General features: G+C 40.2%; 1 protein-coding gene across 21 annotated transcripts; it reads left to right on the top strand.

Annotated features, from left to right (window-relative positions):
- Window positions 1-2,799: 2,799 nt before the first annotated feature.
- Window positions 2,800-33,058, top strand: LOC18446246 (ABC transporter B family member 25). Of its 21 annotated transcripts, none has more exons than XR_016041847.1 (12): window positions 2,801-2,947; window positions 6,502-6,576; window positions 7,081-7,116; window positions 7,241-7,315; window positions 7,436-7,560; window positions 7,703-7,802; window positions 7,893-8,064; window positions 8,733-8,851; window positions 10,787-11,136; window positions 11,248-11,392; window positions 32,341-32,477; window positions 32,593-33,058. XR_016041847.1 is itself a non-coding variant. In XM_088848589.1 (10 exons), exons 1-10 carry the CDS (start codon window positions 2,861-2,863, stop codon window positions 32,352-32,354), a joined length of 948 nt encoding a protein of 315 aa, XP_088704715.1. In that variant the 5' UTR covers window positions 2,802-2,860; the 3' UTR covers window positions 32,355-33,058. The 21 variants fall into 21 exon arrangements, 2 of the variants coding, with proteins under 2 accessions (XP_088704715.1, XP_088704716.1); XR_016041844.1 differs by having other exon boundaries at window positions 2,802-2,947; window positions 10,787-10,901; XR_016041849.1 differs by having other exon boundaries at window positions 2,800-2,947; window positions 7,893-8,004; window positions 10,787-10,901; window positions 32,341-33,058.
- The last annotated feature ends 29,448 nt before the right edge of the window (window positions 33,059-62,506 follow it).

Here is a 62,506-nt window from a genome sequence, read left to right as displayed (position 1 = left end):
TAAACTCACTCATTAAATGTAAATAGATTCTAGGTTTGATTAACATTGTTGCATTTTTTTAGAAATTAAAATTCAATGTAAATTATTATATTTTATTTTTAATAAGAAATCAATATGTTAGCATTCAAAGTTGAGATAAGACTCGGATGGTGAAGATATATAATTGAACTCCAATATTCAACAGGTGCAAGTATTTGACTAAAATAATTGAAGTTGCAATGCCTTTCTTCATAGTGTACTCGTCATATAGCTTCAATGCTTGGTAAAAGGTGTTAATAAAGCCTCTAGCGTGATGGTTTTCAAGAATTAGGTTCGAATTGTTGACAAATAGATCATTTACTTTTTATACAATGCTATTAAATTTATTATTGTCCCTTATATTTCAAAGTAGGTGGTTATAAAAGTGTCATTGATTAGACACAAGGTTCCAAAACAAAAATTTTTGACTTTGTGACTCATCCCAAACTATCCAATTTGATATTTAATGAGTAAGAATAGTTGTGATTTTCTAGTACAAAAGGTAAATAGTCTCTTTATAGATACTTATTTCGACATGTGACATTTCAAAGGAAATTTTTTTTTTTTTTTTTCCGATGAGACCCTTTTGAATTGCGAAATAGTATGGTGATTGGGGGCCATCATTTTCGCATCATGGGTTTGAACGGTGATGCTTGGTGAGTGGCTCCAATATTTTACAATTTAATGGGTAAGTTGAAAAAATAATCTTGAATGGAAATAAAATCAAAATAAAACTAACGTTGACCAGTTTTGATAAAGAACAATTGTTTTCCTTATTATTGAACTCTTCATTCATGCTTGTACAAAGCCTCCTAAAGTCTATATTGAAGGATGTGAGGTCTTTTTCCTACTTATTTTACTTGGAACTGGGGATGTATTTGATGTAGGTAGTCCAAGAATATCTCTTAGGTGGATCATTTTAGCTCAATGATGATATTATCGTTGGCTATAGAAATTTTCATAGTTTTTTCTAGGATATTAAATGAGGGAAAAAGTTTATTTAAGGTCGAGACTCTAAACAATCAAATTAAGTCACATCTAAAAAATTCAATAGAAGTTATTTCGATGCTGAAAAGTCCTCAAATCCAATCATCTCGACCTTTAGATGTATGGATGTTAAATAAAACTGGACTTCCAATCTTTGAAATAGTGCATCTTGTATTCTCTAGACCGTTGGTTTTCAAGATTTTCAAGTGTTCATAGTTCTATTTGATCTACATTATTATTAAGCTTTAATATTTATAATTAAATATGGAAATAGGTTTTCAAGCTATCATAAAGAATTTTGGTGTTGAAACGACGTCTTTTGACACTATTTAAAGGTGTGTCTTACTTTGATTGTTTAGGGCCTCAGCCTTATACAAACCTCACCGTTAAATGAGATAGTGACTACAACCATTTTGGTGGTTATGTCTAGGTGACTTACTTGAAATAGTGTTTAAAAATAATAATTGAGGTTCTAATTTGGAATTCGCTAATTCCATACCCAAAAAGCCAAAGTCGTCCGAGTCTCCTAATTTTTTATAATTTTGAATTTTTTTTATTAAAATCTCCCTCTAGTCAAATATTTTACGGCTATCACAATATTTTAAATATTAAAACCATATTTCTCAACATTATTTGAAGGTGAGCTTTACTTTGATTGTTTAGAGCCTCGGTCTATACAAACCGCACCCATTTTCTAATCACTTATTAGAACTAAACAAGCCTATATGTAGGAGTGATCATCAATTAATGCCATTGCTCAAATTTTAATCAAAAGTTCTCAAAGGCATCTCACTCTCTCTCTCACAGCGAAAGATGTCACACACTCAAAAAAATGGTGGAAAGGGAGAGAGAGTCCCTTTGGCACATCCAAACATCCAATATAATTGGAACCAAGATTAAAAAAAAATGGATCGGTGATTTAGACGGGGCACCTCAAAAACAATGTGGGATTGGTAGATTGGCGAATTGGATTGGAGAATGAGCCGGATCGGCAAGATATGGAATTAAAAAATCACGATAATTTTTTAAAAATATAGTTTTTTAGGTTTCCTAAAAAATAATAATATTGCCTTATAAATTATGTTGTTTTACTAAAAATATATAAATATTGAGAACATGTCTCATTTCCGAGTGTTTGTTATCATTTTGTTGTAAAATACAACTCATTTCAATAAAATGGATTTCTCTAACTCAAATTTTTATAATGAAAAAAAAGGAATCATACAATAGTTAATAGTTATAGACCTATTGATTTAATAAAGAAAAAAAAAAAGAGAAATACATAAAAAAGGAAAAAAATTTATACAAAAATAAAAATACAAGCGAAAAGTGAAGAATGCACAATAAAATGGAAATTAAGAAAAGGAAAATTGTTTCATGCAAGCTGGACCGTATTTCTACATATGTGGTCCAGAAAGTGTAAAGCATCCATTTGATATAAGTAGGTGTTCTATTTAAAAACAATGAAAACTAGCGGTCCAAATGTTTTCTTACTAGAATTATTGTTTTTAGTTTTTAAAATTTATTTATTTTTTCATATTCATGATCTCTATGTTAGAGATTAAATATTGTTAAAAATTAAATCTTAAAATCCATCTAAAACATAAATTGATTAAGAGGCCCACATTTCTACATATGCGGGCTTGGTTCACAAATGACAAAAAAACTGATGGTGCACTGCTAGAAAATGGGTGTCAATCCTTTTCCACAAGCGATTGACTTTCTCATACTGGTTCTTGTTTAGATTCCTAGAAAATGTACTCAATTCCACATATATTTATCGACTGATCAAAACTCATTTCTGAAGTGTAACCAGGAATTGGTTAGAGATTCTTAATTGTGTTTCTGTGAATCAATGGCAGGGGGTTCAGAGACTAATGGCACTGCAAGTGAGAGAGATCCACTTTTGAACCATCAGAGTTCCTGTGAGACTGAAACGGAAGTTGGGTTATTCTTTTCTTGATGGATTTGTTGTTGCTCTATCCTTTATTTCCATTGCCATGCTTTTGTTTCTCTGTCTATAAATTTATTCTTATAGAAATTTGTATCTTTTGTGCCTTTAGTTTGAGGTACGGTTTCTATAAGGTTGTAAACAATCGAATTAAATTGCACTTTCAAATTTTATCATAATATGTAATTTTGTTGTAAAAGATTAGTAGAATTATCTTAAAATCTACTTTCATAATTAATTAGAAAATTTTAAATTCCAAAAATAATTAAAATCAAGTAGATCTGTAGACACGAAAATCTTGAAAATAGATGGTCTAAAAAATGTGTTGCAAGATGCACTATTTCGGGACTCAAATTTTTTTTTTTTTTTATATTCATACATCTTGATATCGAGATGATCAATTAGAGGGTTTTTCAACATTAAAACAACCTTTCCAATAAAATTTTGAGGTGCATATATAATTCTACATTTTAAGATTGCAACCTTATATAAACCTTTTCTTTTAGATTGATAAATTTGAGAAGTCTCTCTCCTCCTCTCTTCTCTCTTTGTGAATACATGATTCGGAGGATGGTTCATTTATTTTAAGGAATTATTTGTGGGCATCATACATCTTTTTGGTTTTGCTTTTCGGACTTGTTTTATTAGGAAAATATAGTTAAATTGTTCAATAAACAGAGATAACCTATATGGTCAGGTATGGCACTGGATTCTGATTCTCCCTTCATTTACTAAAGGAAAATGTTTTGATATGGCTGCAGCCCACAATAACAGGGTGCCTCCTGTTCCTTCCGTTAATTTGGACGGTCCAAATCTGACGGTCCATATCTTTTTTATAAGTGAAAAGGAGAAACTAGTGTTTTAAAACCCATCAACTTCCAATTTAAGTTGTCGATTTGAATGATGAATTAGTTGGGACCAAACTGGTTCTGAAATGCTATGGGTCCCAACCTGGTTCTTCCTAAAAGCTTATTTTTTATTCTTTATTTTTATTTTTTTAAGCTTATCTAATATTTTCTACCGTCTCCTTTTCAATCCATAAACATAAATCTTTATTTTAATTTTATTTTTATTTTTTGATTACCAATCCAAATACTTTAAGAATCCAAATTACCGATCCAACCAATCTAAACCAAGATTGGGTGTGAACGATTTGCCATCAATCCGGTTTTTTAAACATATAGAGAAACTGGGGCACCCAAAGCCCCGGTTGCCAATGCTTTATTAATTTTTTTTGAAAAATAATTTGATTGGGTTACAACATTTTTAAAATATTTAAAGCCGGATAACTCATTGAAAATTACAATTCAAGTATTGAAAAACTTAATTATTGAAAAATTATTACATGGGATCATTTGGCTTAATCATTAGCGATGTACAAAACACCTAGGATTTCAACCACTCAAAACAGTGTATATTTTAACAAATGATATAGGCCTGCCTCCCATTTTACCCTGTTCAAATTTTTTTGGGGGGTGTTGGAAATTAATTTTAGATTTTTTTCGGGTGAGGATCTAAGGAAAGCCTGCACATTATAAAAACTTCATCCATTTTTCTCCCTTGCTGTTCTTAAGACCTTGTACCCTCCCATTGAATCTCTCTCCTTCTAAATCTCCTCTCTGCTTCTCTCTCCACCTCTGTATGTCTTTAAATCCCTCTGTGATTTCCAAAACCAGAAGATTCATTACATTTGTAGCTGATTCTTTGGTACTTTCTCTTCTCTCTCTTCCCCTGCCGAGCTTTGCTACAATGGGTTTCTTTCCCTCTTCACCGCCGCTACAGCCACAAAAGATGCATCCTTTTCATTTTTAAAACCCGCTTTCCAATTATGTTTCTGGGAATACAGAACAAATCCCTTTTTTTTTTCTTGTCTCCAATAGAATGTCTAAATACTTGTTTTCTATAATTGTCGATTTCAATACCTATTAAAAAATACCGTCTTTTTCTCTCACAAAGAATCAAGCAGTTGATTTCAAGTCTCCTCTGAGAATTTGAAAGTACCCTGTTTTGGCACTTCAGAAAGGATTGGAGCGCTATTGTTTCTTCCATCTTTCATTGGAATTCACATGATGCGGAGGTCCTGAAGGGTGAGATCTTCTTGACGACCATTATCGAGCGCTGGTGTTGGTGTTTTCTCTGAGCTGGGACTTTTTCTGGGTATCTGGTTTTGCATGAGGCGTTTCAAGCTCTTTTCCATTTGAATAATGGTCGCTGGTGTTGGTGTTTTCTCTGAGCTGGGACTTTTTCTGGGTATCCAGTTGTCTGGACATGGGGCCGAAGGGGTTCATCGGATAAATCCCTGGCGGTTAAAAAAAATATAATAAAAAGTAAAAAGTATATTTAAAGCATGATTAAACCAAAAAACATCCAACTTAAATTGAAGATTAATGAAAAAAAAAGGATTTTAAAGAATGAAAAAAAAGATCTTAAAGAATCCATTTGTACCCGAGGCATTTTTTATTTTTCAAAGAAAAGATAGAAAATATAAAAATTCATATTAATGGCGAAAACAATTTTCAATCTTTGTCAATGATAAAAAACATTAAAAAAATACATTACAAAAATTTCTTATTTTTTTAGATTTTATATATTGTTTTTTTTAAAATAATACCCAACTAGTTATCCAAAACCAGTTAGAAACCAGAAGTGGCCGGTTCCCGGTTCCGATCTAACCATACGATTTAAACGGCCCGATTTTTCTACACTAAGCTAGAGAGAAGTGAGAAAGAGGGGAAGGGACAGAGCAGAGTATGGAAAGGATAGGGAAAGTCCACATTGGGGCTCCCGGTTCTTTCGGTTTCTTTTGTTTGGTGGTGTGAAAAATCTGCATGGTCAGGTGGTAGCCCAACTTCAATAAATAGGGCTGCAGCCCTGTAGAAACTGCACTCAAAGGTGTGGTTTGTATAAGGTTACAACTTTAAATAATCAAATTAAGGTGTACTTTCAGATTTTGTCATGAAATACAATTTCGGTATTCAAAATTCTCAAGAGTGTGCCTGAATCTATTTTTATCTTTAATTATAAACTTTTAAACTCAAAAAATAGTTGAAATCCATCCAAATACTATGTTGCTTGATGTATTATTTTTAGAACTTAAAATCTATTTCTCTCTCCATATCTATCATCTCGATGTCGAGATGATAAAGTGTTCCTCTAACATCAAAACAACTCTTATCAAAGGATATCAGAGGTGCAACTTATTTCTGCATTTTAATGTGCCTACCTTATATAAACTCTTTCCTTAAATGATTACATGAAGGTAGACCTGTCTGTCTCTCTCTCAGATTATATTGGTTTAAAACTTTAAATGATTCCATAAACAGAGATAATGAACATCTCTCCCTCTCTTTCTTTCTTCATTGTGGTCTGGTATAAGGACCATAACTCCTAGGCTTGAATCCCAGCTTATCTACCCAAAACAAATGTGGGCACACACTCTAGCCTCTCACATGGGTATATACTTGTTTTCTGTAATATTATCGTTACTTATCAACATGATAACTAGTAAATGGTTGAGGAATTCTAATGTGGTTACTTTCCAATAGGTTGATTCAAAGAGAAGTGATGCCCAATCTACGGATGGTCGTGTTAGTGATCTTGAGCATGGTGATGCAGTGCAGGTGATTATGTAGTTTAATGTGGCTTCCTCTGAGATTGTAAGCAGTTTTTTTATATGATTCAATTTTGAATGTTAAGAAATTTGCAAGGTGATGCAGTGCAGGTGATTATGTTTAAAATGTGGTTTCCTGATTATGTAGTTTAATGTGGTTTCCTGTAAGATTGTAACCAGTTTTATTTTATATGATTTCAATTTTTAATGTTAAGAAATTTGCATTTGTTTTGGTAGTTATCAATGTACTTATCATAATTGTACCGTAAAGGAGCTATCTTTTCCAATTTCTAATAAATATGCTTTCATCTCTTCAGAAATATCAAATGTTTCTCCTGGACATTGGAGTTTATGTTTATTATTACTGCTGATGATACTAGTAGCTATATCAATCTCTTGTTGTATTACTTGCCGATGTCGATCGTTCAATTTCTTTGGTTCATATACCTGAGTATTCTGAATAGGATTGGTGTATGCGAAGCTAGTAACACACATTTCGTTTCTTTGAAACCAGGCTGCAAATGTCGGGTTTTGTAGAGTTCTCTCAATGGTGCGTGACTTCTCTAACTTTTTTCCGTTTGCTTCTTTCTTGGGTATTGCAACCGCTGCATTTCATGAATTGTGGTGAGAATTTTCTCTATATAGATTTATACTAATATATTTTCTCTTTCCAGGCAAAGCCAGATGCCGACAAGCTGTTTCTGGCAACTGTTGCATTACTTATTGCATCCACATCAAGCATTCTAGTTGTGGGTATTTCGCACATTCCACTTTGCTCAATTCCTTCAAATGTCAATTAAGAAATCATTTCTTCTATTTAATCTATTTGAACGCCCTCAACTAAAGCAGTTCAAGTTTTTGGACTGCAGCCAAAATATGGGGGAATGATAATTGACATTGTTTCAAGAGAAGTGAGAACACCTGAGCAACAAATTGATGCACTAGATGCTATCAGGGATACCATATTAGATATTGTGGGTATTGTTGTTATAGGGTATGGTGAACATCGCTAATAAAATTAGTTGATATCCGAGATTGCAATCATGATCATTACATGTGATATGTTTATGTATATGATATTTTAGCTGTGTAGACCATCATCTGACTTTATTCCTTCCCAATTTATGTTAGTGTAGATCAATATGCGAGGGGATGAATACATGGTTATTTTCTTCGGCTAGTGAAAGAGTTGTTGCCCGGTTGAGGCAGAACTTATTTAGTCATCTTATTCAGCAAGTTAGTCCATCTATTCCCATCTCTTGTAGACCTATAACTGATTCAACATTCTTTCTCTTTTATTTGTTTTTAATGATAGGACTATTTCAGGAAATTGCATTCTTTGATGTAACACGAACTGGGGAGCTCCTAAGCTGGCTATCTGAAGATACCCAAATTATAAAAAGTGCAGCTACTACCAATCTGTCTGACGCCTTGTGTGGTATTTCCACTGCATTTATTGGCCTGACCTTCATGTTCCCAACATCTTGGAAGCTAACATGTCAGTAATTAGTTTACTGTTGGGCAATTATCTGGAAAATTCTGTCTTCATGTGTTCTTATAGAATCTTTGGAGTTCATGGCCTTTTGAGATGGATTGTTTCTAGCTATTGATCCAATTTTAAAAATTCTCATGGTTATTTTGCTTAATCACTTATTGATATTTTGATAATCTCGAGAAATACATCATGGCCAAGTTCAGATCCTACTGCTTAACTGCCCAATTAAAAGATAATCCTTAGATATAAACCTACTACTATGAATTCTAGATGAGGAGTATAATTTGAAATTGAAAAGCTCCTTTTTGCAGATGACTTAGGTTTCTATGGCAGTTTGGTTTCTATTGGTTACATAAGAATTCCTCGTCATTTTTCTTATTGAAATTCTATCCTTACTTTTGAAAATCCACTATTTTGATTGCATTACAAATTACCACATGCAACAACAAACTTCTATTTAGTTGAAACCCAATAAGCTAAGCATCTGGAAGGACTGAAACTGTACATAGAATTAGTTTTATGAGGTTATTCCCAATACCCAACTCAGGAAACTTATTTTTTTTTTCTCTTGCACATTAGACTTCCAGTTACAAATACCTCATTCCATCGTGCATCTCCATTGCATAAGTTACTTTCTTATGTGAACTGCTTTTTTGTTTGTTGTCCAACAGTATTGGCATTGGCAATTACACCAGCCATTTCAATTGCGGTACGCAAGTTTGGGCATTATCTTTGCGATCTTTCTCATAAGACTCAAGCTGCTGCTGCAATAGGTGCTTCAATTGCAGAGGTTTTTACTCTCTCTGCTACTTCTCTCTACATTTTTTATATTTATTGCATGTGTGCATAATTAATTATGCATTATTATGCTTCTCTGCTTCTACCTATCACATTTTTCTTTTTCCATTTTAAGCTGTTCTGAGACTATAAATCTGATCGGTTGAAAAAACTAATGATTTTACTGAGAAAGCTACATTACCAAGACACTAAAATGACTGTCAGTTTGGACATGTTTCTAAGGGTTTTGACACGGCTTTTATAAATTAAGAATCAGGATGAAACATCCATATATATATAGTTAAAAACAAAAATATTAGTTATGCATGTAGAAATAGTCCTAAAATTGTGAACAGCTCGGGATTTGAACTTGGGCATGGCCAAAGTTGCAATAAGAATAAGTTTAAAGTTTGAACCTAGGAAATGTTGTTGCTTCCGTTAAAATGTGCAACAAATTGAGCCGCCCTTGGAGTTTTCTTGAACTTCTCTCAAAAATTATATTTAGAGTTTCTGGTCATTTTGCATCATTTCCCATTTTGAAAATTTTCAGAGCACAAAATGATAGGCATACTCACATTTCTAAGTAGCATAGTCAAAAAGAATATTCTAATACTGAGTAATGATAAGTTCGTAATCCATTAGAGTCATCATCACCATCTAATGAAATGAGAGAGAGACAGGCCAGAGGAAAATATTAAAGTTTGTCACCATCCTTTGGACCATGACTATGTCTTTTTTCCTTTTTTTGATCGTAATATACTCTTTAAAATATTAAAGTTTGTCACATATAATCAAAATTTGATCAGATATCTATTTTTATAGTTGAATCATCATTATCATCTAAGCCTTTTCGCAACTAATTGGGGCCGGCTACACAAATCCCTGTCTGCCATTTTGCTCTATTGAAGGTCATACCCTTAGTGAGGCTATAAGTCCCCATATCTTTTCTCTCTAGTTCCACTCATATCCTTTTAGGTTTACCCCTTGCCCTTTTTGGGCCTTCCATTTGAACTAACTCACACCTCCTAATAGGTAATGTACTGAGTTTGTCCCACACATGGCTAACCCACCTAAGTCTACTTTCTCTCATCTTATCGCCTATTGGTGCCATACCTAAATTCTTCCAAATGTATTCATTTTGAATTTTATCCATTCTTGTCTTTCTACTCATTCATCTCAACATCCTCATCTCAGTTACACTCATTCTATGGGTATATTGTTTCTTGACCGTTCAGCATTCCGCCCCATAAAGTAAAACTGGTCGCACAACTGTTCTATAGAACTTGCCATTCAGCTTCATTGGTATGCGGCAATCACGTAAAAATCCGGTTGCACATCTCCCCTACTCTAATTCTATTTGCGTCATCTTCCTCAATTTCTCCATTTTCCTGGATTATCAATCCAATCTATTGAGAGTAAGTTCTTTTTGGTATTTCTTGACTGTCAATCTTGACTACTTTTTCGTACCTACTCATATTATTACTAAATTTGTATTTCATAAACTCTGTCTTAGTCCGGCTGAATATAAAATCTTCAAATTCTAGAGCATCCCTTCAAAGTTCTAACCTTTAGATTTTTCATAGTTGAATACTATGCTTAATTGTTGCTGCTGGTGATTTGAAGCTCGGTGACTAGGCTCAAACTCGCCCGAGTTATTTGAACCTGGAAAGCTGCGGGTTCCGGTTCAAAAACCTAAGGACTCACCCTAGTCTCACGGGGCTTTGGAACCTACTATGATATGATCATAGAGACGAGACTTGGTCTTATTAAGACTAGGCCGAGTCGAACCAGCTGACTTGGGCTCTGGAACCTAGCTGTCTGAGCTCGAATCCATTTTTTACTGGCTGATGCCATGGAAAACATGCATCAATGAACTATTTAAAGATATATTTAAATATGTGAAATGGATTTTCATGCACTTAAATTTACAAATGGCATAAAATGTCAGGAATCTTTTGGTGCTGCCCGGACAGTTAGATCTTTTGCACAGAAGGAGTTTGAAATTGGTCGCTATGGAGAAAAAGTCGATGAGACTTTGAAGCTGGGACTGAAGCTAGCTCTGAGTAACTGTCAAGTTTTACTATATTCATGATTTTTATAACTCCTACCTTTCAATATCTGGAAGTTACTGTTTACCAATGGAGTATGGAAAGTATGCGATAGTCCAAGGGGCTATGAAAGAAGTTTAATCCATGGGGTTCATCACTGTTTGATGAAATGATGATTGGTTGTAGAGAGAGAGTGGGAACCACCAATGATGGACCGCACATTCCCCATCACCATCCATATCATAAACTGGTGATGTCTCCATGTAGACCGTTGTTTGCGAGAGTCCATTTGACAATAGGATATTTTTTTCCTTTTTTTATAATTCTTATGACTTATATGTGCTATCTTCCCTTGTGGCAGATGGTTGTGGGCCTCTTCTCTGGAGGGCTTAATGCAGCATTCGCATTATCTGCTGTCATAGTGGTGATTTATGGAGCCAACTTAACCATTAAAGGTTACATGACCGCTGGTGATCTCACTTCATTTATACTTTATAGCCGTACAGGTACTTCTCAACCATTTATATGTTTCGTATATAACTTAAACATGATATTTTCCTATGCTTGGATTAGATTGTTCACCATGATTTATATAAAATGTGCTCAGTGGTTTATATGAAATGTATTTATTATCAGTTCCTTTTGGTTTTCCTAGTGTTGTTTTGATGAATAAAAAATATTAATTTTAGAGTTACTAAGCCATCTCTTCATGATAGGATTTGATTTTTTCTGATAATTACTGGAATTGATATTAGCCTATGTGGAAACGTGTACCACACTCTAGTGGAGTATGACATAAATTACTCCAAACAGGCATCCCTTATTGTTTCTATTGATGGACAGTGGAGATTAATTGTGGAAGAGGAAAATTTTTTTTTTCTTGTTTTTATTGAGGGGGGGGGGGGGTGGGGGGTGGGTGAGACATGATGTGAAGGAATTGTATTCTATTCACCGTGGAATTGGTACTACAATACATGATTTATACAAGAGGCATGTGCAAACAATGTGTATACATGCAGTATACAGCTATGCAGTTTCTATAGTTGTTCTCATGTAATATACAGTTTCTATATGTGCCCACATAAAACAACCAATATACAATTTCCATACATTCTCACATTTTCATTCAAACTCGAGACAATTTGAAAGAAATCTTGGAGAGTTTGTAAATAAGTTGTAAGAAACTATGCGTAGAATGTGATTTGGTAAACAAATAAGGGAGAGAAATTGTGGCGTGCCAAATATTCTTACCAAAGAAAGTGGCAACCAACTTTGATATGTTTGGTCCATCCATGAAACTCTAGATTTCTTTGAAATATAATGGCGCTTCTGTTGTCATAATACGATGGCATGGAAGCGGTATTATGCACCTCAGTAGTAGTTTGTGTCATGGCCCTTATTTAGTTTCAGTTGTGGATTGAGTAACACGTGTTTGTTTCTCGCTTTCCCAAGTTAGAGGAGAATTTCTTAAAAAAATACAGTATCCTGTAGTGGACTTTTAGTTAATTGGGTTCCCACAAATCTGAGTTGGTATATGCTTGAAGCTTCAGTAAGGAAGAAGAAGAGAAGAATAAGCTCGATGCAGAGTCTCCCAAACATAAGATTTCTTTGCAATACTGCAGCTAGGTGAACAAAACAAGAAGCACTCAGAAATTGGCTGACTAAATGGACTGCACAAGCAATATCTGGGCATGAAATTGTGAAAAATATCAGTTTCTTAACAGGTTGTCTATAAAATGTTGGGTCATGAAGAAGTTCGCCATCCATAGCCCGAAGTTTGACATTCAATTCAGTAGGGGTATAAACTTGCTTGGTATCATCTGCTAGTCATGCTTGGGAAACAAGTTTTTAGGCATACTTGAGCTGAAAGAGCAAACATGAGGGGAATAAGCAACTTCTAATCCAAAGTATTTCATTTTAAATACTTAATGGAGTTTCTATTTATCTTGTCAATAGTGCTTATATCATCCCCTGAGAGAATATATCATCCACATAGACGAACAAAATAGTTTGTTCTTGTGGAGTTTAAGATAGAAACATGGCTGGATTGTGATGGTTTTGTTGAAATCCTACTGATACTTCTATAATTCTGAATTTTAAAACCAAGACCGGAGAGCTTATTTGAGTGTATATAGAGCTCGTTGAAGTCTATACACTCCATTTGGAGAATTTATAACTCAAGGAAGCAACTTCATATATACTTAATCAATATCACTATTGATAAATACGTTTTTAAAGTCTAACTGATACAGAGGCCATTGCTAAATAGTTGTTGTAGAAATTAGTGTCTAAAAGTAGAAATATGAGCTACTGGAGCAAAAGTTTCTGCAAAGTCGATTCCATATTGCGGATTGTATCTTTTTTCCACAAGCCAAGCTTTATATCATTCAATGTTGCCATCTGCTTTTGTCTTAATTTTATATACCCAACAACATCTAACAAATCTTTTTACTCTTGGAAGAGACATAAGATACCAAAACATGCATTTGAATTGAGAGCATTCAATTCATCTACCATTTCTTGTTCCCACCCAGGTTGACCTACAACTTCTTTGTAAGTCTAGGGTCAGAATAAGAATGAACTAAAGCAAGAAAGGCTTGGCGTTGAGTTAAGAAGGTTTCATAATAAGCAAACATGCAGATTGGACAGCAACGTGAGTGCTTTGTCAAACGTTCGGGGATTTCTACAGGATCAGGAAGTGGGGGTGTCTAATCTGGGCTTTCAACAACAATTGATTTGATCTTCTTGATCTTCTGCCTTGGAAGTTGAAGAACTTCATCAATCATTAGGCCTTTGCCCTGAGCTCTCCAGAGGCATAGCGGACCTGATGAGGCTGGTACTCTGAGGGAAGACCTTCGAGTATCAGTTCTTGAGGTGTCCGTCAGAAGGAGAAAGGGCGGGAGAAGAGGGACTGGCTCCTGACAGGTGTTGAGTCGGGAGCAAGCAATGGCCTGGGAAGGTGGCGCGTGTATGCCCCTTGAAGTAGCATTCCGGGTGACTTGGGGGTCAGGGCGGGCTCGAGGTGTGACTCGAGTGGATGACCCATGAGACTTAGAGTGTGTGCGTGAGGTGGAGGCCCAAGGGTGTCCTCCTCGATGTGTTGAGTCTCTAAACATAGAGACTCCCACAGGAGCAATGACAATGTGCTTGCCTTTTGCAGAAAGGGACTCGGCAGCCTTCCGGCGTACCTCGGCAATACGACCGACAAGTGACTTGCCGGTGACAGGGTGCATACTGTAAGTGGCAGTAGATATGCTACAGATGCAGGGTGCCTTGGTGGAAGTTCCACCAGGGCGAAGAGATGGGGAGTTCGGGACCTTTATTTTTTAAGTCCCTCCTCACGCCTATCCAGGTTAAGACTTGGGAAATAGACACTAGTTCTTTGCTCAAAAGAAAAGTTGGGAACGAAGTTCAAGGAAAATCTCTGATTCGGATAAATGGGTTAGAGAACCCTGAAGCCATATGTGGTATGTGAAAACATAAAAACAAAGGAGAAACTCAAACAAGGACGATCCAACGAGGGGTAGTAAGTCTCCAGTGGAGTCGCCAAGCTAGTTAGGTGCCTCGATCTCGCCCTCCGGATCTGGATGATCTGGCGGCACTCATCTCGGGCTTCGAACCCAGGACTTTGAGATCGCTCTCTCGGCAATCTTGCTCAAGAGCCACGGCAGGTACACCAACCGATGAGAGAGAAATTTAAGGTGGGTTCGGGACTTACTGAAGGCTAGCTCGCGTGGGCACCCTTTTAGATCATGAAGAAAGCCCCCCAATTCTACAACTAGTTCGGAATCGCCTCCCTTGGCTTATATTCTCTTGTTTCTATAATCACAAACACATGGTTAATTTTACAAGACAAGTAGGCCAAAGGACCCCACTTTGTCTTTGGGTGAATGTACACAGGCGTGCACATTCAAAGGAGAAAATAGAAGAGATGATGAGATGAGGGTTGGGAGAAAGAAGAAGAGAGAAGAAAAGATAAGAGAGAGAAGTGACTAGCCTAGCACAGTGGCTAGATTGGCCTGATGATTGACCTGTCGTGGTAGCAACACAGGCATGGTAACACGGACCGGCACATCAGCAATACTACTCGACAACAAAACACCAACACCAACCAGCCTGGCACAACGACGAGTTCGACGTGGCAACAAAACGGGTAGGATAACTTAGACTGGCACAACGACAATATTGCTCGCCGACGAGACTACCGTGACAGTGCTAAGCTTGGCTTGTCCCTTGGTCAGATGAGAGAGGAAGAAGAAAGAAGAGAGAGAAAGAAGAGAGAAAAGAGAGATGTAGAGAGAAAAGAAGAGAAAGAGAGAGAAGAAAGGTGAGAGAAGAAGAAGAGGGAAAGGAGTGAGAAGAGAAGAGAGAGAAAGAGGAAAGGGAAGAAGAGAGAAAGATGAAAGAAAAGAAGAGAGAGAAAAGAGAGAGAAAGGAGAGAAAAGAAGAGAGAGAAAGGAGAAAGAAAAGAACAGAAAAAAGAGAGAGAAAAGAATAGAAAGCGGATGACGATGCGTTCCGCCGCCCATGACAGAGGGAAGAGGAGAGAGAAAGAATATGGATGGCGATGGGTTCCGTCGCCCCTGACAGAAGAAAGAGGATGAGAAAAGGGAAAGGACATGTACGACGCTAGGCATCACCGCTCGTGTCGTAAAGGACTTTGACACGACCCGACTTGCCTCTTGAGAAAGGGCCGGGTTCAATGTCCTTGTCTAAGAATGAGAAGGAATGTTATGCGCGGCGATGAGCATCGCCATGCACAACTCAGGGAAGGGGAAACTTGGATAGAGGCCTGGTCCACCACTCGGGTTAAGGCCTGACTCATTGTGCATGTTTCCAGAGGATAAGGGAAGAATGAGAGTGTTACGTCCGGCGATGGGCCTCGCTGTGCACAACTGGAGAGGAGAGAGAGAAGGAATATCTGAGTGAGAGAAAGAAAGACAAAGAGAAAGAGAGAGTTTTGGGAAAGAGAAAGAAGAAAAGAAAAGTAGAGAGAGAAGGAACGTGACAGTGAGAGATGAAAAAGGAAGAAGAAAGAGAAAAGGAAAGTGAGGAGAGAGAATAGGAAAGAGTCAGAAGAGAAAGAAGGAAAGAGAAGAGTAAGAGTTTAGGAAAGAGAGAAGAAGAATAAGGAAAGACGAGAGAAAAGAGGTACGCACAACGCTGCCACTGCTGTGGGTGTCAGAGAGAGGAGAAAACAGAAAGAAAGATTCATGCACGGCATTGCCATCGCCGTGCATGTTCAAACAAAGAGAGACAGAGCGAAAGTTAGAGCAAAGAGAAGAAGGGAGAAGGAGATTTGTGCACGGTGTTGCCATCGTCGTGCATGGTCTGACAGAGAGAGACAGAGAGAAAGATAAACTAGAGAGAAGAAGGGAGAAAGAGATACGTGCACGACGTTGCCATCGCCGTGCATGTTCAGACAGAGAGAGACAAAGAGAAAGATAGAGCAGAGAGAAGAAGGGAGGAGATTCGTGCACGACATTACCATCGCTGTGCATGTTCAGAAGTGAGAGATAGAGAAAGATAGAGCAGAAAGAAGAAAGTAAAGAAAGAGATTCATACACGGCGTTGCCATCGCCGTGCATGTTCAGACAGAGAGAGGCAGAGAGAAAGATAAATATGAGGAGAATAAAGAAAGAAGGAAAAGAGGAAGAAGAAGAAGAGAGAAAAGAAAATGCACATGGCGTTGCCAATGTCGTGTGTGTGAGATAGAGAAAATAAAATAGAGAGAGAGAGGTTCGTGCATGACGCTGCCATCGCCATGCACATTCAGTCAAAGAGAAACATAGAGAAAGATCGAGAAGAAGAACAAAGTGAAGAAGAAGAGGAGAGAGAATGGGACACACACAACACTGCCATCGCTGTGTGGGTTAGAGAAAGAGAAGGAAGAAGATGACATACACGGCTCTGCCACGGCCGTGCGTGTTCACGGAGAAGAGAGAGAAGCCGAGAAAAGAAAAAGAAAGAAAAGAGAGAGGAAGCAAGAGAGAGAAAAAGGAGGAGAGAGAAAGATAAAGATGGGAGGACAGAGAAAGAAAAAGACGAGAGAAGAGAGAAAGAGATAGAGACGAGAGGAGGAGAAAGAAAATTACCTTGCTGAAGAGTACCGACCCTTTTCTTCCCTCTCCTCTCTCTCTCTCTCTCTCTCTCCAAGAAGTACCCACGAATTCCAAGAAGAAACACGAACTTTATTGATCAATTGAGCGGATCAAGGGGAACCAAGGAAGCCCTTTACAATTAGGTTTAGCATTTATTTATAGAATTGGGCCCAAACATTGGTGGATGTCCAAAACTATCTCAATTGATGATAATTACAATTATTTTGAATTAAAATAAATTCTAAAAATAGGTGCAAAATGACTGTTTTGGCCCTACCTAACAATTCGTGGAATTTCAAAACAGTCACTGTTGCTGCCCTAGAACGTGCGTGATCTTTCATGGATGATTCGGGGTTGCTCTGGTGCCATTTTGATCGAAAGATGATTGTTTTCTTGTAGGACTTGACATGATGATCGATTTGATACTAATTTCGAGCTATGGATTGTGTTTTTAAGCCATGATCATGCGACTTGAAATTTCGATGAATATTGAAAACTTCGGATCGATAGTGTTCTCGTTTCTTGATATTTCTTTCTGATTTCTTCGTTGGATCACACTAAGCATGCCGTCACAATCACGTAGCAATAGACACAGCTTGATTTCGTGTCTGGATGAAGATTTTGCAACTTTGGAGTTTTGGCCGGAATCTGGAATTTTGATGCAGGAATTTGCAGTCACTTCGACAACTTTATGTGCAAAATCCGACTATTCATCATATACGAGGTTCGGACCAGAGATAGCTCTAGACCTTACGCACACAATGAAACTAGTCTCGTGTCAATCCGATGCGCGAGCTTCTTGATTTGGCCGCTCGAGCGAGACGTGTCGCTGCTGATTTTCTTGCAACTTTCTTCACCGATCAGCAACTTCTCTCTAGCTTTTCTCCTTGCTCGGGCGTCGTCATGGGGTGTGCCACATATCGAAACGCTCGTCTTGACGAGACGAACATGATCACAAAATTTGAGCGCGATCGGACTCAGAACGAATGAGATATGGCCCCCGAAAGTCACTACCAGAGACGGTAAAAAAAACCACCTTTAATGGTGATTTGGTGTAAAAAGGCCACACGGGAATAGTGTGCAGCCTACCCCTTTTTGGTATTTTACCCATAGCTTTGTCTTGGAGTGCTCGATTAAGCCGAAACGTGATCCTTAAAAGTTTTCAATCGTGCCAGATCCAATGGCGGTGGTCCCACAACAAATTGACGTGCCGAAAATATAGTTCTTGTTACTGCGTCCATTTCAGGGTGCTAGAGGCTGATGTTTTCGACATTGATTCTTTGTCTGCAATGCCTTAGACATGTCGAATTGCGACGAAACTTGACAGGTGGACTTTTGAAGTGCTTAGGAAAATTTTTACTCATTCTGGGAAAATTCTGAGACTGTCGATAATTCCACTGTAATTCAGGCTTTATCAACTGGCTACTCTTTTTATTCCACATCGAGGACCCAAGGTGCTGAAAATGTCTTCAAACAATCATCAATAAAAACTGCTACAAAATCGTCCAGGAAAAGTCGAAACACTTTATTCATCAAATCTATTAACACCGCAGGGGCATTGGTTAACCCGAATGGCATTACAAGAAACTCATAATGGCTATATCGAGCTTTAAAAGCAGTCTTCAGGACATCTCACTCCTTAATTCGCAGTTGGTGATACCCCGATCGGAGGTCGATCTTTGAAAACACTTGGGATCCCTAGAGCTGATCAAAGAGGTCATCAATTCTAGGCAGAGGATACTTATTCTTCACTGTCACTTAGTTCAACTACCTATAGTCAATACATAGCCTCAGGGATCCATCATTTTTCTTCACAAATAGAACAAGTACACCCCAGGGTAACACGCTGGCTCGGACGATTATCCAACAATTCTTGCAACTGCTCTTTTAACTCCTTCAACTCAGTTGGGGCCATTCTATACGGGGCTTTAGAGATGGGAATCGTGCTCGGAACTACATCTATCTCAAATTCAATTTCCCTTGCTGGAGGTAGCGAGGACAACTCTTCCGGGAATACCTCGAGGTACTCCCTAACGAGTAACGACCGATATTTCTTCTAGTTGGGCGTGAACACCCCAATTCTCTACTACATAAGCCATATACCCTTCACATATCTTAGCCAAAAGGCGAGAGGCTCGGAGGGTGAAAATAAGGTGCAGAGGGGGAATATCCCTGCTGCCCTCAAAGTGTAGTTCTGCTTGATCTGGACATTTAAAGGTTACCGTATTTTCATGGCAATTGACGGTGGCATGGTGTGTATACAACCAATCCATGCCCAAAATGACGTCAAAGTCTTGAATATCTAGGTGAATCAAGTCTACTAGCAGGTCACACCCATCAATTGTGATCTTACACTGCCTATATAATCTATCAGTTTCTATAGAACCTCCCACAAGTGTGCATACTACTAAAGTATAGGTGAGACATGTGAAACATTCAAATGACAGGTAAAATGAGGTGCAACAAATGAATGAGAGGAACCAGGATCAATTAAGGCTTTGGCTTTAGTACCGCAGATAGAGAGCATACATCTGATCACCGAGGTGGATGCCTTGGCTTCTTATTCGGTGAGAGCAAACACTCGTCCGGGTGTCTTCGGTCAGTCCTCTATCTTTTCCATTGGGTAATCCTTAACCCAGTGACCAGGCTTGCCACATCTCAGGCGCACGTTCCGCTTCTTGTAGTATTCGGTGGTAGTGTGGTTATCCTTCCCACAATGAGAGCATACCGGGTGTCGATCGTTTACCATGTTGCCCGAGTAATTCTTCTGGGCCCTCTGATTAAGCTGGTAGGGCTTTCCCTTAACATCTCTCCTTGGGAATTATCGGGGCTTCTTTCCAAACCTCCCCAATGGCAAAACCTTCATCTTTCCTTCTTTCCTAGATCTGTGGTCCTCGCAGTCCCTCTCAATCTTTAGGGAGAGGCTACTAATGGGGCATACATCTTTAGGTTGGCCGACAACACTCTCCCTCTAATATCCGGCCGAAGGCCCCTTGCAAATTTAGTCGCCTTCTGCGCCTCAGTATTAATGAGGTGACGTGCGTACCTAGAGAGCTCTGCAAATCTTGTGGCATACTATTTCATCGTGATACCCCATTGCTGGAGTTCAATAAACTCTACTTCTTTTCTCTCCCTGACAGAGTCTGGAAAATACTTTTCATAGAAGGCTGTCGGGAAGTTTTCCCATGTGGTCTCGGTCCCCGACTGCCCCCATGACCGCTTCACCAAGTCCCACAAGTGCTCGGCTTCTCCTTTCAGCATGTCTAACATTCTGCTCATCCGAGCAGTGCAACACTTCTAGGATTTTCTTTATCTATTTCTTCCACCTCTCAGCCTTTTGTACTTCTCCTTGCCTCAAAAAGGCTGGGGGCGCCAACCTTCTAAACCTCTTTATAAGGCTACTGTCATTTTGCTCTGAGGTAGGGGTAGACTGAGCTGGCATTGACTCTTTCATCATCTGGGTCATGGCCCCCAGAGTCCTATAAAACTCACCGAGCACCTCGGTGTTCTCATTGCTGGAACTTGTGTTTGTGAGTACGAGCTCTTGGCATCTTCAACTTAGTCACAAGAGCACTGAGTCACTTAGCTACCCCAAAACTACTCTAAAGACTCTCCTGAACTTCCTAGGCCAAGAATCCTGTCCTGGCTGCTCTGATACCATATCTGTCATGACCCCACCCCCGATCCTCTTATCATACGCGACAGAGGGTGACCGAGCTCAGGTTCATGATCCCAATGTAGCATACGTTACTCAGGTTAGAGCGGACTCAACGCTTATATCTCGGTAATCAAAGAAAATCATGAAAATTAACAACAGTAATAATTCTAAACACAGAGGAAAAGAACATTTGGAGGCTCCATTCATCCATAAAAAAAAAGCATTTCATAAAACTTCTTCCCAAAATTTTTGCATGTTTCGGGAAACAGGGCCCAATGTTTCATTTTCCAAATATACAAAATTCAGGGCTAGCATGCCCAGTTACATACAAGATCTAATTATCTTCTCAAGGAATCTGGCTTCGATTTCTGTTGAAGTCCACGTACCCTCAATCCTTGACCTGTTCTCAACAATCTACAAGGAGGGAAGGTAAATTGGGATGAGCTATACAGCCCAGTCAGTGATTTTAGATGCTATGCATCATTAATGAGTCTACTCATGCATCATAAACAAATTTACTCAACTATACGAAGTCGCAGTACAATAATCAGGTAAATCAGAAATCAGGCCAGTGCATCAATTATAGGCATTATATCCCATGACAGATATCATTCATTTATTTCAATCATTGGCATTCATCTTCACTAATCAATCATTACCCACTCACTCCTTAGATTACCTACCCCCGAAGTAGAGGCTATATCCATTAGGCTAGGCCAATCCCATTGCTTAGGACCTCTACCATCCCTCAGGAGGGAGAGCAATGACAAGTGAGTGAATCTACTCTTCATACTCACACACGCGGTCCCTTGCGTACATTGGGGGTTCGATAGGTACTTACCTTGCAAGGCATCAGTCACTAGTCTCATCTCAGTAATTTTGGGGGGTGCGACCCTCCCATTTCACTTTCCCCTAACTGCATCCTATTATACAGCATGTTAGGGGATATAGCCGGTATCACTTTCCTTAGTATAGCTGCCCCCACCACCGATGGGTGCTCCATCGCGTAGCGGGCAGCATCAGTAAAACAATATCAGTAAAACAGTATCCACTACCGATGGGTGCCCCATCGCGTAGTGGCCAGTAGCACAGTATCATAACAGAATAGTATCCACTACCGATGGGTGTCCCATTGCATAGTGGTCATTATCACGACATCTTATCATGTTCAAGAATTCAGTTCATTCATGCTAAATCGGTGCTTGATGACAGATAATTGTGACAGATAATTCGAATTTTCATCATGCAAGGCTTGGGTCTTACTCAGAACTATCCAGTAGTCACATAATATTATAACATGTAGCATAAAGAATCCATTATATGAGCTATCACATGGCATTTACGCTTAGACATTATTAGTAACATCACGGCAGTTATCATGCAATATTTGTCATGAAATCATCACATTAGCATTGCACTTATCAATCATCACATATCGCATAGTTTCATGGCACCGTCCTCATAATACGATAGTATTCACATGAAAATTGCCACCTAGCACTCACACTTATCACTTATCAAAGATGACACAATGGATAATGATATGTCCCCGCATTTTGGGGCTTAACTCTCAATCTTTGGGAAATTTCAAAATCCTTGAAACATGCAACTTTAAGTTCATTCATGGATCTTTCAAATGATGGCAGTTTGAAGACGTTTGGACATTGTTTGATAAGTCAAGAGTTCGGCGCAAAATAGGTGTCAGTCACTGGAATTTACAGTGACTGTAAACGGCTATATACCCTGACACTTTGGAGTAAATCTCTCGATCCATATGAAATTTCAACGTGGTATAAAATCAAACTTGAAATAGACACACGTATCTTTTATTTAAGACTGATTTGGGCCTATTCGGGCACCGTTTGGTCACCGAAAAGTCCGATGCAACAGTTGCTGGAAAACCCTTTGTCATAAGTTTTAATGTGCTTTCAAACATAACAAACCATTTCATAAGCGAAGGCAAATTTTAAGGCAAAACCTTGTTTATGTTAAGGAGATTTTGCAAGGAAATTACTCCAAAAGTTCATCAAGTTCATTCATAACACTCAATCACTCATTCAACTTCATTTTAATGCATCTACATTCATGCACTTCATTCTATTATTTGACCCACTGAATTTTCTCAAGTTAATCCTTATCAAACAAAATGCATGGCACCAAACCCACTTACAGGTTCTTCACGGTGTCTCCAAACTCCACTCGAGGGTCTCCTTCAAATCTCCACACAGGTTTCTCAAGGCAGCAGTCAACTCCTACTAAGTCTCTTAGAGAGGGAGAGAGAGAGAGCAAATGAGGAAGACGATGTTGGCAGGGGGAGGAGAGAGGCTTATGTACCCATGGTGGTTAAAAAATATTGTGGCTGATGTCACCGTGTGGGGCGCTGACAGGTACGACACGACGCTGATACGTACGGAGATCGTACGCTTTACCAAGACACTCACGACGCTACCCTCAGCTCACGCATGACGTTGCTCATTTGCTGTCTTCACAGGCGGTGATAGCCACCTACACGCACGACGATGCTCCAGACGACGCTACACTCGTGGTGATGCCTTTCGCATGCGGCGTTGCTCTTCTTTCTCTCTCTTCACAGCCGGCGTTAGGTCTCTTCCACAGACGGTGATGCTCATCCTTATCTTCATACGCAGCGCTGACTTTTCACGCGCAGCGCTAGTTCTCTCTCTCTTCAGCTTCTTCATCACAGACGACGCTAAGCTCTTATACACGAGCAGCGATGCCCCAAATGGCGCTAAGCCTCTACTTCACAGACGACGCTGGGCCTCTGCTTCACAACCTTTGTTGTCGTGCGCGTCCCTTAACTGGGAGAAAATTAGGGCAGGTATATCTTGAGGATAATTACTCTTTTCAACTGACACTTATCTTGAACTTTGAATAGTTTCACCTCGGGTTTAGCCATAATGTCGCAGGAGAAAAATCAAGAATTTGTTACTTTCGCCACTATCACCTGACGGTCCACTTCTGTAGTATAGTTGTGTCATATCTTCGTATTCTTCCAACTGCTTACAAATGGTAAATCCATAGATCATAAAATTTGAAGGGATGCCAGGTTCAAATGAGAGAGATCTTGTCCATTAAAGGTTTAACCTGTTTCTATTCGCAATAGCAATAACAGTGGACTGCAGATGTAACCACTTTCATTATACGAATCAATCAATGTCGCACCTTTTATATAAAGCACTGAGTCAGGAATCCAACAGTCCTGGACTCATGGGAAAATTCATCGCATTGAAAGAGAAATCTCCATGTTAGTGACTGGGTGTTGAGCGGTACATAAAGCTTTTAAGGCCTTAACTACCGGACGATGCATATGGAAACTGAATTCATTCTCGGGTGGTTTAAACTGCCGGGTCATGTGGATGATGGGTTAAGTCACCTTCGGATGATTTTAACTGCTGAGATATGTGGTTGATGGGTTAAGCCACCCCCGTATGACTTTAACCGCAGGGATATATGGATGATGAGTTAAGCCACCTCCAATTGATATGAAACTTCAGGTCCCTGAGAGTCTCGGCTTACTTTTAGAACATGAAGTTCTGGGGTGTCAATCAAGGCATATCTCTACTGACAGTGGATACGGACATGGGTTAAGCCAAGTCCAAATGTTGTTCAAGTTATAACACTCTTAGACTTTATAACATATGAGGCCTTAACATAAATATCTTTAGGAATTTTACATCAATATGAACATATGACGAGGTTCCCCTTATGCTACGCTTATTTAACCGACGAGTTACTCAAAAACTCCTCTAATATTCGGTGGAGAGGCATGCATATGCCATAGGAGTATATGTATCCCTGAGTTTTGTGTTATAGACCATAAGTTATGATGCACATGTGTAACTAACGATAGATTCAAGAAAATATGTATATCAATACCGCATCAGGTTCCTCCACATATCATGTGGATAGGCACATCAGGCCTTAGGAATATATGTATCATAGAGACTGACAATGAGATGGTTATCAGATCTTCGATCATCGAGCGTAAGTTAAACTTGAACATGCTTAACTGACGAGCTATCATAACTTTACCGGTCGTAAGTCAGGGCATAAAAGGGCCGGCTAACAAGTTCAAGACTCCGAAAGCATAGTGGGGCCTCGTATGATGGATCTTGAGTATATCATACCTTTCATATCATAGGACATATCTGAGCAGGCGTTATCAAGAACCATACTCATATTGTATTGGCTGCATGCTAAGACAATTATCCAGTGTGCATTACCGACTTTGCTGCATATTTTATATCTTAAATCAATCAAGAGTTTGTTAGAATGCACTTATTCTTGTATGAGGACTAAAAAACATCTTCAAAGGCAAAGCCTATTCATTCATTCATCCATCGTTGCTTAAAATAACTTATCCGGTATGCGTTATAAAACTCGTGCTTATCCAGCATCGGTTCAAAATCTCACGCTTGCATCAAGACTCCCATATAGTGTTGGTCAAAATAAATTTAGCCTCATGTGAGGACTAAGAATGCACTCAACCCACAACATGTCTTCATGATTTTAGGCTTATTTGGCAGGTGTTAGCATCTCAATCTTGATCGAGCATTCATTGTAATGTATATAGTCTTGTATAAGACTAAAATTACACCCAACAGACCCTAGGAGCCATTTGTAAGTGGTTCCATGTCTCGGGTGATCTCCAGTTTGTAGCCCTTTTGTCATCCCAATGTCTGGCCGGCGTATTACTAGGTCTCAGAGAAGAGCACTCGTTGGTGGACGAAATACAGGTGATATTATAACTATTGCTAATGATGCCGAGGAACCTAAACCCCTTTCTGCTCGCTCGGACCGGGGCAAGGAAGTAATGAGCATGGACCTCTCCCTTTTCCTTTCCAAATCAAGGGGTTGTCCCTCTTGAGCTTGGATATTCGGTATATGGAGATCGGGGAGGACATGTTGAAGGCCATTTATTGCTTTGTGGGTCACGCCTCTCTTCAAAAGCTAGGCATACTTTCCTTCCACTTGGGAAAAACTATAGAGGAGCATGTTACTTTGGGTGTCCCTGGAGCTGAATCGCTTCATGAGGAAGTGGCCTGGCTTGAGATATTTTAGCGCTAAGGGAGTGATCTTCGGAGGAGAAGACTCCCTCAATTGCTCCCTTGCTTTGGTTTTTCTCTGACTAGTTGTCGATTATCTCTTTTGTGGAGATGAGGCTTAGGTTTCGGCCTAACTTCAAGTTCCGCACTTATGTTGTGTATCCAGAGGTTGATGATGAGATCTCGTCCATTTCGAGGAATAATGGCAGGACCCAGTTGTTGTTGACCGAGCTTGAGAGGAAATGAGGAATCCTTCGTCCCCTTTGCTGGAATCCGATGAATACCTGCCACTAGTGAGGTATGCCAGTATTTTGAGACTGATGGATCTTCATAATGGTCTGAGGAGGCAGCAGCGGGCATATTCCGAAATGAGTGCCTAAGGATCCCATAGAGTCTTTAGTGTATATTGGTTCCGTTTGTAATGTTGGCAACTTGTTTCCTTTTATCTACTTTGTAGTCTTCCATTTGTGTTCATGTATGAATTGTCAAGATCTTTTAGTTAATGAAAGCAGAACTTTATCAATGAAAAATGGGTTAGTACACCTTTTATTTTTATTTTGTGATACATTTCGGTCTTTGTGATCGAAGGTTTATCTTTCTATGAAGGGCGTCATTGTGAATGGTGATGGAGCCATTGTCAATAATGCTGAGCCCTTTCTGGTTTTGAAACTATTCCTCACCTTTGTCGTGTTTTTTCCCCTTGCATGTATGAGTTTCACGATTTTCTGGCACCATGACGTCACTTTATTCATGTGTACTCCCTTCTTCTTGGTGCTTATGCGTTTGCACGGATCGTATAAAATTCCTACCGATCGCACCTTGTGTTGATTTTGATGATTCTAGTGCATAAGCAAATCATATGTGTTACCCATCGACTGCACAAATGCCTTCAGGTTGCTTTTGCGCTTTGTATGGGTTAGCCTCTTAGTGTGTGCGTGGATCAGATGCTCATGTTACCAGTTGCGTACGCATTGTTATGGGCAAGCGGTGGGTCACAACTTTTGAGGTCGATTCTCCAGTTTTGCCGAACAATCTCTTAAATGCACACACATGTACAGAGAACGGGTTGCCCCTTTTCTCCTCAGGAACACGTTCGAGAAAGTTAACTCTTTTTGCATTGGTTGGACTCGTCATAGGCGAGGAAACACCGTTGTCGTCAAATAATGGTTAATAGTTTAAAGTCGTACAACCATGGACTGTAGATCCTATTTGAAAAGATTTTTAAAATGATTTGGAGTGAGTGAAAGCCGATTTTTAGAAATCATTTTAAAACAGGAGTGGGCCTTACAATTTAGACACATGTGGCCCCTTGGTGGGAATAAAGGTTTTGCATATTTTTAGGGGTTTAATTTAATCCACAAACTAGTTTAATACCTTAGTTTTCTAAAAGTGATCAATTTTTTAAAAGAGATTTTAGTATTTAGAAGGCTTGTTTAGAGTTGAACTAGCTCCGTCTAAGACTAGAAGGATTTGGAAATCTCAAATATTTTTCTCCTTGAGTACCTGCCCCTTGTCTTGTGTATCAATGGATCTTATTTGCTTTTCTCTTCAACTTACCATCTCCGAGGCCAAAAGAGTGTCTTTCTTAATTCTTCGAACTTCTCGGAAATATTTGAGAATTATAGGAGGTTTGTGACCCTTGAGCTTACGGCGGGCCTTCCTGACGGATCTGAGCCTTGGATGCCCCTTTTGGGGTTTATATCCGAGGGGTAATAGCATCTTTTTTGGATTTTCACTATTCCCTAGATTTTTGTTTTGACTTTTTTGCCCATAGTATTTCTATTATGTCCGTTGTTTCCATTTTTACCCATGGTGATTTTTGGGGTTTTCACCATGACCAATTATTCTCGCATTTTTACAGATGGGCCCTTTTCTATTTTTTCATTATGTCTGGCATTTTTTTCTTTTTTATATATCTCTTTTTTTTTTTTTTTCTCTTTTTGTTTGATTTTTTCCGTTTCCTTTTTTTTTTTTTACCCCCTACAGGTAATAGCTCTTGAGGTACATGACGTTGATAGGGTCGGATATTTCCGAACCATCTTGGTTCTTTAACCTTTAAGAGTTTCTTGAGTGTACTTTGGTTACCACAAATAGTCATTCCCAATTGGGTTTGAATTTTCCTGTGAGGGTTAGCAGATGAATGAAATATCTTTTTCAGTACCATGTCGCCAACATATATGTTCCTGTGCACTTAACTATGGCTACGAGGGACAAAAACGTCTAGTACTAAGGGAATCTTGATCCCATATTGGTGGAATCTGAGTTTAATTTACCTATAAAGGTGTGAACCCCATCACTAATTTGGGGGCTAGTTGTGAACCTTCTACGCAACGTGAAGTTTTATAAAAGAAAGTAGTGTTTCCATTGTTGGGTTTATGTGGTCTTTAAAGGCCTTATGAGAGACATAATAAAACATATTTAATAAATGAAACATAAACTCAGTGGGAGTGTGGTCCTTTTGTGGACCATACTAGGCAAATATTATTTACTGATACTCAGATTAGGCTCGACGAGTTAGGCCAGTTGAGGTTTGGAAAAATCCCAGATACTTGGGCATATGGATCTAACTGAGAATGGTTTAATGGGTTAACCCTTGATGAAGTCGGTGTATTCCTGGATGAGAGCTGAGGGACTGTGTGGCTCTTGCGTGTGATGAATAACTTTTAGAGACAGGGCTAAAACCTCATCTTTATATCATCACACAACATGTACATAGATAGCCATTTTGAGATTCGCCAATGAGGGTGAATCATGTACATGTGCGAGATATTACCCCTATGTACCATAGAGTCATGGTTGCATCATGGTCTGGAGGACCATGATTTTTGTCTCTAGGGGAAAACCTGAAATCTATAAATTGGGATTACGTCCCCTACTCTATTGGCTGAGGTGGTCCAATCATAAACCCCTGCAATGGACTGTGGGTCATGGGAATTGCTGAGTCAGTTTGAGAAAGCTAGGCCGATTGTGATTCGCAGTTGAAGGTGGAGTGCTCCCATGTATTGATAATTTCCTAGATCTAACGGATCCGATTCCTATCAAAATTAATTAATTTTATGTTATGTGATTTTTAGAATGTTTGTTTGAATTTTTGTGAATCTTCTGATATTTTATTTTTGTCATTTGGATTTATAAATTAAGAGAAATTAATATTTTCAATGTTTTAAATAAAATATAAGATTTAAAAAATTTAAATATGAAATAAAATATTTTTTAAAATTATATAGGACCTCCATAAAATATGAAGCCCAAAATTTAAAAAACATGTGGATTAGGTGGGCCACCAAGAGGGTGGCACACACCACCCATTCACGTATTCTTGTTGGGAAGAATGATAATCGTCTTGGTTGGCTTATCGTTTTTAGGTATAGGTTGAATATTTGAGATATTTATTACAACTTATGTAATAAGGTTGAATATTTGAGATATTTAATAAATTTTTGAATCAAAATTGGTTGGTCCAATAATTAAGGATTGTATATAGTAAAATATAAACTTTCTTTATTTGATGGCAATCTTAATTCAATAATTAAGGATTAGATATATTAAAATATAAACTTTCCTTATTTGATGGGAATAGATTTAAGAAATGAAAAATAATGCTCTAGCTCATCTCTTTGAGGATCAATCAAATCTCTCACCATACAAGTCTCCTTAGATCGACGGTTGAGATTTGACCTACGGATTGAAACAAAATCTATGGTATAGAAAATCTATAAAGGAGGTCTCCCCTTCGTATATGTATTCTCTCTTCTCTCTTTAAGAATTCTCTCCATCCCAAATTTAACTATCTAACAAAGGGTGGAACCCGTTGCTAATAGATCTTTCCCTCTCCATATCCATCTCTCTTCTCTCTAAAATCAAGATAAGAGGCTTAATATCTCTCCTTTCATCTCTCTAAAATCAAGATAAGAGGCTTAATATCCCTCTCTCTCTCTTCATATCTATCTCTCATCTCTCTAAAATCAAGATAAGAGGTTTGATCATCATTAAGCTCTCTTTCTATCCATTTCTCATCTTGGCTTATCAAGATTAAGCTCTCTTCATATCCATTTCTCATCTATAAGAGGTTTGATCAAGATTAAGCATCAAGATTAACGCATTGAGTGGGTTTTTTCTATAGTAGGGAAATCAATGTACCGATCATACATCCCGAGCACTATCGAAAGGAGGAGACTCGGCGTGGGGTGTACTAAGCCCGGTTGAGATAATCTCCAGCAATTTTTTTATTTTTTAAATATTTATTTATGTTTTTGATGTTCTCTTCCCAAAGAGCAATAAAGTCTATTTTCTTTATTGAATAAAGAATTGTATTTGAAGAGGTAGCAATTTGATTTTATTTTATTTATTTATTTCAAGAGTGATTTGATTGTAATTGGACATTGTAAATGATCTTGCTGGTGTAGAAATAAAGAATTATTTTTAAAATACATACATCGTGCTTTATCATAAAATCCTTTCACCTCTTGCCTATTTCTACGGTTTCTTCTTGTTTGTGGAGCGTCATGGGTTTTCACTTCTAAAAGATGTCTACTTTTGGTCGTGCTGATACCTTGGCTGAAAAGAACATAAATCTCTGTCCTAGCTCTTTCCTTGAAAGGTTCCTATCCTTCTTAAATTGCCTACTCCATCTCCCTTTTCTTCTATCTCAAATTTCCCAGCCCTTCTCTCTCCATTTCTGTTTTCAATGGCATTTCCCCATAACAGGCTCTGGTTTGATTTCAAATTATCTATTAAGTAACTTTCATAATACTTGTGCAAACAACCAAATCGTCAATCCCAAAAATAATTTGAACCAAAGGATGTCAATGAAGTTCACTCAATGTCGAATAATTGGGAAGTCTCTGCTGGAAATGAGTTTCGAACCGCAAAAGAAACATCACAATGAGACACATTGGCGAGAGATGTGTTTGAAGGTCCACTATGAATAATAATGCCTTCTAACTTCTAAGATACAAAGCAATAGGGACTTTGTACCCTTTATGTGAGAGCTACACCTAAGGAATCCAAGACACTGTTGTTGGTGTCTTGGTATTGAAAATTACGTTGTTTTATCTCAAAATACAATTATTTTGTTCTTGAAAAAGGTTACCTTTTGTTTAATCTTTACAAACCATATACTCTTCTCTATCTTTGTTTCTGTAGAACAAAGGAGAGTGTAGGCCGAATGGGGAGCACACAATGTTTGTCAAGATGTTGCAGTGCTGGATTTGGTGGTGACCTTATATATTTTTTGCTTTATAGGTTAAGGGTAAATTTTCCATGCTTGTATCCTCTCTCAAGTCTACAAAATTATATTGGTAATGCTTATGTCCTCTATTTTCTCTACAAAACTTCCCTTGACCACTTTGGTGTTCTTCATACACCTGGCTCATTTCATTCTTCCTTGATTGGGGGCTTATGTAGCTACAAGCATCCAAGATTTGCATGTTTTATTTGTTTGTTTTTTTCCTATCTTATAGGATTTGTGGTATGTCTCATGTGCACTGTAGATGATTGCTGCTGATTAATCCCCCCAACCCCCTACAAACCCTTCCCCCACCCCCCCCCCAACAAAAAAAAAAAAAAAAAGGCCCACGACCTAAATAAATAAATAAGATTGCAGCTGATTCTAATATGTTATTTTTATGGCTTTTGAGAGCAAAGGTTTACGGATTTTTGTTCATTCTGATCTCTCTTCTCTGATATTTTACTCTCTGCATGAGTTTTCTTTTTAATATGACTTACAAACAGTTTTGGGTTTCATAGAATCCAATATCTGTTCAGCAACTCTAGAATGCAATTCATCTGTCAATGCACAAACATTGGGCCTCGTTTCAACAATTGTAGAATGAGTAACATAAAAAAAAAAAAAAGAATCTCCTTCCTTGTGATACACTATGTGGGGGATTTTAGTTTTATGGCATGAGAATTTCCTTTGCGTAGCTTCATTCCCTTATCTTGGGAGACCTATAACAGACTTGTATGTGAATGGTTTCTTGGTGCACTAGATTGCTCCCTGAACCATTCATTATTTTTATTAATTATTCAGCACTAGTTCTGAAAATGGGTGCATACTACATTTTTGTATGAGTATCCTATCCGATTACCCAACATCAATTGTCCAGTCTTATTGTTTGCAGTATAGTTTAGTAACTGTTCTTCCTAGGAAAACATGGTTGGGGTTTGTATAAGTGGCAATGACTATTACCCACCGTCTTTGGATAAAAATGAACTTTAGATTTTGGATATGAGTGCCCAGGTCCATACTCAGACAAAATATGAAATATTTTTCCTTATGAAAACTGTACTGGAGTTTGTATTCCAGCTTATTATATCAGTTAATCATCATTTCATGCAGTCTCTCATCAACCCTTTGGCTCTGTTGGCTCTTACCTGAAATTGTACATCGACTTTACCGACCTCTTTGTTTGTGGCCTTCATATTGTTTTTCCATGTTGCTATTATCACTTGGCAGTTGATTAAACTCTGTGTTCAATTTGTTGGTCACTAGCGTTGCCTAACATCACAAAGTTCCTTTCTTCTATAGTTCCTATGAAATTGGTGATGAATTTTTGCTGTGCTGTGATCACTCCCTTTCGTCTTGTATTGGCCTTTTATTCATTTCAATTTTGGTATTCTTGTTGAAGGGCCATTTGGTTAGAGATGAGCAGGCTTAAGAATCTAATTTAAGAGGAAGGCATAGTAATACACACTTGAGGAGCATTTCGTCATCAGAATCTACCTGTAATGCTAGTTCCTTTCCTTCTACGCAAGGTGTTCAAAGGTATCAAAGGCCATTACATGAACAGAAGAGCAATTTGGTGGCAACCCGTGCCATGAAAAATCCGAGAAATTTGGGATCTTATGAAAATAATTTATCATCTTCTTTCATGGCACAGGTAAATGTTACAGATCAGCCAGTGGTTGATGAAAGGACCAACATACCAAAGTTTTTACAGTTGGTTGAGAGGCTAAAGGGCAGCATTTGAATTGGAGAAAACATTTTAGGGGCAACAGTTAAGAGGGAGGAGAAACTGAAATTACAAAAAATGGGACGGAAACCTAATGGCAGTGGAAGTTCTTTCAAAGAACAGAGAGCATAAAATGTGACATGGGTGGTTAGTTCTTTATGTTGTGTATGACTTATTTGCAATGTGCTAAGGTTATAAATTTCCTTTTTGAGGTTGACTCTGATGAGCATCAATCATCCCCATGTTTGGTGACCGTGTCGTTATACTGAAGATTCTCTGGTTAACTACTTGGCTAAACCAATTAGGTTTTGTAATATGAAGGAGATGGAAATATGGGCATCAGGTTTGTTCTTTTGCCATGATCAACTACATTTGAATTGGGATTGGTGAACAATTGGAGCCAGTATGCCTGCCTGCCTCCCTTATTAGTTACATACATTAGATGCCATGGGGATCCAACCTTTGGATGCCCGTGGGGTCCAACGAAAATGGTGACCCTATATAAAGATAGCGCGAAAACGTATTATTTTGAATTTCAAAATTTATTTTCCTTTTCATATTCATGGTCATATTGTGGCCAGGATTAAGAGCCTTGAAATTTGGATCCAAATCTATTTCTAATATGGATTTTGCAGTGTTCTATTCCTAAATTTGGTCCAAATTTGTGAATAGGCTGACTCATCAAAACTATAAACCTTTTATCGGCGTTAGTTGTACGCAATGAAACTTTTTTTTTTGTAGGAAAAATTATATTTCAAAATCATTAAAGGGTCTTGAGAGATACTATGTACTAATGCGTCATTTATTTTTTGAGTTTCATTTGATAAAAGTTGCCTGAAAAAATTTGTTTAAAAATTACCCTCTTTAAGGATTGAAACCTTGAGCAATCAAAGGCATTCTAGTATTTCGTACTATTTAAATAGCTGGAGCCAAGCTACGATAATACCTCTAGTGTTTAGAAGGGTTACTTCCTCAGGGTTAGCAATATGGAATTGACTTTTGTGATTAGAAACCCTAACTCCAATCCCTAGCCATAAACAATTAGGGATATATATTATTGTAATTTGGCTCCGGGCATTTAAACATGATTAATTTTAAGTGTTGGACAAGTATAGAAACAAAGAAGAATTGTTTTTTATTTTTTTTAGGGTGGACATCCTTGTAGCCTTGAGAAAGGATAAACAAGGGTATATTCTCTCGCTTTTTTTTTGGTAATAATTTCAAGTCCATCGTTTGTTTTAATTGGATTTTTCCTCAACTTCTCAACTACTTTCATCGAGAGAGGGAGAGAAAGAGAGAGAGAGTAGCCACATGCGCATTTTGATTGAGGGAAACTTGACTAATGTTATCAATTGGTGCAAACATCTTCCCTCAGTCCCTTAGCGAATGACCCCTATAATGGATATTATTTCTCTTGCCATTGAGGGCAAGGAGGTCCAATTCTACCGCACACTATGAGATAGTAATGGCAATGCTGACTTTTTGGGCAAACTAGCACCCGTCCCTCCTCCTATGCTCTCTTTCTAGCCTTTTCTCTCTATTTTTCTTCTCTTGTTCTTTCTTTTCTTTTGTTTTGTTTTTTCTTTATAATTTCTTTTATGTCAATGATATTATTCTTAATGTTCAAAAAAACAAAAAATAAAAATAAAGAGAGAGAGGCTAGGGGGGCGGGGAGAGCCGAGATAGGTTTCTCAAATATTTGACTAATTACTTGTTTTAAAGTAATGGCTTTGAGAGAGAGGTTTTGCTATAGAAATTTGTAAAATTCATTAGTTACTAGGTGTTTAACAAACCGGCAACTCGGATTGGAAATAGCTAATCTAGATCAGGAATCCGTGAAGACCCTGTCGCTTTTTATTGGAATGGGAAATTGATCCAATTCTTGGAATCACCTAGATCCATTAGGGAACCAAGCAATTTTTGTTAGGAAACCAAGATATCCGGATTGGTTGGATCACCTTATTCCCATATATTACAATTATTATTATTAATTTTTTTAAAATTTTTTTCAATTTTTTTGCCTGATGCTCGCACCAGAACATTGGTCAGAATTGTTGATCCAGATCTATGATTTTCCATTCTAGAGCAAATTTATGTATGGCCAATTCTCCCGGATTTGGGTTTTAAAATACTGATTGCTATCATATGGCTTTGATTTAAGCATTGGAATCTCTTGGCACAAATAAATAATCTTTGCCTTCTACATTTTATTTCGTTAGTGAATTTCCCTATTAACCAGAAAACCTAAAAGTCATGGGCTCTTTGAGGTGTACAACAAACATGGACGGGTATCCCATAGAGGAGCGTTCTTTATTCCTTATTTTGGTATAAGATGAACTGTCTAACCCTTCTTCATAGACCTAACCCTTCTTCATAGACCTTCTCCACCCTCCCTCCCTACCCCCACTCTCTCTCTCACAAACAAATATGTAGCCATTATTATCTTCTCTATGATTCTCTAAGGGTCCGCTTGGATCTTTTGATTAAAATTTTTAGGAGTCACTTTTCTTGAAAATAGCTAGGCAATCATGTTTGGTTCACTTAGAATTGACATTTTTGTTGGAATTAAGTTTTTCATGGCATTCCTCTATACTCATTTTAAGCCTAAATTTTAGAAATCTCAATTCCACAAAAATAGTTGGAATTGACATTACATGGAAACGATTCATTTTTCTAATGAGGAACAAAGGCATATTAAAATTTTAGAGAGAGAAACTATATCAAATTTTAAAAAGAGAAATTATATCAAATTTTAGAGAGAGAAAATACATTAAAATTTTAGAGAGAGAAACTATATCAAATTTTAGAAAGAGGAAGTATATAGAATTTTTTAGAGAGATAAAATACATGAATTTTTTAGAGAGAAAAACTATCTCAAATTTTAAGTTTTAGAGAGAAAAAATATCTTAAAATTCTAAATAGAGAAACTGCATTAAATTTAAGAGATAGTAAACACTTAAATTTTAGAGAGAAATATCTCAAAATTTTTAGAGAAACTATTTCAAATTTTAAGCTTTAGAGAGAGACAACATCTTAAAATTTTAAAGATTAGAAACTATATCAAAATTTTAGAGAGATAAACTGCATGACAATTTTTGGAGAAAGAAACTATCTCAAATTTTAGGTTATGTAGAGAGAAAATATCTTAAAACTTTAGAGAGAGAAACTATATTAAATTTTAGATAGAGAAGTACCTGAAATTTTTAGAGAGAGAGAGAGTATTTAAAAGCTTTTAGATAGAAAAACTATATCAAATTTTAAGTTTTAAAGAGAGAAAGTATATTAAAATCTTAGAGAAAAAAACTGCCTAAAAATTGTAGAGCCAGAAACTAACTCAAAATTAAAGTGTTTAGAGAGAAAAAGCATCTTAAAATTTTAGAGAAAGTAAATATAACAAATTTTAGAGTGAGAAAATACTTAACATTACTTAGTGAGAGAAACTATCTCAAAATTTTTAGAAAGAAACTATCTCAAATTTTAAGTTCTAGAATGAGAAATATCCTTAACTTTTTAGAGATAGAAACCATAATATCTTTTAGAGAGAAAAACTATCTGAAATTATTTAGAGAGAGAAATTTTGTCAAAATTTTTATAATGAGAAAGTGTCTTACATTTTAAGTTTTTGCGCAAGAGAGTATCTCAAAATTTTAGAGGGAGAAACTATATCAAATTTTAGAGAGAAAATATCTAATTTCTTAGAGAGACAGACTATCTCAAAATTTTTAGAGAGAAACTATCTTAAATTTTTAGTTTTAGAGAGAGAAAAGATCTTAAAACTGTAGAAGGAAATTATATCACATTTTAGATAGATAAAATACATGAAATTTTTAGAGAGAGAAACTATATAAAAAATTTTAGATAAAGAAACTATCTCAAATTTTAAATTTTAGAAAGAGAAAGTATATTAAAATTTTCGTTAAAGAAACTACCTAATAATTTTAGAGAGATAAACTAACTCAAAATGAAAGTTTTAGAGAGAGAAAATATCTAAAGTTGTTTTAGAGAAAGTAACTACATCAAATTTTAGAGTGAGAAAGTACCTAAAATTTCTTAGAGAGAGAAACTATTTCAAAAATTTAAAAATAAATATCTCAAATATTAGAGAGAAATTGTCTAAAATTATAAGTTTTAGAGAGAGAAAGTATCTCAAAATTTTAGAGATAGAAAATATCTAAAATTTAAGAGAGAGAAAGTATCTAAAATTTTTAGAGCGAGAATCTCAAAATTCTTAGAGAGAGAAACTATCTCAAAATTTGTTGAGAGAGAATTTTATGTTTTTGAAAGAGAGTGTATTAAACTTTTAGAGAAAAGCCATATAAAATTTTAGAGAGAGAAATTATCCAGAAAAACAGTTTAGTGAGAGAGAGAGATTTGCATTTCCAAGAAAAGGATATTCTAGGCAATCCAAATAGGGAATTTGTATTTTCTTGATTTCTACCAAATGTAATCCAAAACAGCATATACCATAATACATGAAATGTTAATTCTAGGAAATCTCAATTTCAGGATTGACCTTTCCTAGGATTGAAAACTTCAGGGATCCAAACATGCCCTTAATTTATTTGATTACAATTATGGATAAGAGAAATGATCCTATAAGACCCTCCCCCACCCATGTGTGTAGGACCCCAAAGGATCACTATTAAATTTGGCATGGATCTAAAGAAAAGTCAAGTCCTACACCCATGTGATAACTTTTCTAGAGATATGTGCCAACTTTAATGGTGATCATTTGGGGTCCTATATACATGGGTGAGGTGGGTCCTTACTCTTATGATAAATATATAGCACTATTAAAATTTTCATGAAATATTATTACATAAATTTATATGCAAATATTTTATTGACCCAATATATTTCTTCAGAAATGGTTTAATTTTTTATAGTTAATTATTTCAATTATAATCATTCTTAGTAGTCGTGACTATTGTAGTATTCGAAACCATGACACATGATAATACTTTTAACAATACTGATAATACATTTATAATATTGCAATGATTCTTACAACAACTACAAAAATAGTTAGAATCCTAATTAGATATTATGAATAAGTTATACCCATCTAAATATAGTTACCCAATATATAGTAAATAATAAAATTATGATGATTAAATTCAATAATAATAATACTTTGGACTTAATTTGCTATATTAATTTTTTATATGTTATTTTAAAAAATTATCACAAAATCAATTACTCATTTTCCAAAAAATATCCAATACTCAATCACATAGCATAAAAAAGGCATGTTTTTCTTTTTTTGACAAAATATTCGTTTATTCTACTAAAAAGGGATTACATCATGAGAAATAGTAAAAGAAGAGAGGTTAACACCACCCTTGGCCAATGTATTAGCAATGCCATTACTTCTCGATATACATAGGTGAAGGAAACCGATAAATTGGTTACCGCATCCAAGATCTGTAACCAAATGGAACGTGCTCTGCTTCTTCTTACACCATCTGATGGCATTTAAAGAATCCCCTTCAATGACGCAAATAGTGCCCACATTTCTACGATTGAAATTTCCGCACTCCGTAACAAAGTAGTAAGTTTCGAGCAATTAGTTGTGGCTACACCGATTGGTCCAGCATATGAAAAAATTACATTTCCATAGCAATGTCGAACAATACAACCAATACCTGCTGGTCTCGAGTTCCCCAATGAACTTCCATCAAAGTTAAGCTTAAAGTTGCCTATGACCGGAGCATGCCACAATCCTTTAGGCTTACTAGAGACCAACCCCATAGAAAAAGGTTTTGGCAAATTTATCATAACATCCTCCTTAGAAATACCCTACCCATCCTTTACCACCAAAAGAGAAGACCAAATAGATAGCTTAATAAAATAGATAAGCTTATGAACCGGTAACACCATATCCTCAAAGGTCCTTCTGTTTCTCTCCTTCCATACTTCCCAAAGTATCATACCTCTTGCTATCTTCCAAATCATACTTTCAATCTTCGGAAGAGAAATAATACCAAATTGCGATATAATACCAATAACATTATGGGGCAGCGTTAACAAAAATCCCACTTCACCAATTAACTAATGCCAAATCCTCAAAGTATAGGGACCATGAATCAAAAGATGGTCCACTGACTCACCATTCGATTTGCAAAGCAAGCAAATATTAGGTGAGACCTTAATCTTATTCTGCAAAGCCTAGCCATATGAAGACTTGGACTTTATGTGGTATTGACCACTTCCAAATTTGCACAACCTTTAGAGAAGATCATCTCCAGCGATCATGGAAAAAAAGGTTATAGCAGGATTTAACAGAGAATATACCATGCCTTTCAATTTCCCAGACCAATATGTCTTCTGCCCCTTGGGAGATATAGACTTTATCCAACAGTTCTATCAACGCACACTACTGGGTCAATAAAGCATTGTTTAGCCGTTTATACATAAGGGGTATATCCCACGAAAAGACCTACCCTCTTCTCTCAATGGCATCACTAATTATAAGATTATGATTGGATACTATCCTAAAAAGATCAGGGAAAATAGACTTCAGATGATACTCTCCAAGCCATCTATGACGCTAGAACAAAATTTGACCACCCCCACCCACATTCCATCTCAAATAGCTCGCAATCATATTCCTACAATTCGAAATCACCCGCCACATATAAGACACATCCTTACCATTACCACCCCCAAGCCACATATTAAATCTATCTATCCCATACTTTGTTTAGAGAACTCGATACCAAAGATGATCCTTCAAATTGAAACTACGCTACTACTATTTACATAACAAAGCCTGGTTAAATCTCCTTATACTTCGAATTCTCAAACCACCTTTACGCTTGGGAGTACAAACTCTATCCCATGTTAATAAATGAAATCTTCTCCTCTCTCCACTCGAACCCCAAAGGAAATCTCTTATTATCTTCTCCATTCTTTTTACCACCGATGCCGTAATATGGATGATCGATATCTGATACACAGGTAGATTTTCGAAACAAGATCTTAAAAATGTCACCCTTCCTCCTAAAGACAAATATTTATACTTCCATAAATCAAGCTTGATTTGTATTCTCTCAATCATCCCATCCCAAACTGCAATAGAGAATTTTGAATCTGAAATTGGAAGACCCAAATAGGTAATAGGAAAAGAATCCACTTTACAGCCCAACACATCAGCCAAGTCACACACCAACGCCTCTCTACAGTTAATTCCCACTATTGAGGACTTATGAAAATTAACTTTACGCTCAAAGGCCACTTCACAGATTTCAAAAAATCTCGCCACATTTCTTACTTGTATAGTCTCAACATCAATAAAAATTAAAGTATCATTAGCATACTACAAATGAAAGACGGATATACCAGAGTTTGTAATTTTAAAACCCTCAAAAGCTCGCAATTTCTCCACTCTACTAAGTATCAGACTAAAACATACGGCATAAATTGTGAATAGGAAAGGAGAAAGGGGGTCACCTTGACGTAAACCTCTCAAAGCAGTAAAAAACCATTCTGACTGCCTTTGAAAATTACTAAGAAGTGTGCATTAGAAAAGCATCCAAAAATCCAACTCCTCCATTGAGCTCCAAAACCCATATTTTCTATAATTTCTGAAAGGACACCCCACTCTACCCTATTGTACGCCTTTTCCATGTCAAGTTTAAACAAAATGCCTGCCTATTTACTTAGGGCTCGTCAATGAATCTATTCCTGAGCCACGAGCACACTATCAGTAATTTGGTAGTCCTGTATAAAAGGAAAATTGTGTAGATAGAATTGTTTGAAGATATTTTTCACCACCTTGGTCCCTAATGCAGAATAAAGTGGAAGCAGGTCAATAAAGCTTCAACATACAGTGAAATTATCGTCAGTTTCAGAATTACCCCAAAACAGGTCAGAATCTTCCTAAGAACTTCAAAAGACCACCTGCCAAGTTTCGTCGCAATCCGACATATCTAAGGCAGTGCAGACAAAGAAACAATTTCAAAAAAAGCAACCTCTAGCACCCTGAAATGGACCCCAAAACTGGAACTCTATTTTTGGTGTGAAAAACTGCTGTGGGACCACCACCATTGGATCCAACACAGTCGAAAACCTATAAGGATTAAGTTTCAGCTTAATCGGACATTCCAGGATAAAGTTATTGGCGAAATATTTAAAAGGGGCAGGCCGCACGCTATTCGCGTGCGGCCTTCCTGCACCAATCTCCATTAATGGAGGCTGGTATGCACAGTCGCGAGCAGCAACTTCAAAGATCCGTATCTCACTCGTTCTGAGTCGGATCGCTCTCAAATTTGGTGAGCATGTTCGTCTCATCAAGATGAGCATCGTGATATGTGGCACGACATGTGACGATGCCCGAGCAGGGAGAAAAACTAGAGAGAAGTTGATAATTCGTGAAGATAGTTGCAGAAAATTCATCAGCAGCACGCCTCACTCGAGCGGCCATATCATGGTGCTCGCATTCTCGATCAATGCGAAACCAATTACATTATGTGCTTAAGGTCCGAGGCTATCTCTAGTCCGAACCCCGCGTACGATGAATGGTTGGATTTTATACATGGACGTATCGAAGTTGATGTAAATTCCGGTAAAAACCTCCAGACGACAAAATCCTTGTTCGGACCCGAAATCGAGCTGCGTTTGTTGCAACGCGATCTTGACAGCATGCTCAGTGTGATTCAACGAAGAAACCAAGGAAAAACATCAAAAAACAAGCACACTATCAATCTGAAGTTTTTAAGATTCATCAAAATTTCGAGTCGTATGATCATGGCTTAAAAACGCGAACTATGGCTCGAAGTTAGTATCAAATCGATCGCCATGTCGAGCCCTATAAGAAAACAATCATCTTTCGATCAAACGGGCATCAGAGCAACCACGAATCATCCATGGAAGATCACGCAAGTTCATGGGCAGCAACAGAGATCGTTCTAGAATTTTACGCATTGTTGAGGAGGGTAAAAACAATCCTTTTGCACCCAATTTTAGAATTTATTTTAATTTAATTAAATTGTAATTATCATCAATTTAAGTAGTTTTTGGGCATCCACCCATGTTTGGGTCCAATTCTATATAAACATGTTAGACAAAATCGCCAAGGGGCGTTAGATTCATTCTACACGTTGATCAATAAAATTTCAATTTTTGCATTGAGTTCGTGGGTGCGTCTTGGAGAGAGAAAGAGGAGAGAGAAAAAAAAGGGTTGGTATCATTTGATGAGGTAAATTTCTCTCTCATCCTCGTTTCTCTTTCATCCTCGTTTCTCTCTCATCTCTCTCATTCTCTCTCCTCATCTTTACTCTCTCATCACTCTCTCTCTTCCTCTCTCGTATCTATCTCTCCCTTTCTCTCTCCTTCTCTCTTCTCTCTCTTTTTCTCTCCTCATCTTTATCTCTTTCCTTATCTCTCCTCTCGTCTATATCTTTCTCTCCTAATTCATCTTTGACTTCATTATCGGCTTTCCTTCCTCTTCTTTATCTTTCCTTTCTCTTTCTCCTTCCTCCCTGTTCATGCATGATAGAATCTATCACAAGGTATGACCTCTTCTTTCTCTTCTCCTTCATCTAACATGGATGGCGGAAGCACATCGCCGCCTATGCCCCTTCTTTCTCTTCTCTTTCATCTGACATAGATGGTGGAAGCACATCACAGCCCATGTCTTTTCTCTCTCCTCTCCTTCATCTAACAAGGATGGCGGAAGCACATCACCGCCCATGTCTTTTCTATCTCTTCTTCTTTTGACACGGACGGTGGAAGAACATCGCCGCCCATGTCTTTTCTTCTTCTTCTCCTGACACGGACGGTGGAAGCACATCGCTGGTCATGTATTCTCTTTCTTCTTCTTCTTCTGACACAGACGACAGAAGCACATCACCACCTATGTCTTCTCTTTCTTCTTCTTCTTTTGACAGGACGGTGGAAGCACATCGCCGCTCATGTCTTCTCTTTCTTCTTCTTTTGTTGACACGGACGGCGGAAGCACATCGCAGTCCATGTCTTGTCTTTCTTCTTCTTCATCTGATATGGACGATGAAAGCATATCGTCGCCCATGTCTTCTCTCTCTTCTTACTCCCCTGTCATGGACGGTGGAAGCACATCGCCGCCCATGTCTTTTTTCTCTTCTTCTTCTCACATGGACGGTGGAAACACATCGTCGCCCATGCTTTCTCTCTCTTTTTACTCTTCTGTCATGGATAGCGGAAGCACATCACTGCCCATGTTCCCTTGTTCACTTCTCTCTCTCTCTTCTTCATTCTTTTCCTTCTCTCTTTCCTCCCCCTCTTTTGCTTTACTTCCTCATTGCTCATCTCGTCCTCTTCTCACATGCATGACATCAGTATTGTGTATGTCTGTCTTTCTTTCTCTCTTCTTTCTTCTCTCTCTTGTTTGACCAAGGGAGGCTAAGACAAACATTGCCATGATAGTCTTGTCGTTTAGCAGTATTGTCGCTGAACCAGTCTTAGTTATCGTGCTTGCCTCATTGCCATGATAGGCTAGCCATTGTGCCAAGCCGACCGATGATCGTTCTGGTGTCTAATAGTATTTATGTTGTGCCGGTCTAGTCACCGTACCCGTCTTGGTACTACATCGCGTCAATCACTTGCTGATCTAGTTGCTATGTTAGTCTCACCACTTGGTAAAAAATTACTATGATCTACCCCCTTGTTCCTCTTTCACCTATCCTCTTATCCTCTCTTCCTTTGGATGTGCACACTGTGTACATTCGCTCAAAAACAAGGTGGGGTCTCTTTCGGCCAACTTGTCTTGTAAAATTAAACCATGTATGTGATTGCAGAAAACAAAAGAATACAAGCCAAGGGAGACGATTTTGAACCAGTTCTATGACTAAGAGGGCGTCCACGCTAGCCAGCTCGAGTAAGTCCCGAACCCACCTTAAATTCTTCTCTCATCTGTTGGTCTGCCCTCGCTCCTCAGCGAGGTTCCCGAGAGAGCAATTTCAAAGTCCTAAGTTCCCCTGAAACCCGAGACGCATACCGCCCGATCATCCAGAGTCGGAGGGCGAGATCGAGGCACCTAACTAGCTTGACGACTCCACTGGGGACTTACTACCCCTTCGTCGGGTCGTTCATGTTTGATTGGCTTTTCCTTTGCTTTTCTGTTTTCACACATGACATGGAAGTTGGGTTTCTTATGCCATTTATCAGGATCGGGGATTTTCTCATCCCCGCATTTGTGAGCATTCCTCGGGAACAAGTTCCTCCAACTTCGTTCCCAACCTTCCTTTTGAGCAAAGACCCCGTGTCTAGCTCCTAGGTCTTAACCTGGATCGATGAGAGGAGGGACTTAAAGTTCCCTAACTCCCCATCTCCTAGCTTTGGTGAAACTCCCGCCAAGGCCCCCTACGTTGATAGCACGTCTATTGCCACACACAACATGCACCTTGCTAACGGTAAGGCACTTGTCGGTCGTAATACCGTGGTACGTCGGAAGGCTGCTCAATCCCTTTCTGCAAAAGGCAAGCAAGTTGTTGTTGCATTTGTGGGTCGCCGCAAGGCTTCCCCGTATATTTCTACACCACCATGAGTCTCTACCCTTGGAGGCTCGACACATCGAGGCGAAGACCTTAAGGCCTTTACCTCTTGCACACACCATAAGGCTTGTGGGTCATCCACTTGAGCCACATCTCGGGGCAAGCCTTATGTTACCTCGAGTCAACGTTTAGGATTAGGCCTCCTAAGGCCAGGTCTTGCACACTTTATGCATGTGCATCCCACCACTCGGGGTAACGCCATCGCTGGGTCAACTCGAGTACACGAAAGATGACCCCCTCATCCTCCTGCTCAGCACATACTAGCGCACCTTGTAAGGAGTAGGCTTCCACATGTTTTCTTACAGACACCTGCTCACAGTTCTCGGCCTCCTAAGGCCAAGCCACTTGCTCGAGCTCGGGCTGACCTCCAGGTCACCCGTGATCCTTCTTCAAGGGGCGCACACGTGTCACCATCACAAATAGCTCCTCCCTCTCGACTCAGGCTTTCTCATGAGTCAACCTTGCTTTTGCCTGCTCCTCCGTCAAGCAAGCACCTACGACCGTGGTACTCGAAGACTTTCTCCAAGAGTACCATCTTAAACTAGGCCAGTCATCTCAGTCATGTCGCTGGAGTTCATAAAGGAGCTCGAGGCAAAGGCCTGATGGAAGATCTTGTTCTTCAGCCTCCCCGGCCTAGGATGACCTCAGTTCTTGACCCACACCCATTGCTTCACCTGATGCAAATAGCTCTTTCTTGCGTAAGAAGGGTCGACCAGCCACTGTCTCAATCGCAATTCTGGCATGAGGTCCATCAAAACCTCAAAGCCAAACGCGATAGGGGTCTGCAAATCCTGACTCAGGAAGCAACCAAGACGGTCGGGGCAACCAGCTCTGGTGACCCTCTTCACTTCAACCCCTTCTACCCTCTTCAGATGAAAAAGCCTGAAAAAGAAGTCCACAAACCTTGCATGGTGGTCAGTGTCGTAGAAGATGACTCAGCCACTCAGCAGCTACGGTCCCAAGACCATAGAGAACTGGTCCTCACGTGATCGGCATACAAAACTCGGGTCTAGTCGGTGCATGCTGACCGAACTGCCGCATGCAACCCGTCAAGCTCGAAAGCCCTCAACTGCAACTAAGGTTGACCTCCCTAGAGAAATGGTCAGTGTAATGGTTATAAACGAGCCTGACGACTCTCAAGAAGAGCGCATGAGTAAGTTCGTAGATATGACGCTCATAATGATGGAGAAGATAGATCTCATGGATGCCGCACGACAATCGGCTAACCATGAGGTCAATTCCCATCACTCAGAGGATATACCTTCAAGGCAGCCCCTTTCCTCTACCTCACGGGACAATTCTATCCCTCACACCGTCTCACAGGCAGATATTGAAGCTATGGTGACCCATAGCTTAAAAAATCTATAGATCCCGGGTATATGGGAGAAACACTTTATCAGAAGCCGTATCCCTCTTACATTGATCAAATCCCCTTTCCCTCAGACTACAAGAAAGGGAATTTTCCCTTATTCACTGGAGCCACATCCCCCAATCAGCATATCGCCCACTTCCAAGCAGCATGTCGAGAGACAGCGGTTGTTGGGAGACTCCTTCTCTGTTAGTTTATTGAAACCCTTGATGGCCCGACTTTCCAATGGTATGCTCGACTTCTCCCGAACTTGGTGCATACTTGGGAGGAAATGGAGAAGTTGTTCCACCAGCGTTTCTATGAGGTCAAGAAAGAGGTTAAAACCATTGAGCTTCTCACCTTGACCCAAGATCTTGATGAGTTTGTGGATTAATTTCTATCAAGGTGGAGAAATTTGGCCTCTCGCCATCCCAATCCCATGCTAGAGAAGGAAGCGGTTCAAACATGTATGCGGAACATGAGACCTGAGATTGCTCTACACATTGAGGCCTCCAATCCTACCTCCATGTCAGAACTGATCTCTAAATCAGTCCACATAGAAAGCCTGTCACGCCACCACGACGGATCACGACAGCAGTCTGCAAGCTCAGGAAACAATAGGGGCAATGGTAGCTCTCGGACTAATGCCCAGGGCAACCAACCAAAAGGAGTGATCAGTATGGCCGTTACTGTAAGCGATCAAAAGAAAGCTCCCTCCTAAACTTTGGACCTCTCCAAAGGGGTAAACACAGCGATAGAGCCTCAGGCAGGCAAGCAACAACAGTCATACAACCGAGTACCCCCACCTGTGAACCTCAATCGAGATGATTATTGGACCAGGCATAGGAACAAGGTTTACCCCTTTGAGAAGGAATGGGTCCCTGCACTATTTCGATTATTACTAGAACAGAACATGATCGAGCTTCTAGAGACCAAGTTCCTTGATCAAGTTGGAATGGATACCTGGGCAAATTACTGTGCTTACTATCAAAGGGTCAGCCACCCCACAGATTACTGCTACACGCTAAAAGACATTATTGAGGCCTTGATTCAGAAGGGTCAGATAAAGCTTGAAGAGCTAACGAAGGCATTTGGGGCAGCATAAACTTTCCAAGTTGTAATAGTACAAGAGGAATACGAAGCGCCTGGTCTCCTTCATGCCTTTTTCATTATGATGATTCAAGAAGGCCTTATCACACAAAAAAAGGCAAGGCAGCCCCGACACCTTGCTTAGGGGACTGAGGATCACTGGTGCTTGTACCATCAGATATGGGACCACGACCTGTGTGAATGCTCAAGTTTCCATGACATAATGACGAAGAAAATACAGGAATGCCAAGAGTCTTATAATGTTCCAAAAAGTGAGCCCCAAATCACTGCTACACAGCTACGCGAGGTCCTCATGACACAAGACCCGAGTAAAGATGACTCAGATCCTGCTGAACCCTTGACTTTCTAGCCATAGATAGTCCATCATGGGCAGAGCAGACTCAAGTTCTCAAGGCGAGAAGTAGTTCATCAAGCTAGGGTTGATTATCTCAGTCTTTGCTCAAAGTCGGGCTCAAGGGACCACTGGGGTTTCTTTGGCTTTGACTTCTTGTGCTTCTTTAAAGAAGATGGCGCTGCTTTGGCTCGGGCAGCTAGGGCGTCAGCAACTGTTAAGAATCCTGCTGCCTTGGCAAGGGTCTTTTTCAACCGTCTCCATTACGTCCTGCTTATATTGGTTCTTTCAAATTCTCTGTCAAGAGCCGCGAAGTCTGGACATTTCAAAGTTGTACCTACAAGAGACATAGAAGAGGAAGGATGAGAAGCAGAAGAAGAAGAAGGAGAAGGGTCAGTCAATGAGGGAATTTTAAGGTCGCTCCCCTCATCAAACCGATCTGGGCAGATTTTTACGTCATCATGAGAATTGGACATGTGCAAGGAGTCTTTTAGGTATTTCCCCTGCTTAAACAGTTGGGGAGTGCTTTTAACGTCATCACCCTCATTGGACGTGCTCTGAGTGGAAGTTGGCTTGAGGACATCCTCTTGATGGGATGGGGAAGGAAGGAGGATCGTGTCAGGGATGAAGTCCAGTAAAGTTGGACTTCTATTCTCATGAGGTTTGCCACAAGGTGCAAATGTCAAAAGCATCACCCAGCACGGGGAAAGTAAGCCTTAGATCGAGGAAGATGCTGCAACCTCCACAGCAGAAGCCAGACACCTTGAAGTTTCCAAGTCCATCACTTCTTCCTCATCTCAAATGCTTTAAACAATACACCCATCTTATAGGTCCCTAGGCCCCTTCCTAGCCCGGGTACCCTAGACAATTCACCCATCCTCCAATTCCCTGCAAGGCGGCTGGTCCCATATACCCAGCCACCTTCTAAGCCTCAAACCTCCATCACCCAGACCAAACCTGCTATGTAATCAAATCATCTAGCAGGCCAAAGTAAAGCTCTTCCATCTAAACCTACTCCCCAACCTACTATACCACCCAAACTAGTGGCAGGGCCAGGATAGCAAAGGGCTGACGAGAAAAAGGTGAAATATGATGTGATGGGGCACTTGAGGAAACTTCCAGCCCTTCTCAGCATCTATGATCCTCTCATGCTCTCAAGGGACTACCGTACGGCTTTGATCCAAGCCCTTTCTGATCCAGTGGTGTATGAGGCTGAAGTGGAACCCATCGAGGTGGATCCATTGATCTTGGGTGGATGTATGGCAATCACCTTCTCAGAGGAATGATTTTCAATTGGGAAAAATTTTTCACAATCACCCTCTCTTTGTGAATGGCGAATTACATGCATACCCCATCAACCGAATTATGTTGGATGGAGGGTCAGTAGTCAACCTTATTCCAAGGATAATCCTCACTTGGTTGGGATTAGGTTCTGAAGATCTCACTCCGACCCATATCACAGTCCAATGATTCAACCAGTTAAGAGAGAAGTTGGATGGCACTGTTCGCCTTCATCTCAAGATTGGTGAATTAAATGACTACGCTCAATTTCATGTGATTGAAATAGAGACCTCCGATAACATCCTTCTCGGCTGCCCGTAGCTCTACGACCAAGGGGTAGTTCCGTTCATGTTTCACCAGTCCTTCAAGTATAGTCTAGATGGGAGACAACATACGGTCTATGTCAATAAAAGACCGTTTCCTGTAGACAAAGCTCACTATGCTGATGCTAAATACTACTTCACGGATTCGGTGCCATCCCAAAAGTCAAATGCTGGTGATTACAAGGTTGTGAGAACGATAGAATCTTCGCCCCATGAAGATGCGGAGGACATCGGGCAAACACTGGTGGACATGTTCAACGAAGAGGAAAGGCAAGGAAAAATCCTCCCTTTGACTCCCCTTCATACTAGCATGGTATTCACTACCCCTGAAGAAGATCCATCTTCGCTTAAGGATGAAGTTTCCCCTTCTGCTTCTAGTCCAGAGCCACTTTTACCAGAAGATGAACCAGAGGTCACTCCTGAGATTGAGCAAGTCATGGGGATAGAATGTCCCTATTGCACACCAGCTCCAAAGATTACTTACACGCCAGACCATCAAAAGGTCCTGCATATCCCTATTGCACTTTTGAAAGAAGAAGTGGGATGCTAACCACGACGGAAGATTTTTCAAAACCCAGGTTGCTATAAGCATAGAGGATGCTCCTTGTCCCACCGTGGGGCCAGTTCAGACCAGTAACTAGCCACAAGTTCTGCATTTCCTTGGTTTGGCGGGAGAAGAGCAATTTGAGAAAGGACAGCCCTTAGGAACAAGATCCCCTAGTAAATTTAAGAAGCGGAGTTCGCAGTCTCCAGAGCTAGTTGGAGGTTATGCGTATCGCTTCAAAACATCTGAAGGAGCTCGTGCCTGATACCAAAAGCAATGTCAGGCTTTAAGTGAATGCAGCTCGAATGGAGGCTAAAGCCCCTCCTGATTGGACTATTTATAGTGAGCAGGCTCATCAAATGATGAGGAAAATGAATTATGAGCCCTTGGCCAATCAAACATTAAGGGGAGAAGAAGTAATTGCTTCCCCATTTGAAGTCATTGAAGCCACAACAACTCGTCACAAGACTAAGCAAGGCCTAGGATATTAGCCCCTGGAGACAATAAACATCTCGAGAGGCGTCCATGCCTAAATAGAACATATGAAGTGCAGCAAAATAAAAGGAGAATGGAATAATGCACAAAATCAGCCAAAAAAAAAGGGAAGCATTTTATTCATGAATTCAAACTTTTTACAAGTGCTGGCAAAGGAAGGAAACTCTAAAAAATGATCAATGATCTTATTGATCTATACTCTAGATGGGGTGGACAAAGCCTCGGTATGCTGGATACACTCTTTCAGCTCGACCACCATTTGAGTTTCTTGCTCCATGGAGGTAGTTTCTGTGACGACCCAAACTTTTCTCGGCCAGTTAGAAGGAATGGTGGGATAGGGAGGCTGAGGAAGAGGCCAGCGCCAATTGGAAGTGCCAGCGTTGGGTGAAGAGACCAGTGCCGGGTGAGTTGGAGAAGAGGTCAGCGTCGGTTGGAAGTGTCAGCGCCAGGTGAAGAGACCAGCGCAGGTTAGTTGAAGAAGAGGCTAGCGTCGGTTGGAAGTGTTAGTGCCGGGTGAGTTGGAAAAGAAGCTAGCGCCAGTTGGAAGTGCTAGCACCGGGTGAAGAGATCAGCGTCAGGTGAGTTGGAGAAGAGGCCAGCGTCTGTTGGAAGTGACAGCCCCAGGTGATGAGACCAGTGCCGGGTGAGTTGGAGAAGAGGCCAGCGTGGGTGGATTTGTGTGCAGTGTTGGCTGTGGCTTTAACATGTATGAGTTGTGTTTGCCACTCGTCAAATGCATGCTGATTGAGTGCCACATGTCTAGATTTTATAGGTTTTTTGGTGATACTTGGATAGCCACCACAACCTAAGAGTACTTAAGCTCCTGTTCTCACCCGTGCCACTCATTCTTACCCCATTTTTCTCTCTCTCTAAGACACAAGGTGGGAAGAAGTGACTGTCGGTGGGCAGCCATAGTTAGGTAGGTGAGAGCTGTGAGGAGAGGAGTAGAGAAGACACCATTGTTGTTTAAGTAAGTGGATCCATCACCATTGCATGATAGTCGTAAGGATGCATGGAATTTATGCATGCAAAATGAGAATGAAAGTGTATGTGAGGTAAGAAAATCCTAATGCCTTTTTATTTAGAAATTGGGGCTCTTGTTCTATGATAATGATGTATGTCAAGAATAAATGCACGATTGTTAGATTATGTAAGAAATGCATGCTATGCATGATTATATGTGTGTTCAAATTGTGAGAGAATGGTTGTTATCATATGCCTCACCATGAAATGAAGATCATGGAATGTAAGCTTGAGACATGTTGTATGCCACTGTGAAATTACCAGCTTTTGTAAGAGGCTTTTGAATAGGTCAATGGGATCCGATTGACCTCAAACTACCCCCATTGGAAAGATATACAAGTCTAATAAAATGTTTGTTTTTACCATTTATGAAATTATTTACAAAAATTAAGTTATGTTTCAAAATGGGAAGGTATATCATTATTGACTATTTTCTTGGATTTTTCGTTTATACCACTGTGGTCACTGATTTCAGCTAGCCAAATGAAGTTCATGTTCAACCAAACTACAACCATTTGAAATATATTTGAATGAGATAAAATTTCATGAGGAAACTATTTTGAAAAGCTTTCTAGATTGGAAGTTATACCTTACTATATGAAGTTATGTCACTGTGGGAAGTATTGATGAAAATCAGAATTATCACCTTGGTTGCCACGAATTTTTGAACCACCAAATGGAATCCAAATGCTTTTAAATTTGGTTTGTTAGAAATATATACATATTGGCTTAAATGTTTATTTTGTACCCGTCACAAGTTGCCTTACGGTTTGAATGTTATAATAATTTGAATTACGGTACGTTGCTGTCCACTGTATACAACAGGTGACCGTTAGTTAACCCTCATTTCCTTGAACGTTTAAGAGGTCGAACGGAAACCTATTGTCTTTAAAGCACTCCCAAGTGAGGGATAGGTGTATTTGGTAGGAAATTGATTTTGGAACCATATTCCAAAAGTTAGGACCCCAATTGTGAGTGCACGTACGCATGCATGATAATGAAGTTACGCTTTGCTATGACATGGAAGCATGATTATGATGAATTCCCTATTGCGATATGAATTGTATGATCGTAATAATGCTTATGCTATATGTGAATGGATACCTACTGTGTGAATGATGGTATCATGATGCTTATGCTATATGTGAATGAATACCCACTATGTGAATGATGGTATCATGATGCTTATACTATATGTGAATGGAGACATATTGTATGAATGATGGTATCATAATGCTTATGCTATATGTGAATGGACACCTACTGTGTGAATGATGGTGCTGGCAGCTGTGATTTTTCCTTGACTCCCAAGATAGGATGGGACTCAGGATGTGAGTAGTTAGGAGGGTAGCACCCCCTAGATCTATATGGGCACTACACATTGGGTCACCCAATGGTAGTGTAACGCCCTCTCACCAAAAAGGCACAAGGAGAGGGTAGTGTCTTGTAAGGAATTGTAAAGACTTTTTAACACTGATATGAATGAGATGGCTGTACTTTTGAATTGTTCTTTGTTTGATGAAAGATTTTATTCTAGCTTTCTTTCATGGTTTGCTCTTGATTCCACGTTTTCATGCATTGAGCCACTTCCACCTGAGTGACATTCGCGACCTCCGGTCGCGATCTCGCACTTTGTCGCCCTCCGGCAAGGTCAGGGGGTGGGGTCGTGACAGTTTCTGATTCAATGGTGTGAGTGAGTTCTGACAGATCCTTAGTTAAAGAAGTATCCAAAGCCCTTCTTTGAATTATTTCCTTCTGAAGATCACCGAATTCCTATCTTAATTTTTGCATCTCCTCCCTTATTCCAAGCATCCTGTTGAAACAAGCTCCCTTAGACTCTGAAGGCCTGCACGGAGCATGGTCACAATTATCCCAGGAACTCTACTAAAAGTAGGTCTGGATGGTACTGTCAGGGCCACAACTGCTGTAGCAACTTCGATTTCGAGGTCTGAACTTGAAGGGACGACAACTATGTGAGTTACTGGCTCTTTCTGGAGCAATTATGAAGCCCAAAGTCTCTGACATGTCAGATTCAGAGACGACCCCAGCTTCAATCTGCCTGGCCCTTTTTAAACTAGCCTCATCACCTGTTCGAGCCGCCACTCCTACCCCAGCATGCTTTAAAGGGGCCTCTTCCTTTGGTCTCTCATTCTCTGCCATGGCCTCGACAAGTGCAAGGCTAACATCTTTTCCTGGTTCCTCACTTTCTTGAGCTGTCACTTTAGCTTCGACAAGCTCTGGGGCAACCTTTGCTCTTTGTCCTTCATCTTATAAAGTTATCACCTCAGGCTTTGCCGTGGCCTCTTTCACTTGGCCTGCATCCTCTACAGCCAAAACTTTTGCAACAAAAAGCTCAACCCCTTCATCTCCTTGACCCGTGCCCTCTGGGACATCAGCCTCTTGATGTTCAACAACCTCGCTAGCCATAGGCCCCTCCTCAAGAAAGATGCTTGGGCTCTCATTATCCATTACTGCGACCCCTGTCTCAATCGGGGCAGTAATTTCTTGACGGTCAGAGACCATGTCAGTGAGAGGTTCCTCTCCTGGGGGATTGATTGTAGGGCCTTCAGCTTCATTGACCTCCATTGGAATCGAACCTGATTCAGGAATCCCCCTTGGACTTGGAATCCCCCTTGGACTTGGAGACCCCACCCCAAGTTCCGGAGTCGCCTCTCGATCAGAAGTGATAATAATAGGCTCAGAGGGGCCGGATTCATCCACTTTAGTCTATGAAGAAGTAGAAAATATTTCAGGAGAGGCAAAAGATGATCGAGAAAGTGCAGAAGGTGACATTGAATGAGAGAAGTTAATGAATAAGAAGAGGAAGAGCTACCTCGTAATTCCAAAATCACAGGAAGTTTTGCACCCCTACATCTTCGAGCAGGTCTACTAGCCTGAGCCGGTGCACGAGTGCCGGTAGGGGTAGAGCATTTCCTTTTCTTCCCTCATATTAGAGGAGAAGAAACTGCTTCAGAACTCCCTCCTTCAGAAGGGCCCGCAACAAGTTTACTGTGAGGACCACTCCTGATCAATGCGTTCAAGTCTTGAAGTGGACACCCCTTGTGACCTGGAACCTTTCGGCCCTCCTTCCATTCAAAGACAGAACCAAGTTTATCAAAGATGCTCCCAATCTTTTTCTTCATGGTAAGAAATTGCGGCGAAGTATCATCAGTCGCTATCTCTTGAGGGATCCCAAGAGCATGTCAATTCCATGGATAGTCTAAGTCAATAACCTCGCCAAGAGTGGGCGCATTGACAATCCTCCTCTTTCTAATCTCTTGATGCCAATTTCCATTTCCCCTTTTCAAGGGTGATCAACATCCCAATACCCTTGGCTGGTAATTATCCACCAGTTTGCGTAGGCCTCGATACCCAGACCCTTCTGCCAAAGTGGGGTAGCACATAGTTGCTAATCTCTGTCTCCTCTAAACATGCGGACCATGCGGTCCGTACATGCTCTGGTAACACTCTCGAAGAGTCCCGAGCTCTTGTATCTTCCCCGTGTTTACTCTGCCCGGACGCTTTTCAAAAAACATAGAGAAGGGGAAGCTCTGATCAAGTCCATGCTGACGGGTAAAGCGATGAGGGAAGTATCCCTCCAGTCTGGCACAGTTCGGGGTCCTATAGGGCAAAAATCCTCCTCTAATGCTCAACATGAACATGAGCTCCTTGATAGTCATCAGAGCGCCGTCCAACTCCTTCCTTAGTTCATCAACAAAGCGATTGGAAAAACTCCCAACTGAAAATGGGACCCGCCGCATATTTGAGGAGTCATTCCCAAACAAGCTCCGAGCCTCCCCTGTGCTATGAAAGATAGCCTTTTGACCAACAATTTTCATCAAGAAAGGGGGCATTTTCTCCCCCGAGCCCTGACTCCTGACAAAGGTGGAAGGGAAGCCACCCATACACATAATGGATGGGGAATGGAGTCTTAAAGTCTTCAGGAAAAGCTTCTCCCCCAATAGTACCATTTCCCCCCTCTTTCCCTTTGAAGTTTTCCCCCATGGAGATAGCTCCCAGTCCATGGTAGATATTGCATACGACTAGTTGAGCGAGAGCATATTGGCATACCCTCGCCATATCACAAGCCACATAGAGAGTACTTGGTCGAATGTCATCTGCCCCTCCATGAATAAAAAATTTGCATAAGAATAGGGTCAGGAAAGCGGCTAAGGAGATGGAATTGTCACTAGTCTCAGGTTGATAGATGGGAGGCGTCTCCTTGGCGACTGCCTTCCCCTTTTTCCTTGAAGAGCCTCGACCATCCTCAAGGTAATCCCCGCTAAATAATTTCACTCAGCCGGTGAAGGTTACCCGACCGTTGCTAGGCTTAGAATGAAGCAACTGGTATTTATCAAAAATTTTCTGAAGGCTGGTAGGAGGTTCCTCTCTCCCCAAGCAAGCACCACCAAAGATGACCGGTTCTGGGGCACGAATTCGTCATACATGGCCTCGATCAGTGGAAGGCCGCCAATAAAATGAAGGTCTAACAAGGAGATCCTTGCTTCCCCATGCCCAAGGAGCCAATAGTTGCTAACATGGCTCCATGTTTCCAGCAGTACCTTGATAGTATTGAAGCACCAATCATAATAGCTAGCTAAGCACTGAACTGCTACTAACATAGAAGCATGTTCAAGAATGTCTTTGAATGACCCAGCACTTGGATGGTCCAAGAAGAATATCCTTTAAAATATTGGTGCTCCCCTTGCATTCAGAGAGCAGAAGAAGACCACATCATCCCTTGGGTGTTCACCATTCTCTTCCCCAATGTGGGTAAATCAGTATTAGAGGCCACATTCTTGTGCATACAATGAAGTAGCGCCACCCCTTCTTCAATACTGACATTACCATCATCATCTCCCCGGACTTCAAAGCAGATAGGGTCAGTAACAAATGTGATGCTGAGAGGCCACTCTGGCCTGCACGATGCATTAATGAGCAAAATAGGCTCACCCCTCACAAGACTCTCACCAGTAAATTCATTGGTGCGGACCTCTACTCCCCTCAGAAGATTCTTCACATTAGGGATCTTGTGAGAAGGCCCGACATTTTATCAAGTTTAAGGATCCTACTCTTGTATGGAAATCACTAAGGCATAGGACAGTGCTGACTCTGTGTTCTTAAAATGCCTACCACTGGTTGTGTCCTCAAAATTCCTAACGTCGGCTGCGTCCTCAAAATGCCTAATGTCGGCGGTGTCCTCAAAATGCCTAACGCTGATTGTGTTCGTTGATGCCTAACGCCGACGGTGCTCGCTAATGCTCGTGCCGGTTGGGTTTGCAAATACCAACGCCGACCGTGTGCTCCAAATGCCAGCACTGACGATGCTCGCTAATACCAGCACCAGCTGGGTTTGCAAATACCAGCGTAGACCATGTGCTCCAAATACCAGCACCTACTGGGTTCGCAAACACTAGCACCGACTGTGAACTCAAAATACCAACGCCAGTTGTGCTTGCTAACGGTTAACGCCGGCAGTGTTTTCAAAAGACTATAATCGCTCGTGTTCAAATCTCTGGCACGTGCCACAGATCCTGCATGTGTCACCTCGAGCTCTGTTGCATCGCCTGATAACTGCCGCCATGACGTGGCCTGACGCACATCCTCACACGTGTGGAATGATAGCCCTTCACCTCTCGATGACCCTTCGCGTTCTGGCGACTAATCACCTCCAGGTAACTATTCGTCTCTTGCGACCTTTCACGTTCTTGCCAGAAACTCCCCTTCACTAAAAAAACCGACTGAGAAACCTTTTCCCTTCCAGCACGTTGCCGAAAAACTACCAGAAACTTGACAGAAATCCTCAAGCAGCTCTCTGCTGCAACTTCCACCCCTTTTTGCTTCTTCAGAGCCCCTAAAACAATGGCCTGAGTCTCTGGAACCTCTGGCAAACTCTCTGCCTATCCTGCTATACTAGTCAACAAAATCCTATAAAGGCCTAGTGTTCTCCCTGATGCTCTCTCCTGTTTGTCGGCAAACTTTTGCAGAATCCTACTCGAAGAACCCTACGTGCTGCCGGGAAAATCTCGTTGGGACCTCTTTCACCCTCGACTTTGCTGTTTTTACCCTTGGTGAAACGGTGAGAATGGAGTTTTACCCCCTTATATAAGCAAGGTTTCCCTGAGCCCCTACAATCCAAGAATGATAGTCACGTCCCTAAAGGCCAAACGACGGTGGGCTGGATCGGGTCAGGCTCAGACCTGAGGCCCGTATGAAAGTCTACCGCCGATCATGAAAAATCAAGACCAAGATCGGGTCGGGCTTGGGCTAGAGGCCCGAACACTAGCCCGTACCCAACACTGACTATGTTCTTAGTATCCAACGCCGACTGTGTTCTCAATACTCAGTGCCGACTGTGTTCTCACTACTCAGCACCGGCTGTGTTCTCAATCACTCAGCGCCATTTGTATTCTCAATACTCAGCACCGGCTGTGTTATCAATCACTCAGCGCCGGCTGTGTTCTCAATACTCAGCACCGACTGTGTTCTCAATCACTCAGCGTCGGCTGTGATTTCCATCACCCAGTGCCGGCTGTGTTCTTAATCACGTAGTGCCAGCTGTGTTCTCCATCATCCAACACCGGCTGTGTTCCCAAGTGTACCACCGTGTGTTGCCTTTGCTCGTGCTAAAACATTCCTTATGTTAGTGTTGCACATGTTCTAGTGTCACATGTGGCAGAACCCGGTTACCATTGTGTGTGTCTTACCTCTATCCCCTGTGGAGTTGCACCCAGGTCATGACATGTCATCCCCAATAGAGTTAGAAGCTGACCACTGTCCCTCATCCCTAGTAGGAATTACACTCATACTGCAGCCCATTGATCCCCATTGGAGTTAGAGACATGCTTACCCCTTTAATCCCCTGTAGGTTAGTCAAACACCAAGCCATCCTAACCCCAGGAGTCTGGTTACCTTCCATGAGCCTATTCCCCATGGAGTTCCATCCTTCACCTTAGGGAAGTGATATTTGTTCCCTTATCTCTAGTGAAGTTAGCTTCCCATAAAAAATCCCTCTATCATTTTACCCCTAGGGAGTCAAATTACTATCCACAGACCTATTCTCCAAGGGACTTCACCTACTAGGCGAACCTAAACACCATGGTCCGGGTTGCATGACACCAAACTGCACAGCCATGGTCCTGCCTGCATGACCTTAAACAACACAGCTTTGGTCTAGGTGCACGACCCTAAATTGCATGGTCCAAACTATATGACCTTAAACTGTAGCGACGGTCTAGTTGCATGACCTTAAACTGCATGGTCTTAGCTGCATGACTTTAAACTACACAGCCCCGGTCCAAGCTATACAACCTTAAACCATAGTGCACGTCTTGGCCCCATGACATTAAAAGGCGTAGCACCATTGTCCAAACTATATGACTTTAAACGACAGTGGATGTCTAGTTGCATGACCTTAAACTGCATGGTCCTAGTTGCATGACTCTAAACTGCATAGCCACGGTCTATGCTATATGACCTTAAACCATAGTGCACGTTCTGGTCGCATGACGTTAAACTGCTTTGCACAGGTCCCGGAGGCATGACCTTAAACCTGCCTCCACACACATGCCTTTTATGTGCATTTTCATGCACGTCTTCCCTAATCGACCCAGTTGTATGTGTACATCATAACTCCCCCAGTGAGTTCATTCATCACATTCATCATTCCCCAGTGAGTCTCACCTATGCTCATAAAAATGGCGAACCATCCTGCCACCACCATACTCACTCCATGGCCCCCACAGACTGCCATCCATCTCCACCATGGTCCAGCTGTATGACCTTAAACTGTAGTGCATGTCTTGGCCGCATGACGTTAAACTACTTTGCTCAGGTCCTAAAGGCATGACCTTAAACATGCCTTCACAAAAAAAATAAAATAATAAAAATGGGCATGGTGCATACCTGGATAAGGGAACGCCATAAGTAAAAATGATGGGCGGGCATGGTCACGAAACCATGAGTAAAAGAGTTTCGTGAAATAAAAACTTGGGCACGGTGAAGACTTGGAAAGGGCACTGTAAGTAAAGATGGAAAATTAAGGGTAGACATGGCCGAAAGGTCTTGGGTAAAAGAGCTCCAAATAAAAGGAAGTTGGTGAAAACCGTCTCTACGGCTCCGCTTTCCAAAGTCCAAGTGAAAATCCACAAATGACGCTCGGACCAATAAATAGGTTGATGCAGCACTCGCCTTGACAGGCGGCTTCAGCCCACATTAAAGAAAAAATCCTTGGTGTCACAATACTGGGACGCAAAAAATACGAGCTTCAAGGAAAAGATTCCGATAGCCTGAGCCCATTTACAAAACGGACTTGAAATATAGAAGACTCACCAAGAAGACAAGACAAGTCTCATGAGGAAGAGCATTGTTCCCACGAGGTCACAAATGCACTCCGAGATGCCAGAGACGCCCTAAGAAGGCTAAGTCAGCCATGACTTTGGATCTGTTACTCGAAACTGCTAATAGTGGGTAGGGGTTATACCCAAAGCTGGTAACCTCGATAAACTGAGGTACCCTGCCCTCCATGGAATATCTAGAGCATAACGCAGATGAGCATCGACAAAAGACCCTTTAGCAAACCATCCAAACAAGAAAGTCATTTCGACAAATCAAAAGACGCCCCAAGAAGGTTAAGTCATCCATGAATTTGGACATATTATGTGAAATTACTAACAGTGGGTAGGGGTTATACCAAAAGCTGGTCACCTCGATAAACTGAAGTACCCTGCCCGCTAAAGAATATCTGGTGTACAACGAAGACGATCACTGACAAAAGGCTCTTTTGTTGTCTATCCAAAAAAAAGAAACCCAGACCAAATGCGAAAAATTCCCTTCAGCATGACACTCCACTGCTAGCGGGCTTGATTCTTATTAACGAGGTCTGTACAAATCCTCAGCTTCAGAATCACAAACAGTCCATGCAAAGGTGAGGACTTTGATAAGATCACTAAAAAAAGTCTCTTCTCCCCTTAAGTCTCCACTGTTGGACTTAAAATAGCTGTGGGACCACTACATTGGATCCTACACTGTTGAAAACCCATAAGGGTCAAGTTTCGACTTAATCAGATATTCCAAGATAAAGTTATTGGTGAAACATTTAAAAGGGGTAGGCCGCACACTATTCCCGTGAGGCCTCCCTGCACCAATCTCTATTAAAGGAGGCCGGTAAGTACAATCCTGAGCAGCAACTTCAAAGACTCATATCTCACTCGTTCTAAGTCGGATCTCTCTCAAATTTGGTGAGCGTGTTCGTCTCATCAAGACGAGCGTTTTGAAATGTGGTACGACCCATGATAATGCCCAAGCAGGGAGAAAAAGTAAATAGAGGTTGATGATTCATGAAGATAGTGGTAGAAAATTTAGCAGCAGCACGCCTGATTCGAGCGACCATATCATGACGCTCCCACACTCGATCAACGTGAAACCAATTGCATTATGTGCATAAGGTCCGAGGCTATCTCTTTTTCGAACCCCACGTACGATGAAAGGTTGGATTTCATACACGAAGGCATCGAAGTTGCTGTAACTTCTGATCGTCGGATTTCCAAATTTCGGCAAAAACCTCAAGACGAGGAAATCCTAGTCCGGACGCGAAATCGAGCTGCGTTTGTTGCAACGCGATCGTGACGACATGCTCAATGTGATTCAATGAAGAAATCAAGGAAAAACATCAAGAAACAAGCACACTATTGATCCGAAGTTTTAAAGATTCATCCAAATTTTGAGTCGCATGATCGTGGTGTCAAAACGTGATCCATAGCTCGAAGTTGGTATCAATTCGATCGCCATGCCGAGCCCTACAAGAAAAAAATCATATTCGATCAAATGGGCATCAGAGCAACACCGAATCATCCATGGAAAATTACGTAATTTCTAGGGTTGCAACAAGGATCGTTTTGGAATTTTATACATTATTAGGCAGGGGCAAAACAATCATTTTACACCAAATTTTAGAATTTTTTTTAATTCAATTAAATTGTAATTATCATTAATTTAGGTAGTTTTTGGGCATCTACCCATGTTTGGGCCCAATTCTATCTAAATATATTAAACACAATCGCCAAGGGGCGCTGGATTCATTCTACACATTGATCTATAAAATTTCAATTTTGCCTTGAGTTCGTGGGTGTGTCTTGGAGAGAGAAGGAGGAGAGATAAGAAAATGGTCGATACCTTTCGATAAGGTAATTTTCTCTCTCCTCCTCTTTTATCTCTCATCTCTTTCTTTCTCTCTCATCCTCTTTTCTCTCTCATCTCTCTCTTTCTCTCTCCTCCTCTTTTCTCTCATCTCTCTCTCTTTCTCTCTTCCCTTCTCTCTATCTCTCCCTTTCTCTCTCCTCCTCTCATCTCTCTCTTTCTCTCTCCTCATCTTTATCTCTTTCCTTATATTTCCTCTCGTTTATATCTTTCTTTCCTAATTCATATATGATCTTCATTATCCACTTTCCTAATTCATCTATGATCTTCATTATCCACTTTCCTTCTTCTTCTTTATCTTTCGTTTCTCTTTCTCCTCTTTCTTACTCTCTCTGTTCTATCTCCTTCCTCCCTGTTCATGCATGGTAGAATCTATCACCTGGCATGGCCTCTTCTTTCTCTTCTCCTTCATTTGACATGGACGGCGGAAGCACATTATGTCCCTTCTTTCTCTTCTCCTTCATCTGACATGGACGGCGGAAGCACGTCGCCGCCCATGTCTCTTCTCTCTCATCTCTTTTATCTGACATGGATGGCGGAAGCATATCGTCGCTCATGACTTTTCTATCTCTTCTTCTTCTAACATGGACGGTGGAAGCACATTGTCGCCCATGTCTTTTCTTCTTCTTCTTTTGACACAGACGACAGAGGTAAATCGTCGCCTATGTTTTCTCTTTCTTCTTCTTCTTCTGGCACGGACGACGGAAGCACATCGTCGCCCATGTCTTCTCTTTCTTCTTCTTCTGACACGGACAACAGAAGTACATTGTCGCCCATGTGTTTTCTTTCTTATTCTTCTTTTGACACGGACGGCGGAAGCACATCGCCGCCTATGTCTTCTCTTTCTTCTTTGTCATTTGACACAGACGACGAAAGCACATCACCGCCTATGTCTTCTCTCTCTTCTTACTCCCCTATCATGGACAGCAGAAGAACATCGCCGCCCATGTCTTCTCTCTCTTCGTCTTCTCACATCGACAACGGAAGCACATCGCCGCCCATTCTTTTTCTCTCTTTTTACTCTTCTGTCATGAACGGTGGAAGCATATCGCCGGCCATGTTCCCTTGTTCGCTTCTCTCTCTCTCTTCTTCATTATTTTCCTTCTTTCTTTCCTCTCCCTCTTTTGCTTTTCTTCCTCATTGCTCATCTCGTCCTCTTCTCACATGCATGATATCAGTATTGTGCATGTCTCTCTTTCTTTCTCTCTTCTTTCTTCTCTCTCTCGTTTGACCAATGGAGGCTAAGACAAACATTACTATGATAGTCTTGTCGTTTAACAGTATTACCACTGAATCGGTCTTAGTTATCATGCTCGCCTCACTGCCACGATAAGCTAGCCGTTGTGCCAGGTCGGCCAATGATTGTTCTGATGTCTAGTAGTATTTCTGTTGTGCCGGTCTAGTTACCATGCCTGTCTTGCTACCACACCGGGTTAATCACTTGCTAATCTAGTAGCTATGTTAGTCTCGCCACCTGGTCAAACTTTACTCTGAACTACCCCCTTCTTCCTCTTTCACCTAGCCTCTTACCTTCTCTTCTTTTTGATGTGCGCCCTGTGTACATTCGCTCAAAGACAAGGTGGGGTCTCTTTCGGCTCACTTGTCATGTAAAATTAAATCAAGTGTGTGTGATTGCAGAAAACAGGAGAATACAAACCA

The sequence above is a fragment of the Amborella trichopoda genome, chromosome 10 (assembly GCF_054954075.1).
Source record: "Amborella trichopoda isolate Santa Cruz 75 chromosome 10, AtrichopodaSantaCruz75HAP2 v2.0, whole genome shotgun sequence".
Classification (NCBI taxonomy): Eukaryota; Viridiplantae; Streptophyta; class Magnoliopsida; order Amborellales; family Amborellaceae; genus Amborella; species Amborella trichopoda.
The sequence above is the reverse complement of the archived record's forward strand: the minus strand, read 5'-3'. Positions and strand labels throughout refer to the sequence as shown.

Excerpts from the sequence above, each read along its gene's own strand:
- LOC18446246 (XM_088848589.1), top strand. The coding sequence starts at position 2,861 with ATGGCAGGGGGTTCAGAGACTAATGGCACTGCAAGTGAGAGAGATCCA. Across the intron at positions 2,948-6,501 it reads CCTGTGAGACTGAAACGGAA|GTTGATTCAAAGAGAAGTGA; the intron begins GTTGGGTTATTC and ends ACTTTCCAATAG. Across the intron at positions 6,577-7,080 it reads AGCATGGTGATGCAGTGCAG|GCTGCAAATGTCGGGTTTTG; the intron begins GTGATTATGTAG and ends CTTTGAAACCAG.